The sequence below is a fragment of the Microchirus variegatus genome (assembly GCF_963457635.1).
Source record: "Microchirus variegatus genome assembly, chromosome: 2".
In the NCBI taxonomy this organism is placed as follows: domain Eukaryota; kingdom Metazoa; phylum Chordata; class Actinopteri; order Pleuronectiformes; family Soleidae; genus Microchirus; species Microchirus variegatus.
In genome coordinates, this window is record NC_139803.1 from 20,956,124 (window position 1) to 21,028,212 (window position 72,089).

Consider the following 72,089-nt stretch of genomic DNA (forward strand, 5'->3'; position numbering starts at 1 on the left):
AGTTAGTAGTTAACGTTCACGGATTAAATCACCAAGCTTCAGCTACAAGCTACAAAGAACACCGAATGTGACACTGAACAGGAACTTGTCAAGAATGAAAGCAATTCATGGTTCATATAAATGCGTTATTCAATCAACTTACTCAGTTGTTTGTTCACTCCAAGTCCAGGCAAATTAAAGTAGGCACCAACCACCATGATATCCAATCTGCAGCAGCACCTCAAGTTTTGTGCTCTCATAATGTCATCATGTTGTTTCAAAGAAAGTATTTTACAGTACTTTGAAAATTACAAAAATACACCAAATATTTTTGATACAAAATATGAAGGTATTTTTATCATCTCTATAAAATACAAACCAGTTCTCACAAGATTGACAGACAGATAACTGTGTCTGTAGATTAGCCATTCCCATACTTCCAAAAGCCAAATTAAACTCTGTAGATCTCCATGCAGCCCACAGATACCTTTAAAAATAACTTTCAAAAAAGAATAATAGAAAAGCACCTGGAGAGCGCAGACCTCTGCCAAGGCAGCTCATCCCTCCACCCCCTCACCCCTCAACGGTACAGGGTCAAAATTGAAATCGCTTGTTCCTGGTCCCATTCTATCCAAATCCGTCCGTGACTTTTCGAGTTATGTTGCTAACTAACTAACAGACAGACAGACAAACAAACAAATAAACTCCAGTGAAAACATATACCTCCTTTGGCGGAGGTCAAAAAGCCTTTTCCACATAAAAAAACTTCACTCTAGATACAGTATGTTCCAGTGTGAATGTGTGGGGGGCAACAAATGGCCTGTTTCAGAAAGCAGGTTCAACAAACTCTGAGTTAAAACCTTAACTCAAGGTTGACCAACTCTGAGCTGTCAAACTCTGAGTTTTCCGTTTCACAAAGGGAGGTAAGTCAAACCAGAGAAAGAGGAGTAACTCTAGCCTGTTTCACAGAGAGAGGTAACTTAAGCTCTCGGTCAGTTACCATGGTAACATGCTCTATGAACCTAACCTTGTCAACAAACCTTGAGTTTCTCTCTGTCTCCGCCCTCTTTCAGACACACACGGTATTCGATTTCCTCATTCATTCAGTCAGCAGAGTTTTGGCGTAGTATAGTTCTGTGTCTGTTCTGCGTCTACATTAGAAGTTATATTAGGTGGCAATTATTTCCACTACCATTTCATGTCCTTTTGACAGTGATGTGGGTGAAGGTGCAGCATTACTGCACCCTAAAAAGTTTGACCATTGGCTACTCAAAAATGATGGCAACAAAGTGACTCTTGATATAATTGAATAGATTTTAAGTCCTACAACTTTGATTTCAAACTATTGATTTACTTATGTAAATTTAAATAAAACTATTGAATACAAAATCATGAATTTATTGTTTGAAATATTTTGGATTTACTAATAATAGGGCAAACGTTGCGTATAACCAACTACATTTCATAGGGAAAAATGATTAATATTTACTAGGTATCTGAAAAAAACTAATTCAGATTTACCAAGTATCTGCAAAAAAATGATTTACATTTACTAATAAGCTGAAAGACTTATTTTTTTTTACCAATTATCTGGATGATATTGAATTATACTTACTAATTTTATTGGTGAAATTGATGTTTTCTTTCTAAATATCCAGATAGGAATGATTTTGGATTCAATAAATAAAATAAGTTATATAAATGTATATCTTGGAACAATGTTAGTTAATTCAACACATTTAAACTTAAATTCTTATTTATCTTTACATAAATGAAATGTTCAAATCAAATTATTATTGGTACCACATGACTTAAAATCTATTTAATGTAATTGATTGTCACTTTGCTGCCATATTTTTTCTATGTCTAATTAACTTAATCATGCATCAAGAATTTACTGAAGTTCAGTTAACAAATTGCCATATGCAGAAAAACAGCAGGTAAACATTTATTTGTGCAACTGTGTTTACACATACATTTCCAACATTTTTTCAGGTAAAATGACAAAATGCAAAGAAATAGAGGGAGGCTATATGAAAATATAGGTTTGGATAGGTATGGTAGTAATCTGTCTAATTATGAAATGATTCACAATAAGATCTACACATTTTTCCAAAATAATAATTGAATGACATATGACTCGACCCATCACTTGTATTGTTGTTGGCACAGAAGACTTTTGGGTGTGATTTGGTCTGGTGTTCACATTTTGGCAGTGTTTTGAGCAAAAACATTTATATGAAAACTGAAATTATTAAGGCCAATATGTTTTAACAGTATTATAAAACAAAACATCCAGTGCTGACTGACTCAGGTCTGGGATAAAGGTCAGACACTTCATTTGGTTTGGTTCTTCATGTGGCACACTCAAGTCATTTATTTGTGCAAATTCAAATTCCTCTAGTGAAAACATGCAGCATATGTATCACAGCAGCAAACTGTACCAATATTAAGGCCAATTAAGCCCACCCCTAAATGAGTATGAAAAATTTAACTGAAAATGAACCGCAATCAACTGTAGCTCTGACGGACAAAGCCTCAAAGTAAACCACGTGACAGTGACTTAATTCCACAGACCACTTGCACATGTAGACAACAAAAATACAAACATGTCATTAGTTGGCAAAAACAATGTTAACAGACCCATAATAATATTGCCCATCTTATAATGGAGCGGTGAGATGGTGGAACAAGAACAAATATCTTTATAAACAAGAAGGTGACTATGCATCTATACATAAGAAACTGGTGGGTGAGTGGTCATAGCCCTTAAAAAAGTGATTTTGCATTGGTATCACAATCACAGCAATTGGATGATTTTAGAGAACTCTTGTGTTCTGCAATTTCAAAATGGCCTCATTTTTTTCAGCCATTGTAGTTTTTTAACTTGTAATCTCAAAACATGAGTTATCTCAAAAATGTTAATAACATATAATATGAACTTGTTATTGTAATATTTTAATGCTGGATTTCACTCAATTACTGAGCACTCCAATGCATTGAGGGGTCCCTTTTTAGGTCAACAGCTTGTTCTTGAGGCTGTTCACTTTTGGGGAAAGCTTTGAACAATCCAGCTCAAGGAAGAGTTTCTGAAAGGCCTCAAAAGTGTACCTAAGCTCCTTGGGATAGGCGAGATTCATTGCATAGGTCAATCCAGTCAGCATGGCACACGCCCTCGGAAAGTTACCCAGAGTGGTCAGGACCTTTGTTCACTATGTCACAATCCCGATGTCCTCTGTACTATCTGACAGATTAGTCTGGACACTGTCTTCATCTGCATCCTAAAAAAACAAGAACACTGTATTTCAGACTGTGCAGCTAAAGAAGGTCCTAAATAAACAGACACAAGAAAGAGCGATCACCTTCTTTATATTTCAATATGCATTTCAACTTACATCATACTTTTTAAAGAGCTGCTCAGCACATTCCCCAAGGTACAAGATCAAACAATGGATGACAACATCTCTTGTTATGTGGATGGTAGGATTGCTAGGAGCCTGAAAAGACACATTAAGATTACTCAAGGTCATGGTGCAGTTTTAACCCGGTTTAACCCCCATTTATTTATTGTTTTCACTACTGTGAATTATCCTTTATGTGCTGTGTGAGAGACCAGTCTTATGAAAACTTCCTGTCTTATCTAAGGTTTTCAGAGGATCAGCTATGACTCCAGGGGCCTGTTTCAGAAAGCAGGTGAGAGGAGGTTGTAGCCAATTCAGTGGTCTGTCCAGTCCGTCCACAGACCAGTGGTCCGGATCAGCCGCCGTGTGGTCGGTACCTGCGCCCGCTGGTGCGGACCAGTCACGAGGTGGTCGGTACAAGCCGCCAGGTGGTCCGTACCAGCCGCCCGGTGGTCCGGACCAGCCACCTGGTGGTCGTTACCAGCCACCCGGTGGTCCGTACCAGCCGCCCGGTGGTCCGTACCAGCCGCCCGGTGGTCTGGACCAGCCACCAGGTGGTCGGTACCAAGATTATTTCAGGAGTGCGCAGTCTTCTACTGCGTATGGAGGATAAGCATAATCCACTCGGAGTAACTTTAGCCTCTTGGCATGATTATCAGAGGGAAAAATAATGCAGGCTTTCATAACCGGAGCTAGTAGCAGCAACAACAAGTCGCCAGGTATTCGGGACCAGCGGGCGGACCACACACGCACGCATGCACACACACAGACCACTGGTCGTTGCCACAAGGAGGCGCTGGAGCTTGTGGTCCTCGTGCTCCAGACCATTTTTTTCAGTGAATATCTGTTGTCTCTGATGACCAATAAATCTGTCCATGCATGAAGTTATGCACTTTATTTTATTCTATTAAAAAATACAACCATTCCACATACAGTTCAACATTTTTTTTATTGATTATTATAATTAACATGTCTTATTGACATGCCGTAATAAATATAACAAAACGAAAATTAAAATTCTCTTTCAAAATAACTTATAATAATAAAATAAAAATAGAACTGGATTAATACCAAAAAACCACCACACCAATTCCTCATGCCTCATCTATCATCGTCCCCATAACCTTTTCCACCTGGAACCGTGTAATTCCCTCCAACCTCTCTAGGATATCCACTGTGGCCTACATAAAAAAATAAAAATTAATTAATTACAAGAGAGAGGACAAAATGCCTTCTTACTCAACAGAAATGTGTATATACCTCTGGCACCATTACATCTATAATGATGTCGACATTCATTAAGTCAGTGTAGTCCAAAGACAATGCCTCCTTCACAAGTTCGATTAGGTCTTCAAGCTGTTGGATACAGTGACGGTGAATAGTTATTTACTGTTCTGCACTGTTATAAAATCACACAAAAATGTATATATGCTCACACACAACATAATGAAAGAGGCGTACGTATTTTTCACTGAAGGCAGATGGTCTCCCATTAAGGATCTGCTTCAGAGTTTGGTTCCGACCAGGGTTCTGCCACAGGAACATCCTGTTGGACTTCCTTTCACCACTTTCCAACATTTCTTTTAGTGCCTTTAAGAATGACATTCAGTTGTGAACACTACGCAATATTTATATGAACAACAAGAATAATAATGGTCCAAACCTTAATTCTGTCCTTTGAAATAAGGCCTTTCGACTTCCTGCAAGATGGCGGACGGGTAGACAGCATAGCTTATAGCTCGCCCAAGTCGGTAATAATAAATCCACTCAATTTAAGTCACTCGACATAAAACCATCATTAACTTTGGGATGAGTGGTCACCGAAGCCGGAGAAACATTAATACCTCCAAGAAAACTCGACAAAAGCCTACAAAAGAAGAGGTCTCCGACGAGAGTGAACCTGAAAGTGAAGCGTCAGAGAAAATGGACCACGCCGAAACGCTGAAAGCTGGACTCGCCAGCATCAGCAACGATATACGAGACCTCAAGCAAGAACTCCGTAACGAGCTGACAACATTTAAAGACGAACTCAAAAGTGAAATGAAACAAGAAATCGCCACCTTAAGACAAGACATAGAGCGGAAGCTTACAGAAAATCACAGAGAACTTAAGGAGCAGAAGACGAGCATTACCGAGGCACAGGCCTGCATAGCGGAGTTGGAGGAGTATAACACGGAGGCAAGCGGTCTTCTATCGAAACTAACCAAACAGACACGCCAGATGCAGGATAAATTAACGGACCTAGAAGCGAGGTCCCGGCGAAATAATGTCAGGATTTTTGGACTGCCTGAGGACACAGAAGGAAACTCCACTACAGACTATTTAGACCAACTTCTTATGAAAGAGCTGGAACTCCCCGAAGGAACCAATTTACAAATTCAACGTGCTCACAGAGCTCTCACACGAAAACCGGGTCCGGGCGGTGCTCCGAGAGCAGTCGTGGTCAACTTCCTTAAGTTTGAAACCAAGGAGATGGTCCTACAGAAAGTCTGGAAGAAGAAGGGGATACAGGTGGAGAACAAGAAAATCCAATTTGACCACGATTACCCGATCGAAATTGTTCTAAAGCGCAAAACATATCAGGGTGTCAAGAGAGCACTGAAAGAAAAGGGGATACGTTTTCAGACCCCATACACGAAAATTAGAATCTACTGGAACAGCGGTGTTAAGAGCTATGACAACGCGAGGGATGCAGCGCAGGACATGAGAGCAAGGGGATTAACCGTGGATGTACCAGATGTGGACGCGGGGCGAGCGGAGGAGATGACTCGATGTGCTCCGGGATGGCAGCGTGTAGGAGACGGCAAACCGAAGCAGGATACGCCGGCACATCGTGCGAAGGAAAAGTTGCAAGAGTACGAGAGGAGACCTGATATTTAACATCATGTCTGTGTAAAAAGGTAACAAGGCTTTAAATGACACTGACCCAGTTCAATTCATGTGGAACTAACGAGACAGTAAAATTGGGTTAGTTGAGTTAGTTAATAAAAAAAATGGCTTCAGATCTACAGTTCAGTAAAGAAATATTACCGACAGGACGAGGGATACAAAGGTTGGACTTGTCTAGACTATGCTGGTCACAGCTCTAGGTCTAGGGATGGGCCCTCACAGGAGAGGATTTCCCATCCACCCACCAACAGGGACTAGGGGGAGAAGAAGAAGGATCCCAGTGTGGAAGTCACACAATGTTCATAATTTGTTCAATGTTCAAGTTCATGTAATGTTTGAGTTGCCGGGGAATGCACTTACGCACAATAGTGAAGTAATATGGTATGTAATGATCTGAGAATAATGTCCTTAAATGTAAATGGTCTAAATACTCCTAAAAAGAGAGGAACAGTTATAATGAAATTGAAAAAAGAAAAACTACATGTCATATTTCTACAGGAAACTCATCTGTCCCAGACAGAACATGAAAAATTTAAAAAATTTGGATTTAGGAACTCATACTATAGTACATATAAACAAGGGCGTAGGAGGGGAGTTATGACATTAATCCCAAACTCAACTATATTTGTTTGTGAAAAGGAAATCCAAGACAAAGAGGGAAGATTTGTCCTAGTGATAGGAAAACTAGAAAACGAACTGGTTACGTTGGTAAATGTTTATGCACCCCCAGAAAGCAGTAAACACTTCTTTAAGTCCCTGTTTAATGTCATTGCAACAGAAATGAAAGGTACTTTAATCTGTGGGGGGGATTTTAACATAGTTATGAACCATAGCTTAGATACGTTAAGTTTAAAAGGAACAAAAAAACAGATATCAAAATTTGTAAAGGTATCTCTAGAAGAGATGGGAATGATAGACATATGGAGAAGTCTCAACCCTATTGAAAAGGATTTCACACATTATTCTGCAACACACAATGTTCATTCGAGAATAGATATTTTTTTCCTAAATGTGGGGGATAGACACAGGGTGATTGAGTGTAAGATTAGAGGTGCTGATATATCAGATCATAATGCATTATTTCTAAAAATCAATCTGAATGCCAGAAAAAGACAGACACTATGGAGACTAAATGTAGGCATGTTAAATAATGAAGGACTGGTGAAAGATTTGAGGGAGAATATTAGGCAATATATGGTGGAAAATAACAATGGAGAAGTGGGCCCACACACAATATGGGATGCTCTGAAAGTGGTTGTTCGAGGGAAGATAATAGCTAGAACCTCATTGATTAAGAAAATCAGAAGAGAAGCATATTCAAATCATTCTGTAACATTGAGAGAATTAGAGCAAAGGTACCAGAAGACAAATGATCAAAAAATATATAAACAAATTAAGGACACCAAATTGAAGATATCTGAATTACTATTGGATGAATAGGGTAAGAAGAACATATATTTGAAGCAAAATTTTTATGAAATTGGCCCCAGAGCGACAAAACTTTTAGCAAAACGTATCCGTAAACAGCAAGCTGTGAATACGATACAAAAAATTAGAGATCCACATACCAATGAACTAATACAGGAACCAGAGGGTATAGAGAGGATATTTCAGGGGTTCTATGAAAACCTATATACGCAGCCACCTGCTGCAAATGCAGAGGAAATGCGAGTTTTTTTAGAACAACTAGATTTACCATCAATTGGCTCTAGGCAAAATGAAAGATTAACAGCAGAAATTACAAGAGAAGAAATTATTCAGGCGATAAATTCCTTGAAAAATAATAAATCTCCAGGGAGCGATGGCTACTCTGAAGAATGGTATAAGGTTTTTAAGGAAGAATTGATACCAGCACTCCAGGCCTCCTTTAACTGGACTCTGAAAGAAAATAAAGCACCACAAACGTGGAGAGAAGCAATTATTTCAGTCATTTTAAAACCAGGCAAAGATAAGGATAGGTGTGAAAGCTATAGACCCATTTCAATATTAAATATAGATTATAAAATATATACATCCATTATTTCCAAAAGAATAAATGCATTTATTGCAGAATTAATAGACGAAGATCAAACAGGGTTCATATCAGGCCGCCAAACACAAGACAATATCCGGAGAACTTTACAAATAATTGGCCAAACACAAAAAAGGAAGCAAAGCACTGTACTGGTTAGTATTGATGCCGAAAAGGCATTTGACTGTGTTAATTGGAATTTTCTTTATCAAGTACTAGAACGATTTGGTTTCAATAATAAATCTGTAGAACTGATTAAAACACTGTACCAGGAACCTTCAGCTAGAATTAAAATTAATGGAAATTTGACCAACAAAATAATGTTACAGAGATCGACCAGACAAGGATGCTGTTTTATATTATATATAAAATATATATTATATTTATAGAGCCTTTAGCTCAAGCAATTCGGCAAAATAAAGAGATTAAAGGTGTCACAGTTAAGGGTGAGGAGGATAAAATTGGGCTTTTTGCTGATGACATAATAGCTTTCCTCGAACAACCAAACACAACGCTCCCTAATTTGATGAAGCTACTGGAACTGTATGGATATTTCTCAGGATATAAAATTAATGTATCTAAAACTCAGATTTTAGCACTCAACTATATCCCATCGAGGGAGATCCAGGAAACATACAAATTGAACTGGAACTTAAAAGCAATTAATTATTTGGGTGTTATGGTCACTAAAAATCTTTCTGATCTGTATAGTGCTAATTACAAACATCTAAAACAAGAAATACAGAATGATATAACAAGATGGTCTACCTTACCACTGGATTTAAATTCAAGAGTTGATATTGTTAAAATGAATATACTACCGAGATTTTTATATGTGTTCCAATCCCTGCCAATAGATTCTCTAAGCCAGTTCATAGATTGGGATAGAATGATCTCTAGATTTGTCTGGTGTGGTAAAAAACCCAGAGTCAGATATAAAACTCTCCAGCTCCCCAAAGATAGAGGTGGTATGGGGCTTCCGAAACTGATGGAGTATTTTTACGCTGCTCAACGGAGACCTATATACTGTTGGTGTAGGTCGGAATTTAGAGCAAAATGGAAAGATATAGAAAAAGAAGTAAACCAAAAACCAAATCAAAATATGGTCGGGGATATTCAGTTATATAAGGAGCTTAAGATTAATATGAATCCAATAACAGTACACACATTAGATCTGTGGTTTAAAGTACTGAAAAAGTACAAGATCCAGAGTGATGTTAAAATATTAAAATGGGTAGCCTACGACAGCAATTTTTACCCAGCAAAATATGATCAAAGATTTACAAGATGGGCAGAAAAAGGAATAACTGCTTGGTGTGTTCTAGAGAAAAAAGGGGAGCTGGTGAGTTTTGAAAATCTCAGAAGAAGATATGAATTGGATTCTCACGAAATGTTTAGATATTTTCAAGTAAGGGACTACTATAAAAAGGAGATCAAGTTGGACTCTTCTGGGGGAGTGAATGATGTCATCCGAATCATAACTAAAGCATATCAGGACAGTAGCATAAGAATAGTCTCATCATTATATCAAGGGTTGAGTACTAACAACAAACATACAACTAAATATATTAAGGTGAAATGGGAGGCAGATCTCAATGTAGAAATTACAGATGAGGAGTGGCACAAAATGTGGGAGATTCATCACTCCTCCACTAATTCACGAATTTGGAGGGAGTTTGCATAGAAGAATCTGATCCGTTTTTTTATTACACCGAAAATGAAGAGTAAGCAGTTGCACAGACATCAGAAATGTTGGCGAGGGTGTGGATCTTTGAATGTAGACCACTGTCACCTCTTTTGGAAATGCCAAAAAATAACTGTATTCTGGGAAATGCTATGTAGGGAACTACAGCAAATATTAGGATATGGAATTCCTAAGACCTGTCTAGTGCTTTATTTATCTAAATTCACAGAAGAGATTGATATTACTAATGATGGTTATCTGATCAAAATACTGCTGGTGGCAGGCAAGAAAGCCATCACTAGGAAATGGGGAAAGGAAACGCTACCAACGAAAGATCAATGGATAACAATTGTGGAAGATATATTTTTGATGGAAAAATTGACACATATATTGAGGCTACAGGGAGCACAACTGGACAGGAAATGGGAGAAATGGACCCAATACAGGACTTTAAACGATGACACTGGACTGGAGTAATAATTGAAAGATACACCATTTTACAGGACTGGATGGATAACGTGTACTTCCCGGGCAATATGTTCAGTTTTCGTGTATTTGTTTTAAATGTTGGAAAAAAAATTTCAATAAAAATTTAAGTAGAAAAAAAAAAAAAAAAAAAAAAAAAAGAAATAAGGCCTTTCACTCCTTGGTTCCTGAGGCAGGTCAAGGTACTGCAAAAATAAAGACTAATGTAATACAGTACAGTGTCACATTTGTCAAGGAACTGTTATTGGCAAACATTAAAGTGGATTTAAATTGATTAAGTAGAGAGAAGCCTGTAGACTCAGTTGGTCAAACCTGGTGAATGAGTACGACTCAGGCAGGTCACATCCGCATGTGAAAATGTCGGATGACTGATTGGGGTTGGAATTGGCACAGTCCGTGTGCAACCAGCCATTGCAGGTTTCACATTTGACCCAATCCTCCTTTTGAACTTGTGGATACAACCGCCTGCAATTTCAAAAACACAAATGAACATATTTGTACTTGAGATGTCTTCAACTGCCAGCTGACATTAAATTTTATTTTACAGTATCCAGTATGGCTGCTTATGGTTATCTTTCTGATGGAATATTGCCAATAGATTCAGTGCAGGTGACAGTGCCCAAATTAATAGAAATGATGTCCCACCATAAACATCAATTCAAGTGAAAAAAAGTAACATTCAACAGGGGCCAGAACACTTACACTGAGACATGAAACATTAACAGGTTAATATTTTTAAATTTATGCTGGCCCATCCAGCCTCCAATTTGTCCTAATAACGTTATATTATATAAAGTCAGTTCAGCACTACTTGTTACACAACATAATTTCCATCAATTCTTTGTGATTCTTCAATTCCAGACTCTGATGACTTTGATGTTTGTGTGAAACATAATTTAATCAGATGTAGCTCATAGGTATATCTTATGGGATCATAATTTTCCCTATGTTTGGCAAATTTGGAATTGATGAGGTACAGCTTTGATCAGAGTTACCAGAAAGAATGATCAACTGTGATACTAAAGTAAAGGAGTTCTGTGAATGCGGCTATACTGACCAAAATGTACCTTTTCTGCCCCTTTCCACTGCTGTCATAGTAGCTGCAGGCATGAATTGCTTCTGCCATGCATGACTCGCGCAACTTCTTCCCCTGCAAAAAGAATATGGAAATGGTTAAATGAAATGATTATAACTATATTCTACATGCTGCAAAGATAGCCATATAGTCACTATATTTAATTACATACAATATATTATGCAATTAAATAGAGAAGAGTGGTGATGTATTATGCAATCATCTTCACAACATTATCACAACAATATGACGTGTCACCAGGTATTCACATCACCTCAGGAATTGCATCTGCAATTAAACAGGCTGCATGGTACATCCAGAGATGGTCCAGTTGGATTTGGTTTAGTGGTTCATTCGTCATTTCTGTTCCCCAGATATCAAGCTCTGCTGACTGTCATGAATGATATAAAGATCATCAATGGAATTAATATTATAGTAACTATTTATATAGTGCCTTGCCACTTGAAAATAGTTTACAGCATTCAAAAATGAGTAATAGCCTAACCATAATCTCTCTCAACAATAGCAAGTTTGAATTATTTGACAATACAGAGTAATTCTCCAGATTTTATCTTTAACAAAACAGTACTCACAGTACAGACAAACACACCACAGTTGACACCGTCCTTCTGTCTCCATTGGTCCAGATATGACAGAGACCATTCCTTCAGGCTCCATATGTTTTCAAATGCACAGCTAAAAATAACAGACATGTCATTCCATTATATGTCATTTACTGTTACTATATATAAAGGAGGTACAATATTCTAAATCATTGTCCTGTATAACAAGCCACACTTCATTCAAACAAACACATTTTAAATACCATAGGATATCCATGTCCATTGCAGAGATGGCTGTGTACACTTCCAGGGAATCGTAGATTCGGATCTCTTTTTTTGAGCCATCTAAAACCTGTTTCTGTGTGTGAAATTATTGACAAAGTTATCAGTAAAACGCATCTTACATTCTGCACAGGTCTTGCCAGCTGGAGTACTCTCGCATTGACTACCTGTAAAAGAGAAAGAAGAAAAGCTATTCATATTTAAATCATTTGGTGGCACTGTATTCCATAATCACATGTGCTGCAGTCTACTTACATCATCTGTAAGCCAAGGATATGAGACTTGAGGACCATCTTGTAATAGAGCTTGCGGGCAAACACTTTCAAAGTCTGTCCGGTAAATCAAAGCCTGGTCCACTTTCACAATGGTGAAGTCTGTTGCAGGTGTCTTGTACATGTCAGACAGTTTCTCCTATTTTGGGAGGAGGTAAAATTGAAAATGAGAGAGAGAAATGTGTTAGGGATGTGTAGGCTTGGATCCAAATGCAAGAGACAGGAATCAGGAATCAGGAGGAATGAATGACGGTGAGGCTTTTATTTCTCCTCAATACGAAATACGAAATAATACATGAGATCAAGAACTGGTTCCTCACTTGAGGTATCCCAAAAATACTTGCGATTAGACAATGCTTTCTTTCTTGCTTTTTTTTTTTACACTACCTTGTGCTCTTTAAGTATCTGGAATTGGCCTATTGAGAACTTCTTGATGGGCAGGACTTGTTCTTTGATTTCTGCAGCCTTATTTGTGCTTGGGGTAGATGTCATCACCTCTACAGGAAAGAAATATCCTAAAAAGTGAATATAATTAAGTTATTTCTGTCATACATTATAAGTAATTTTCAAAGAAATTACACATTTCAATGTCACACCTGTACTAAGTATCAGCCGTCCATCTGAACTCATTTCAAGTTTGTCGTTGGTGTGTTTTTCCATGTTTTTCACAAACTTCTGATTTATGATGTCATTGTGAAGATGGAAGACCAACCTTGAACAAAACATGAAGTGTGTTTCCTTCATTTGGCATAGGAAGTACCTGTCATAAGAGAGCTTCCTGTTTTTCTGTTCAGCTTCTGAGGAATTCACATAACTGGACAGATCAGGTACAATGTTGAGGCAATGTTGAGGGATTTCCTCTGGCCGAGTCTGATTTTTCTGATGAAATCGGTCATACAGGGAGTAGCGTTCTGAAGACCCTGTAATGGGATGTGGCCTTTGAAATCTGTCTTCTGATATGTTCAGATCCTTTGGAATATCGGTCTTGCTCTTCTTGAATATGAGATTTTTTGCCCACGGAAGTTGCACTTTTAGAGTGTTGTCTTGTGCTGCCTATATATTTTCCTGTGAAGACTCACAAAGCCTGCCATCATGAGGATGAAAAAACCTTTGCGCTGTTCTGTTGTTTGTGTGTCCGGCAACCCGACCAGCAACATCAGAAATGTAAATGTTCGGGGGATGTGCAAAGCTTAAAAGGCCATCTGCATGGTCCCTTGCACTTTCTTGCCACAAAAGAGGTGAGCAGTAATATACCACAGAGTGAGTGCAGCCCATGTGCAATACACCACCTAGATGGAGACAAATTATGATTACTGATGTTACCAATACAAGAAAACGTACTGTTATTTGAAAAAACATATATTAACCCCTAAGATTATGTAACTAACATTGTTATTTGTTGAAATTAGAATGTATTTGTATCCGTACCCCCGGTTCTCTGCAGCTTCATGAACATTTTTGGATAAACATCCTTGTAGAGAAGCATCTCTTCAAGTCTGTTTATCAAATCTGTTTCAGATTCCTCTGTTGAGACACCCAGATCTGAGCAGGCCTTAATAAGCTCACTCTTGCTTGCCTGCAGGTGCCATGAAAAATAAATTAATTACAAATGATATTATTTCCAAAAATATGATGACTGTAGGTAGAAGTGCAAATATATATATATAATAATAATAATAATAATAATAATAATAATAATAATAATAATAATAAATAAATATATAATAATAATAATAATAATAAGGATACATATAATATATACACAAACACGCACACACTGCACCTTCTTGGACTCCATCAAGTGAAGAAGTTCGTCCTCAGCCATGCATGGACCTTTTCGTGGTTTGGTTTCAGTAGCTGACTTGTTAGCTAGACCTTTCAAGAGCTCCGTCTTTGGAAGCACATCCCCAATCCTTGATGCAGGTCCAATCCATGGCACAAAAGAGGAATGGGACACTCCTTCCAAGTATGGGTTATGGGTGTTCAAGTCTTAACAAAAGCAAAGAAATGTTCAATTGTTTTATTACCATATCAACAATACACAATTACACATTCCTCACTTATTATTGCAGCTTTCAACTCGCCCACCATTCCCAGATGTACAATAACAAACCTTCGCAGATTCCACTTGCTATTATTTCTTTCTCAAGTCGGTTCCACTTTTCTGTGATGTTGACAGACAGGTCACAGTCCTTCACATCTTTTGCATAAGGTCTTTTCAGCAAACTCACTAGTTAGGAAAAGAAAGTTGTTAATTAAATTTTAGGGTCATGCCTTGCAATTTAACAATGTCAAATTATTTTTTTCCATAAAAAGATAAGACAAAATAGATGAACTGAACATATTCTAAACCTGAATTGTGGCCAGTGGACAGTGGCGTGCACAGACATTTTGGGGGGCAGGTGCTCAGTGAAAAATAAGGGCACTTTATACGGCATGTAGAACTGACGGCTGCCTTATTATAGCAGTGTGAGATTTAAAAAATAAATAAACATTACAGGCACATGTTGAACGTAATTACATATTTATTTATTTATTGTGAGCGTGACCACTCTCTAAAGCAGCATCCTCCTTGGTGCCATGTCTTTAAAGAGTCTGATGACCTCACTGTGATTTATCTGGATCTTTCTCTATGGCAAGCAGGAGAAGGTCAGAGAGTCGTTCTTCTCCACACAGACTTCTGAGTTTGTTTTTGATCATTTTTTTGACTTGGTGCTGCTATGGACTCTGCTTCATCTGTAGCTGAATCAGGAGATTCATCTATCTCAACTTCTTTGCTGGTAGATGGCCCTTCTGCTTACCTGCTGTAGCTGCCTAGAATAGAATAATAATAGTTTTAGTAATAGCCTATTTTTTAAGGTTGAATATAGCCTATTAAGGCAAATACAAGACTACTGCAAGTCTTGTAACAGAAATAACTTGTTATTAGCTAAAAAAAAAAATAGCTTAATGCCTAATTTAGTACAGCCAAACCACTTTTTGTAGTTAAAATAAAATGTGGACAGCTTTTAAGATATTTCAGTAAAATTAGAGGATCAACTTTAAAATGCCCTAAACAGTGAACATGACTCTTGACTCTGATCTTTCATCTTCATCTTCCTCCTTGCTGCTGGTGGATGTTTTTACCCAGGAGAACAGAGAGCTGCTCCCCTGGGCTGTCTGCTGTAACTCCCTTTGTTTTTCCTTTCTTACCCTCTCCTTTCTAGGCATTATGCTGCAATTGAAAATAGACCAACAATATAAATATGACTCTTTGGTTATATTTCAACAAAGCACAGGGCTACTGTTTCTGTTTGTCATTTAGCAAATACATTTATAATAATAATAATTATAAGTGTTCCTTTTGACAGTGATCCTGTGGATGAAGGTGCAGCATTACTGCGCAGATAATTAAATATTGGTCAGGAGATGATTATCAGACCTCATAGATGTTCTTACATTTCCACACACTTTTCTTTTTGAGCGGAACTGTTTCACGTCACAGTTCATCATTTACATTCACAACCTAATCCGTCCTTACATTTCAACATTAACAACTGAAGTCATGCTCTCACATCACAGCAGAAATTGTGAGTGAAAAAAATAAAAAAAACTCCCATTTGTATAAAAAGAAAACTGCAGCGCAACACACAATTTCTGCTGTGATGTGAGAGCACGACTTCAGTTGTTAATGTTGAAATGTAAGGACGGATTAGGTTGTGAATGTAAATGATGAACTGTGACGTGAAACAGTACCGCTCAAAAAGAAAAGTGTCTGGAAATGCAAGAACATCTATGAGGTCTGATAATCATCTCCTGACGAATATTTAATTCTCTGCACCTTCATCCACAGGATCACTGTCAAAAGGACATGGTTATGAAAATAGTCTCCACCTAATATAACTTCTAATGTAGACGCAGAACAGACACATAACTATACTACGCTAAAACTCTGCTGACTGAATGAATGAGGAAATCAAATACCGTGTGTGTCTGAAAGAGGGCGGAGACAGAGAGAAACTCAAGGTTTGTTGAAGAAAACCTGCCAGCGAGCTGGTTAGGTTCACGGCGTATGTTGCCAGGGTAACTGACTCAGAGTTAAGCTGAACTGGCTTTTTGAAACCGAAAAACCAGTTTTCCTCATTTCAGGGTTAACAGACTCAGAGTTTTCACTAAACCTGCTTTGTGAAGCAGCCCCCAGGTGTCGTGTCGAAAGGGTCAATAAGACATTTCTGAAGTTGTTGTGCCTCACTACTTGCTTAAAAAAGCTGTGTTTCGCTTCGAAGCGCATTGTCCACACACCAACCAGAGGTCCATATTCTTCAACCAATGCAGGGTAGTGTTCCAAAAAATGGTGTTTGGGCATCAGTCTCTCTTCTGGAAAAACTGACAAGAGTCTGTCACGATGTTCAGATATAGACAGGCTAATGTACTTTTATATGCTTCCTTCGTTCTTGTATAAAAGGGAAATAAGTAGTTTATAGTGCCATCTAGAGGAGAGGCTGAAATTTACAACAAAGACCTGCTGCTCTGCTCACCCCCTCCCTTCCCTGAGCGCTACGGTATCCGCAGCTGGTCAAATGTCGTCCTCATCGTCTTTCTCCGTGTCAGCAGATGAGGTTCGTGAGGTGAGGGAGAGGGCGGAGCTACCGCGGCCGTAGCAGACAAAGCGGAGAGAGAGGAGGCGGGACTTCTGCTACAAGTAAAGAGACGCTTGTTTTGTTCTCTCGCGTTTGTCCTTACAGGCTCCGGTAGAAACATGGCGTCTCGCTGCTAACAGTGGCTATGCAACCGCGGTCCGCGGTCATGTTATTTTACATGACTTTTTGAAACACTACGAAAATGAAACAAAAACTATTATACAGCGACTAGACAATGCAGGAGCACATAATATGTATAAAAAAGTGGATTTTGGGTTATATAAACCCATAAATACTACATATTGTACCTTTAAGATAAAAAACACTTCCGTCAAACCACTCCCGTCGTTTCAGTGTGTAAATAAAGTTTTTAGAAAAAAAACCCGTCCATTAAACCACTATTATCACGCCAGGGTGTTGTTGGGCTGCAGGTGGACGCTACTCCAACACTGCGAGTCAACAGGTTGGTCGAAGACCTGCACGAAAGCGCCCCCACAGACCCGGTGCACTTCCGTTTTGTTACTTGCTGGTGTTTTCTTACTTGCTGGTGTTTTCTTATTTGCCGGTGTTTTCTTAATTGCTGGTGTTTTCTTACTTGCTGGCGTTTTCTTACTTGCTGGCGTTTTCTTGCTTGCCGGTGTTTTCTTACTTGCCAGTGTTTTCTTACTTGCTGGCGTTTTCTTATTTGCCGGTGTTTTCTTACTTGCTGGTGTTTTCTTACTTGCCGGTGTTTTCTTATTTGCTGGCGTTTTCCTATTTGCTGGTGTTTTGGGGTTTGCAGTGCATTTGCCCCTGTCGGCCACCGTAGTACGGGGACCAAAGTGCTTCATATGCACACAGCAGAGTCAAAGTCTGTACAAAGGGAAAGAGAACTAACAAGCTGGACGTGATCCTTAACATGCAGGTTTTAAATCAAATTAACACAAACTGTCTAAGGTCAGAGGAACTCCAGCACCTTAATGCACCAACTCAACGTTTACTATAATCATTGGCTGCAAAGATAAAGCCAGTTTTTTTTTTTTTTTTTTAAATGGCACACATTCGTTTCGCAGTATTGTAAAAATTTAACACATTACTCTTCATCAGAAATGATTGTGTTTGATATTTTAGCGTCATATAAACATACAGACTCAAAAGATACAGAAAAAAATCTAATCTTTAATTCACTCTTTTTTTTGTACATGTAAACAGCTCCAGTGTAGTGTGTCAACAAATCATGTCCATTTTGCCAGAGGTAATAAATATATATTAAAAATATATTTAAACTCAGCATTTAAAAACAACATAAAAAAACAAAAATGAACAGGGATTACAATCCTTACAAAGCTTCTTTGATGAGTAAGGAGAGTCTTCTGAAAGCCTGAAAGACATGTGAGGGATAAGCATGAGTTTGTGCATGTGTGTGTGAGTGTGCGTGTGTGAGTGTGTGTGTGTGAGTGTGTACCTCGTCGATCTGTTCTGGTGAGGACAGAGAAAAGGCTGCTCTAACATATGGAGAAGGCTTAGTGCTGTCGATGGTGAAGACACATCCTGGAACCAGCAGAACCTACAGCACAAACACGTGACTCAGCATTTTCTTCTCAGACATTTGGCCATTTCATGCAGCCAGAGTCATGACTTTGTGCTTGTGTACGGTGGCACAGAGGTGTCAGTACAAATGCAAAAGCCACAGCACAAATACAAAAGCCACAACACAAATACAAAAGCCACAACACAAATGCAAAAGCCACAACAAAAATGCAAAAGCCACAACACAAATACAAAAGCCACAACACAAATGCAAAAGCCACAACAAAAATGCAAAAGCCACAACACAAATACAAAAGCCACAACACAAATGCAAAAGCCACAACACAAATGCAAAAGCCACAACACGAATGCAAAAGCCACAACACAAATACAAAAGCCACAACACAAATACAAAAGCCACAATACGAATGCAAAAGCCACAACACAAATACAAAAGCCACAACACGAATGCAAAAGCCACAACAACAAATAAAAAGCCACAACACGAATAGAAAAGCCACAATACGAATGCAAAAACCACAACACATACAAAAGCCACAACACAAAAGCAAAAGCCACAACGGAAGTTACCCACAACAGAAGTGAACGGTACCGGATGTTGAAATTTTTTTTTTTATGGATGTTGATAATGCGGCAGTAAGGACCGTGATTATTAGTTGAATTATTAATTATATACTAATTAAAATACTAATTGTTATTTAAAATAATATCAACGTGTTGAAGTAGTAACTCTCAATTCCTTCACTATGTTTCCTCAAGCGGAAGAAGAGTTCATCACGGATCTCGCGCTATGTTCTCAGCAGCGAGTAAGTCCGTAACTTTATTGACATCTAAGAACAGAACATTTGATGGAGATCATCCCCTGCCCCATCACACTCAGTCATGGTGCCACACCACAAAATCACTGTCTCCACCAATTCAACAGCAAACATCCCGAGAACACAGCAGAACAGAACAACAACACTCAGAACATGCAGAGCAAACATCAAACTGCAACACATCACAACAATAACACTTCTGTCAACACATAAGAACCCACTCCCATGAGTCTCTGCGCCATCAGCGATCACTGTCCGCAGCCGGGTCTGCTCCCGTCACTACAATATTCAACACTCATTTTTTGGTTCATCACATTTAACAGTAACTTTATGAACCGATAGTGACGATAAGACAAACATCCTCCCCGGGAATCAGTGGTGAAGTGACCACAAGTCTCAGTGCATCACACCGTCACAGCTCCACTGGCGCACACCGTCATCAGTGCCTCGATGTCCGGGACTGAACACAGTGATAAAGCGCCGAATAAACAACTAAAACCTGCTTTGTGATAATATTTAAAAAAATGTAAACGAAACCCACTCATTGTCTTCATTTATTCACATTTCTCATAAAGTTTTCATGTCGTAACTTTATGAGAAATGACTGATTCCCGGGGAGGCTGTTTGTCTTATCGTCACTATCGGTTCATAAAGTTACTGTTAAATGTGATGTTTAGTGTTGAATATTGTAGTGACGGGAGCAGACCCGGCTGCGGACAGTGAGCGCTGATGGCGCAGAATCTCATGGGAGTGGGTTCTTATGTGTTGACAGAAGTGTTATTGTTGTGATGTGTTGCAGTTTGATGTTTGCTCTGCATGTTCTGAGTGTTGTTGTTCTGTTCTGCTGTGTTCTCGGGATGTTTGCTGTTGAATTGGTGGAGACAGTGATTTTGTGGTGTGGCACCATGACTGAGTGTGATGGGGCGGGGGATGATTTACATCAAATGTTCTGTTCTGATGAACTCTTCTTCCGCTTGAGGAAACATAGTGAAAGAATTGAGAGTTACTACTTCAACACGTTGATATTATTTTAAATAACAATTAGTATTTTAATTAGTATATAATTAATAATTCAACTAATAATCACAGTCCTTACCGCCGCATTATCAACATCCATAAAAAAAAAAAAAATTGTCAACATCCCGTTCACTTCTGTTGCAGGTCACTTTCGTTGTGGCTTTTGCTTTTGTGTTGTGGCTTTTGTATTTGTGTTGTGGCTTTTGTATTTGTGCTGTGGCTTTTGCATTTGTGTTGTGGCTTTTGTATTTGTGTTGTGGCTTTTGTATTCGTGTTGTGGCTTTTGTATTTGTGTTGTGGCTTTTGTATTTGTGTTGTGGCTTTTGTATTTGTGTTGTGGCTTTTGTATTTGTGTTGTGGCTTTTGCATTTGTGTTGTGGCTTTTGTATTTGTGTTGTGGCTTTTGTATTTGTGTTGTGGCTTTTGTATTTGTGTTGTGGCTTTTGCATTTGTGTTGTGGCTTTTGTATTCGTGTTGTGGCTTTTGCATTTGTGTTGTGGCTTTTGTATTTGTGTTGTGGCTTTTGTATTTGTGTTGTGGCTTTTGCATTTGTGTTGTGGCTTTTATATTCGTGTTGTGGCTTTTGTATTTGTGTTGTGGCTTTTGTACTTGTGTTGTGGCTTTTGCATTCGTGTTGTGGCTTTTGTATTTGTGTTGTGACTTTTGCATTTGTGTTGTGGTTTTTGTATTTGTGTTGTGTCTTTTGTATTCGTGTTGTGGCTTTTGTATTTGTGTTGTGGCTTTTGCATTCGTGTTGTGGCTTTTGTATTTGTCCTGACACCTCTGGGCCACCGTACTAGTGTCATACCTTGCACAAATGCTATGCTTTTTAATACAGACAAAACAAATAAAACATGAATACAATTACGTTTAGTATGTCTTAAAATAATGATTATGTACACTACCATTCAAAAGTTTGGGGTCACTTAGAAATGTCCTTATTTTTCAAGAAAAAACCCTTTCTTTGCTGCAAATGTCTGGTTTTTAATGGAATATGTACCTAGGTGTATAGAGGCCCATTTCCAGTGTTCTAATGGTACATTAGAAGGCTATTGGATGATTAGAAAACCCTTGAAAACCCTTGTGTGATTATGTTAGAACAGCTGAAAACAGTTTTGCTGGTTCTTTGACGAAAGCAAAATTATTATTTTGAATAAAAATCGTTATATCTAAACTTGCAATGTCTTGAATATATTTTCTATTCAATTTGCAACTCTTGTGATCAATAAACGTGTGAGTTTTAATGGAAAACACCCAAACTTTGAACGATAGTGTATATTATGGAATCATGTCTGCAACTACGTCTGTCTAAACATGGGATGGCTGCCATGCGTTTCCACTCGCTGATATGGTTGCTGTAAACTTGTGCTGAACCAGAAGCAATGATCATTCCTGTTCTACAACTCCTGAGCTTATCTCAATGGTCAACCATGAGGTTTCAGGCGTTTTCCACAGTTTTTGCAACTTGACAGACAGGTGAATCCTGGTCCTCAGAGTCATTCACAAAAACCAAATTCAGAGGTGGTGTCCACATTCCTGAGCTTCATGATCTCCTTCTGTCCTCAGGATGGATAAGTTAGCCTCCTCGCTGCAGCCTCGGGGCACCTTCCTGCACTCATTTATAATTTCCTACATTCTCCTGTGAAAATGACTGACAACTGGTTTTGTTGAGGCAGGTTTTTCAGAGAATGATTCATGCTTTCCTCACAACTCGCCTTGATCACTGTAACGCCCTATATGCTGTGGTTAGAACCAACTCTCCCGGCTGCGGTTGGTCCTGAATGCTGCTGCTCGCCCATGGTCTCACTTCACTGGCTCCCTGTGTATTACAGGATCCATTTCAAAATCATTTTGTTTGCTTTCAAATGTCTACATGGCCTTGCTCCACCTGACCTGTTCGACTTGCTTCCTGAGATCGGCTGCTTCTGACTGTACCAAATACTAGGCTGAAGCTCAGAGGGGACCCAGGTTTCGTGGCCATGTTATTTTAATGTTTCTGTACAGCACTTTGGGCAACATTGTTGTTTTTTTAATGTGCTCTATAAATAAAGTGGACTGGATTTGACCTGTAAAATATTCTGGTCTCTGATGAGGGAAACCTTCTGTGCAGAAACACCACATTCTGCCCACTCCTGTCAGCCTTTCAGTGTACGTGTAGGAGGGAACACTCCATGTCTAAACCCACTCATATTGTGTATAATCCCTCACCACTGGTACAAAACATCTGCTCACAAACAGTCCAGCAGAGAGACACACAAAAACACACAGCGCACAGATGCATTCTGGGTACTCGGTTGTGTGGACTGTAATCCAACCTCTTTCTCCAACGCCTTCTCCATGATGAGCTGCTGAGTGTCAGTGATGTCCTTTAGTTTGATCCACAGGAACATGCCTGCAGACGGGGGGTGCCACTCTGCTACATCTGCACAAATGAAGGAAAATAAATTATTTTTATATGTATGTATTCCGATAGTGAAGAACATTTTTCAGTTATGGTAATGCATGATAAGGAACGTAAAGGCTAAAATAATACAAACACTGTGTAACACTGTGTAAACCTAATGTTTTTTTGAAGAAAAATGATGGTAAATTTCAAGTCATTCCAAGATACTTTTTGTTTTTTAGACTAAAGCCAGCTCACTGTCAAATTATATAATTTCCTGTATTTCAAAATTTAATTAAAATTATTCCTTAAGAGGTTTGCAAATATTTTCAACGGATCCTTGCTCAGGGCGATGCTGACTATTATGATGGTAAATTTCAAGTCATTCCGAGATACTTTTGTTTTCGAGAAGAAAGTCAGCTCACTCAAAGTGCATCAGGGCAAATGGATCATTTCCTGAATTTCAAAAATTCATTAAAATTATTCCTTAAGAGGTTTGCAAATATTTTCAGCGGATCCTTGTTCAGGGCAATGCCGACTATTATGATGGTAAATTCCAAGTCATTATGGGATACTTTTTGTCTTTTTGAAGAAAGTCAGCTCACTGTCAAAGTGCATCAGGGCAAATGGGTAATTTTCTGAAATTCAAAAATTCATTAAAATTATTCCTTAAGAGGTTTGCAAATATTTTCAACGGATCCTTTTTCAGGGCGATGTCGTCTATTTTTTTCCGTTAATTTAGATGGAAAATGTTAAGTCATTCCGAGATACTTTTTTTGTCCGATGAGCCGCTGCCTGCCTGGTGCAGCATGATAAAACAGTGAAAATTAAAATTCCTCCAAAAAAAAATGAAAATCAAGGATGCGCACACCATCAGGTCATGCTCACACCATATCCAAAGTCTTAGGGCAATCTGACTAACGGTCAGCGAGATATGCCTGTCACAGACAGACAGACAGACACCTGATAATTGATTAATTGACTGTTTAGTGCAATAAACACATAAAACAAACGTTTCTATCTCCTGTCCCAATTAAAAAAAAAGTTGGTGTGTGGCTGCAGAGCAAGTTTCAGTTTTTGTGAATATAATGTATTCTGACAATGACAGCTCACAAGTCTACAAAGTGTACATGAATAAAAAATGTTGTGTTGTGTCTATTTCAGAGACTCATCTAACCTTTAAGCCATCTGTCTGCAGAGGTCAACATGGCGTCACGTTGCTTTCTGTAAAACTCAATCACTCTGCGAGAAGACAAGACAATGTAAATCACACAGCTGGTGTTGCTTTCTATAAAACTGGAGCTGAAATGATAACAAAATAAGTGAGTTGTAAGTAACAAACCCATCGATGTGCTGGAGGAAACCATCTTGACCCCAGCTGTGCAGCAACTGAGACACCAGGAGCTGAATAACCACAGGTTAGACCTGAAATTACTCGACTGTACATTCTCTGAGGGTACGTTGTCACATCTCACACAAAAACGTGTATAAGCATGTGTGCATTTCTGAGTTACTGACAACGTTTTCGTCCAGATCATTTATTACATTTTTGAATTTCTCTGCAGCTGCCACTAATCACACCACCTCCTAGGTCATTCGTTTGAAAAATCCCATTAGCCACATACATTTCAAAATATAAATTTCCAACTGTCTTTTATCAGAATTTCATTTCCTGGGCCTATTTCAGTGATTTCGGTATCAAATGACAGGTAATATTTCGAATTTATAAACCAGAAATCCTTTGTATATCTCTTTCTGCCATTTACTTATACAACATCATTCCAGCAAAACCTCTATTACAAAATGTACAAAAATTGTCAATTTATTTGCTCACAAAGAACTGAATACTTTACATATAATCTGTGATATGTACATTTACTGTACATATCATTTGTACAGCATGGCATACAACAAACAAAATGTTATAACCAATTATAACCTGAACATCAGAATTAATGGACATTTTTCACCTTCACATCTGTAATGCGAATAAACCTTTGGTTCATTATTTATTGAGGGTAAGTGGCAGAAAGAGATATAAAAAATATTTCTGATTTATTAATTAGAATTTGTACCTATCATTTAAATCGGCCCAGGAAATTAAATTCTGATGTAAAAGATGGTTGAAAATGGCACCATTTTGAAATTTACGTGGGATTTTTCAAAATGAGGGACATTCAGTCAAATTTTGGTGCTTCTTTCCAGTTGTTGAATGATTTTCTTTTGCTAATCTGCTCCACTATTACCTTTACAGACAGATCGAACAGTTCTGTTATGACTTTATGAAACCAGAAGTACAAAGAGGTGATGTAAACAGAAGCCTTTGTCACCTGTGTGAATGTACTTGTGTGCATCGTCGAGGCCTGAATGTGCAGCACCACGCGCTCCACCAGTGGTTTGGGGCCAGTCACGAAACCCAACCTCAACCTGGAACAGGAAGGCGCAATGTCAGACAGGTAGATGTTTTAGATGGTGTTCTAAATACATTATTCACCATCTTTACATTGTCTTTTATGTTCATAACTTATTAACAAATAACAAATCAAAAGTTTTAAACATTTCAAACATGACAAAACCTCAATATATTAAAATATAATCCAGTGGGGAAATGCAAAACCACAAAATAAACATCTTGTTTGAGGCTACAACTGCTAATCCTTTCACAAGAAATTAATGTCTGAACAAAGTCTTAACCCAAAAACCCCTTTAAAGTTGAGAGGACCATAAATAATGTCCACTCAAAGATCGAGTTGAACGAGAATCAGTCCTCTCAGCCTACTAGAGACGTGCACACACACCCTGATGACAAGGTCTTAGAGAAAGAGTCTGTTCTGATAATCCTCCCATCAACATCCATGGAGAGGAATGATGGAACCCACGGCTGCCAAACAAAGACACAAAACATGAGTCACACTCAACTGTTAACGACAGTCAAAGTTCACATAAAACCAGACCATTGAGAAACAACAAAAGTCTGATAGACAGAGCAGTACCTTGTCAAACTGCATGAAGTAGTACGGGTCGTCCTCTATGATGAGCATGTCATACTGCCTGGCCAGCTGTTTAAAAACACCAGGGAGGTTAGTAGAGAACGTCACAGTCAATATGCAGGAAAAACAGTTTGTTTTCTCAGGAAAGGAGGTAAATACATTATTCAAAAGGTGCGGTTCTTTCACTAAAGTGTGCCACAGGGAGTGATTCGCTTTATGTCAAGACAGGGGAGGCGAACGCAACAACTGTGCTAGTAAAGTGAGACGGAGGGAGTTCGAGCGAAAAACACAAAGAAGTGTTGAAAAAAAAAAAAACTCCCTCAGCTAAGTCTGATAGTAATGTTTATCAGATTGAAGGACGCAGTTTTAGATTCATAGTGTATGATTAAACACCTTAGCTTGTTTGTTTTGTGACTCTGCCAGTCAGGGAACAGACCTTGTACACTTCTTTCTTCCTCTGAGCCGTTATGGAGGCACCTGTGGGGTTTCCTCCATTGGGGATAACGTAGAGGATTCTTGGGGCAGTGCTGCCAGGCTTTTGGACCTCGGAAGGTTCCCACCGAGACAAGACCTTCTTCAGGGCTGCAGGTATAATGCCATGGTGATCGCTGGGAACGCTGATCAAGTTGCAACCAAGCGGCTGAAGCTGCAAGTGCAAGATGTTCACAGCAGCTTTAGTTATAAAATAATCATACAAGTAGAAATCACTGTTTCCACAGTGTCAAACAAACAGACAGACACAGGCTGAAGTATGAGCTGAAGTATGAGGTAATAAAGTGCTCTTACTGCTGCGAGAGTGCCTGAATATGTCGGAGCATCGAGTAGAATATTGTCTCCAGGGTTGACCAGCATCTCAAAAACCTAAAACCAAACAAACAGTGAACATTTTACGATTCAAACACATGCGAGACTCAAATATGACTAATTATAACAAATCTTTACATTTTTTTCATCCAAATGTTTATTAATTTATCTTTTTCAAGTTTTTTTTTGAATTTACTTAATACATAATTTTCCTGAAAATCCTTTATATAATTGCACTGTGGTGCAAACATAAAATACAGATATCACCAAACAGGAAAAAAGAAATTCAGCTGAATATTAGGCTGAAAGAATCTGCATAATTATCATCCATCAGTGGCTCTAATTTCTAAAAATCAATCGGCCACACAAAAAAAACACATATTAGTAACTCTGATACAAATAACCTTAATGCATGAATAATTTTTCATAATTTTCTGCAGTTCAACATAACTTGAATTTCCTTCAGCCCTCATTAAACCCAATAATTTAGTCATAAGCAGTAGGTGTTAGACCAGTATAAACGAACCTTACAGAGCCCCTCCTGGCTTCCTGTGGTCACACACATGTCCATCTGGCCGTTCTCTGGGGAGTAGTTGACAGTCGGTGGATTGTGAAGATTCTTCTGCAAGTTCTTCATCCACGTGAGCAGCTCGGGAATACTACAAATAAGGATGGAGATGAGTACTTCTTGCTCAGATGGGGTTTATATAATTGGTTAAAAAAATTTTTTTTTTTAAATCAGATTGTCTAGATTGTGCTGACAAAAAAGGATATAACAAACTTTATATTGCACGTTCTTATATCCTCTGTATACACTACCATTCAAAAGTTTGGTGTCACTTAGAAATGTCCTGATTTTTTAAGGAAAGGCACTTTTTTTTCAATGAATATAACATTAAATGAACCAGAAATACACTCTATACGTTGTTAATATGGTAAACGAATATTCTATCTGCAAACGTGTATAGAGGCCCATTTCCAGCAACCATCTCTCCAGTGTTTGTAATTGTACACTGTGTTTGCTAATCGCGCTAGAAGGCTATTGGATGATTAGAAAACCCTTGTGCAATGATGTTAGCACAGCTGAAAACCTGTCTCAATCTCTCACCCACTGGAGGCCGAGTACTGCAGAGCTCTCTTCATCGTCCTCTCATCGAAGGTGACCGTTGGGCCATTCCTCACCTTGATGGATGCTGATTCAAAGGGGAAGGTGTCAGGGTTCGGCGCCCCTGCGGCCAAAGAGATCATGGTCGGAGGAGACCGTTGTTGCAGCTCGGCTTCATTCAGGGAAACAAAGAAAAGGATGAGGATTGATTTACATAGAGGGAGTCTGGTCTGGGAAACGACAAGCAGCTCAGCATGTGGGCAAAAAAAGCTTCTTAATCCCTCTTCTGCAATTTAAAGTTACATAAGTTATTGTTCTTGTTGTGATGGACAGATTAAACCATTCTAAACAAGGCATTTTTTATTTAAAAGCCATGTACAGTATGCTTTACATATATATGCACAGACACTATATAACAGATAAACAAGCTAATAATAATAATAATAATAATAATAATAATAATAATAATAATGATAGGGACAGAACAAGGCAAGACATTAATTGACAATTTTAACAAAAGCAAAAGAACAATAGAAAACATGTACTCACTCAGGACCCTGATGGCAGACGGTTTTCTGGCTGCACTGACAGCCGTTAGGAACCGAGCGTAATTCATGTTTTCTGTCAAAGAGTCACAAACAACTGTTTACAAGCTCACAGTGAAGCACCTGCTATAATAAAGGAGAATGATTCATTATCCTTTATTCATGAGTAATAAAGGAGAATGATTCAAATTACTGCTTGCACAGCAGCCAACAACGTGGACACTTTCATTGTTCACAGCTGAAATAAATCAGGTTGTTCAACTCCAGGAATGACTCAGGCACATTAAGTCCTGGATTACTCAACGTTCAGCCCAAAACACCTTAGATACCTTTTACTCCACTACATTTCCTCTATCATTATTTCTTACTACCAAATAAAATCAGAAGAAGAAGAAGAAGAGTTGGTAATTGTCTGTATTTATATAGACTTTTCTAGTCTTGATGAGCTGCTTTACACTGCAGTTTTGCCATTCATCCAGTCACACACTTCGACATGGGGTTAAGTGACACATAGAAGAGCAGGGCCAGGAATTTAACCCAAAACCTTCCAGTTGAAAGACAACTTGCTCTACCACTGAGCCTCCATTTGAATATTCTGATCCTCAAGTACAGTATATGCAGAAGTGGAAAGAGTACAGTAATCTTCTACTCGAGTAAAATTTGATAAAAAAAATAAAAATACAATAGTGACACTTTTACTGAAAATGGATTAAAATTAAATTTAAAAGATCGCTTGTTTAAAAATGTACGTTTAAATGACAAGGGGACACAAATCTCACATGAGTTGTTTTAATTTAATCTCGCTACAATACTCTCTCAATGAAAGTGGTATGCATACACTACTCGTTTTTCACTGCGGTCAAGCCAGCCGTGGTTCGCGTTTTCCTGGTCAAATCAGCCGCACGTTTTTTTCTAGTGCGCGAATCTACTAACGTTTACGGTAAGCGTAGACTACCTGCATGAATAATATCAAGTACTTTTACTGTGTACTTTTTGAGTAATCCTCTTTCAAAATCCTTTACACCGTACAAGATTAAGTCGACTTCACCCAACTTTGACATGGGATAAAATGCTCATTTCCCATAAGTAGTCCAAGATTCATACACTATTGAAGATAGTACATCCGAGACTACCTGCATGAATACTATCAAGTACTTTTACTGTGTACTTTTTGAGTAATCCTCTTTCAAAATCCTTTACACCGTACAAGATTAAGTCGACTTCACCCAACTTTGACATGGGATAAAATGCTTATTTCCCATAAGTAGTCCAAAATTCACACACTATTGAAGTTAGTACTTCCAAGACTACCTGCATGAATAATTTGAAGTACTTTTACTGTGTACTTTTTGAGTAATCCTCTGTCAAAATCCCTAACAGAGGACAAAACTAAGTAGATTTCTCCCAACTTTGACATGGAATAAAAAGCTTATTTCCCATAAGTAGTCCAAGATTCATACACTACTGAATTAAGTACCTCCTAGACTACCCACATGAATAATATCAAGTACTTTTACTGTGTACTTTTTGAGTAATCCTCTGTCAAAATCCTTTACAGAGTACACGATTAATTCGATTTCACCCAACTTTGACATGGAATAAAAAGCTTATTTCCCATAAGTAGTCCAATATTCATACACTATTGAAGTTAGTACTTCCTAGACTACCTGCATGAATAATATGAAGTACTTTTACTGTGTACTTTTTGAGTAATCCTCTTTCAAAATCCTTTACAAAGTACAAGATTAAGTCGACTTCACCCAACTTTGACATGGGATAAAATGCTCATTTCCCATAAGTAGTCCAAGATTCATACACTATTGAAGTTAGTACTTCCTAGACTACCTGCATGAATAATATCATATCAATACTTTTGAGTTATCTGCTGTCAAAACTCCTTAACAGAGGACAATATTACATATAATCGCTCAACCATTACTTATTCCATCCATCACAGAACGCTTGATCCTCCACCGAAGCGTCGCTGTGCCAATCGCAGCTTTTTTTGTCATCGTGTTTGTCAGTGTTTTGCTATTTTTTTGGCTTTTTCCTCTCGGCGATACCGGTTGGTTGTCTGACACGATAAATCAGCATGTTTATGTCAATTAACCCATGTCGTCAGACTCGTCACCTCTCTGGACGACACGGGATGTTTGTTTTCATTAGTTGGCATCTCTAAACTCCGTATTTCTTCATTGTACAATTAACATCCTGTGTCGTCAAAGCTCCGTTGTGCTCAATCAGAACCTCAAAATGTCTTCCAGAGAGGTGACAAAGAGAAATCGACTTAATCTTGTCCTGTGTTAGGGATTTGGACAGAGGATTACTCAAAAAGTACACAGTAAAAGTACTTTATATTATTCACGTAGATAGTCTAGGAACTACTTAGTTCAATAGTGTATGAATCTTGGACTACTTATGGGAAATAAGCTTTTTATTCCATCTGTTAGGTATTTTGACAGAGGATTACTCAAAAATTACACAGTAAAAATACTTGATATTATTCATGTAGGTAGTCCTCTAGGAGGTACTTAATTCAGTAGTGTATGAATCTTGGACTACTTATGGGAAATAAGCTTTTTATTCCATGTCAAAGTTGGGCGAAATCGACTTAATCGTGTACTCTGTTAGGTATTTTGACAGAGGATTACTCAAAAATTACACAGTAAAAGTACTTCATATTATTCATGCAGGTAATCTAGGAAGTACTAAGTTCAATAGTGTATGAATCTTGGACTACTTATGGGAAATAAGCTTTTTATTCCATGTCAAGTTTGGGAGAAATAGACTTAATCATCTCCTGTGTTAGGGATTTTGACAGAGGATTACTCAAAAAGTACACAGTAAAAGTACTTATTATTATTAATGCATGTAGTCTAGGAAGTACTTAGTTCAGTCGTGTATGAATCTTGGACTACTTATGGGAAATAAGCTTTTTATTCCATGACAAATTTCGGAGAAATCGACTTTGTCTTGTCCACAGTTAGGGATTTTGGCAGGATTAGTTTAAAGGTACACAGTAAAAGTACTTCATATAATGCTTGCAGGTAGTCTGGGGAGTATTTAGGTCACTATTTTCTAGTGTTCTCTTCATTTGTTCTTTTTCTTTGTGTTTTCTGGCGGAATCCTCTGTTTCGGGGTGTAAACAAAGTTAAAAATAAATAAATAAAAACTTAAAAAAAAAAAACTTCCATGACGCCGGGGTGTTGTTCCGGGTTGTTGCTCTCCGGGGCTGCAGCTGGATGCTACTCAGTCCAGCAGTATAAATATTTATCTACTCACAGTCACTACCGGCTCTTCAGTGCCGTTTCATTATGATTACCGTAAACGTTAGTAGATTCGCGCACTTGAAAAATACGTGCGGCTGATTTGACCAGGCAGACGCGAACCACGGCTGGCTTGACCGCAGTTCATTCCACTGTGTCTGTCCATTTTGCACAAAACTGTATATTTACATTTGTTAAAGTAAGCGGACACAAGCAGAGTCATGGATCCGTTCTCGCCAAGGACATACCAGTAAACAGGTGGAGGACAATAATGTCACATAAGAGCTACACTTACCGGTTTGTTACCGCGTTCACTCACACTTTTTTCCAACCGTATTGAATTCAGTCAAGTCGTTTTCCTCTGCGTTATATATAGTATATAAAGTATACTGCCACCCACGGCATAGTGTGCTTCTTCTGCCTATGCCGGCTACTGTACAGCAGCGGCTGGTTTTTCATTCGTCGCCGCGGGGGCTTCTGGGTAATGTTGTTTGTTGATACTAAAGCGCGCGGACAATGTCAATGTATGAACTGCATTACCAATGTTTTCTTTACACACAAACTATAACTACACATGGTCCAGCTGTCTGTTTCTGAAACATATATCACATACAAATGTACGAAGTCACAGGAAATACACAACATTAACCTAAACACTGTCATAAATATGGAGAGGGGGAAGCTAAAGGTTGCGACACTTTGTCTGTCCTCGTGTCTTCCTCTCCTTGCCGGAGAGCGTCGCACTCAGCTTAGAACTGACCGAAAATAAACCACGAAGAAGACGGAACTTCCGTGTTGTTAGCCAAAGTTGAGCTTTTATGTGTGCTAATTTAATGCTAAGCATTGTAGCCACGTTTTTTCTGACAAATAACGGTCAGGACAGCGTGTTTAGTCGTGTTCTTCACCTTACTCGTGTTGACTATATACAATTGATACATGCTAACAAGCTAGTAATGTCACTAACCACCCGGCTGAATAAGGTACAGTTAAACTTGACTAACCCCCTTTTCAAGTTAGCATTTTAAGCAATTTATATAAATACTCACACAGTATACGCTGAGGGAAAACGCGCAATTGGCTCTCTGTTAATGCATAATTTAGAAAAACACGTTTTACGTGCGTTCAGTGGCGACTATGTGATTGTTGTCAGGCATCATCAGGTGTGTTTTGTGTGTCTTTTTGCAGCTCGGAGGTTAGTGCTGTCATGTAGAGCTGCGGCCCGTGTCTATCTTCATTTCGTGCTGTTCCCACGTCTGTAGTCGTTTCAATGGGGAAAAGAAAAGACATGATTCACCCCAGGTTCCTTGGTGAGTAATCAATCAATAACATTTAAATCCAGGACTGCATGATGTAAGCACACAATGTGGTGATAACGATGATTTGGGTTCGATAGACCCAGACAGTGTTGACACAATTTTTTTTAATATGTCATTTGTATAAAATGTGTTAAAGCACTTTTATTGTTATTTCGGATAATCATTTTTAAAAAAAATTTATATTGTCACAACGTTGGAGAGAATTTCCAATGAGCAACTCAAATATTTCCCACAGTGATTTGACTGGAAAACCCTTTGATGGAATCATTAATTTAACTAAAAGCCTAAATAAAATCTCAAACTAGTTTTTAAATCCACATTTATTTATTAATCCCTCTTATCCTGTTGAAGCTGAAGGTAGTTCCAGCCTGCACAATGTTCACAAACGGAAACACAAAAAACACAAGAAGCACAAGAAGAAGCACCACGGTTTCAGCCAGGAGCCGGAGCCAGAGCCTTTGCCTGTCATGGTTCCTCGGCCTCCTCCGCAGCTCCGACTCAAGATCAAACTGGGAGGACAGACACTGGGGACCAAGAGGTGAGCACTGATGGTGATGATAATGATGGTTTGGTGATCGCTCATTGCATACATTACTTCACATCACCTTTCCTGTTGTGTCAACCAGTGTTCCCACTTTCACTGTGCATCCTGGTGTGGCCTGCCCTCCATCTCCTCTCATGATCATTGATAACAATGTTGAGGATGACGACGACGACGACGACGATGACGATCATGATGAGGATGATGACGAGCCCTCTGTGCCTCTGGAACAGTATCGAGCCTGGCTGGGTGAGTTAGATTAGAACAAGACTCAGTAGATATATACTCACGGTAACTGACTAGTTGTCGGTAACATCTATACATACACATACTAAAACTGATATGGCATATGTCAAATTGCAAATTTCAAGGCTTAACAACAGGATTTAATTTTGCTAGTAGAAGAGTATGTCTCTTTTTATATAGTGTATGGTCTTATAATAATTAAATGCCAAGAAGCAGCGATAATTTCCATGTCCTGGTTTGGACAATAAAACCATCGTGTTGTTGTCTTGTGTCAGATGAAGACAGCAACCTGGCCACTTCTCCTCTTCCAGACATGGACTCCGACTCCATGCTGGGTGGACCCGTGGATGAGGAAGAGCGATGGCTTGATGCTCTGGAGAAGGGAGAGCTCGACGACAATGGGGAGCTGAAGAAAGAGGTCGATGAGTCTTTGCTCACAGCCAGACAGGTAAGCAAGAAAAGAAAAACAGAGTGGAAAGATTCATATGTAAGTGCACATTTTCCTGAGTGTTTTTTTTCCTTTCTTACACAGAAAGCACTGTTACACAAGCAGCAGAGCCAGCCGCTCCTGGAGCTCCCCATGGGCTACAAGGAGAAGGAAATGACTGCAGAGATGATGCAGAAACGAGAGGAGCGAGCTCGAAAGAGGCGCCTGCAGGCTGCTAAGAAAGCTGAGGATAGCAAGAACCAGACTATAGAGAGGCTGACGAAAACTAGCAAAGCTAAGATCAAGAGCATGAAGGAGAAGAAGTCCAAGCAGAGCCAGTGCCCAATGGTCCGATACAGTGACTCAGTCCAGGGAATGGCTATCTCTTTCCCAGCAGGAGTCCCTGCTCCTGCTCCAGCTCCTCCCTGTCCTCCATCTCCAGCCCCGCTGAGCTGTGGTGTTGGCAGCTGCACCAACCGGAAGAAATACTCCTGCTCGAAGACCGGGGTTCCTCTCTGCAGCCTCGACTGTTACAGGAGGAACCTGCTGCTCATTCAGAGCACAGCATGAACTTGAAATGGACTTGGATGAAATTCTGCATCACTGGAATGTGATGAGTAAGCATCCATTTAAAACACTGATGTAGAAGAATTTGAACTTTAACACTTGAAGCATTGTCAGGACTTTGAGTACAAGTGTCATGTACATTGTGTACCCCTCATTTGCCTTTTTCTGTGTCATATTTATAATGATAATAATAATGGCTTTCCTTGCAGTGATCCTTCACAATTAAATCCAGATTTCAAATCAATATTTTATGATTTGATTGTTTGTACAAGATAGGAGAATATGGAAAAAAATACTTCTCAATGATTATGACATTTTGGTTTGGAAGATTGAATCAAAGAAATATATATTTTAATCTCAAGTAATGTTGATTTTTGGCAACAAAGAGTCGGTTTCCATACAAAACTGTACAAGCTGTTAAATTAATAAAAGCAGTTCTCTCCCAACGTTTCATACAATTTGTGAAAATAAACACAAACTTTGTCAGTTTTGCTCTGCCAACATGGATATGTGTGCAGCAGCAGCAGCTTAATCATTTGTATTAGTCTAGTTTTGATGGAAGCTCTTACACCAGCATGTCTGAGGTCTTCATGTTTCCTGGTTTGATGTCCTGGTGTGAACTTGAGGCCAGCAGCCAGCCTGCTATTTGGTCATGCTCTGCTCTTATCTGCACAAACAGCACATTGTCAGACACCACACACGCAGACTTCCTTTAAATCATGAGCTCAAAATCCCCACGTTTCTGTCCATAAAGTTTAGCTTTTTTTTTTTCCTGAGAATGCACAATAAATGCTTCACGAGTCCAGAATCCATCACCGTCTCTAATCCAAAGAGAAGTGATATATTATAAGGCCAGACCGAACGAGAGTCTGAAGGCCATCTCCACAGGAACCTCCGCCACCGAGTCATGGAAACACACATAGAATTCCTGAGGGATGGGCTCCAGTAACATGCGTCTGAAAGTCAAAGAGAAAAGAAGAAGGAAAAAGAGTTAAGAGTGGAGACATGTGGCTAAAATAGTGAAAGCAGGACTCCTGAAACTAAGCTTTATGATACAGTCCATTTGACACATCTGATCATTATTATAGCTTATTCCAGACATAATGTGTCTTCCCAACCCCAGTGTTATAGTATCTTTCCTTATTTCTACAGCCACTGTTACAAGGGACAGACATACCCTATGACCCAGTAGGTCATGGTGGGAGCAGGTTTCCTCTGGTCGGTCCAGTTCTCTGGTTTACACTGGAACAGGACACCGTGTTCCTTCACGGGTCCCAGACCCCAGCCTCCACCCTGAGGCCTGTCTGCTGCCCGGCGACCCTGAGGGAAGAAAGATCACATGGACCATTGACTCCAGTGGTTTAATCCCTAACTAAGTGAGTAGAACAACTCACCCTGGGCGGCAGGCTCTGCTGAAACGCGGCACGTATGGAGAGGCAGCAGTGGTGGAAGTTGCGGATGAGCTGCGGGTGAATGGAGCCGCTGAGCTGAGCCACTTCTCTGTGAGTAGGAGCGATGAAGATTCCCTGGACGCTTTCCATCAGGACGTAGTGGAACAAGGTGTTCTCAGCACCTGAGGACAGTCTGTCACAAACACAAGGACACAACGTCATGGTCACAGAGAGGGCCGGTGCTTTATTTTGTTCAAGGTTTTAACACAAATTAGGTCTAATTTGTTGTTTTTAGCAAATTATTTCTCTTTATTATAATACAACCAGAAAATGCAGTCAATATGTGTGCAGTATTAAATAAAACAGCCCCTACAGGCTGAAGTGTCCAGTATTAAGGGTGACCTACACCTCTTCCTCTACCTTGATTTTAAAGACTGTTTTACATAATTGATGACCTAATTGGAGTGAATACATTATTGAAACGATGGGAAAGAGCTGGTTTGGTTCTCAAATGACACATAACAGAATTTATTAGTAATAATATATATAATAATTGATAGTCATTTAAACTTTGCTAATGCCTTTGATTAGATTAAGAACCCTTTAAGTCCCGCAAGGGGAAATTCAATTCTGCAGTGAGTTAGTGAACACACACAGCACACAGTGAGGTGTAGAACATGTAACCCAGCGCAGTGAGCTGCCATGCCAGTGAGCAGCGCTCGGGGAGCTGTGAGGGGGTTAGGTGCCTTGCTCAACAGCACTTCAGCTGCGGACTGGTCAGGGATTGAACCGGCTACCTTCCGGTCTCGAGCTCGAAGCCCTAACCATTAAGCCACAGCTGCCCCATTAAGCCACAGGTGCCTTTGCACAGCACTGTCCATGTATAAAGGACATGAAAATTATTTTTCACTTACTTCATGGTCTTGTACATCTCCTCCGTCTCCCTCTCAGTCAAGGTTTTCTTTAAGGTGCCCAGGTAAAATGGGTTTGGATGCTTCATCCTGGGAATCTGGTACCAACAACAGTGAGACAGAACATTGTATTTCAGTGCAATATAATGTCACAGAATCATTTACTTTTCATAATATCAAATGTCTGGTATTTCTGATAGCATCAATTGGCATTTTTAAATTCAAGTCGATTTACGTTTATGAGGAAATAGTTACGATTAGAGCCCCCTGGTGGCTTAATTGTAAAATTGCAGCATCCCTTGTTCATGTTTGGTCGATGGAGTTCGATCCATGTCAGTCCCTGCTTATTTGGGATCAAACAAAATAATATAATTTGCACTTCTCTGAATATGCCTTTAAATGCTCCACATATTTAATTTGAATTATAATTAAAGGCTAGAGTGTAATAGTGATGAGGGTTTATTCGATAACACTGAATATACCACGAAACAGTATATTTATAAAAGTGATATGATGACTTAAAAATAGAAACTGTTTGGTTTTCATAGCCATAAAATAAGCCTTTTATGTGGCCAAAGCATGTGGTTCATGTTTTGAATTAAAAGCCTAGTGTGCGAACAAAGAAGAACAAGATACTTTCTGGCATGTGAGTTACATTCTGCAGCATCACATGAGTTGTAACTAATTCTTACACAAAGGGCCTTTAATTCCTTATATTTTGTCATAATCTGACTGGTACTCCACCTTGAAGAGGCCTCCGCTTCCTCCACTTCCATCAGACCCTCCAGACCCCAGAGAGTCTCGTCGCCCCATCAGCTTCCTCGCTGAGTCCGGAGTAGAGTGTGGACTGAAGCCTGGAGCCATTGACGAACTGGACCCTGAACCGGCATCCATTTGTCCCTCACTGCCGCTGTCTGATAAGCTCCTCTGAGGACTCGACTTCCGGGACTTCTCCCCAAACAGGCTACGGCCTCTGGATCCCAACGTTGGGCCTTTAACCGCTCCGGATAGTTTGCTGAAAACAGGGGAGGAAGAGGCCAGACTGTCCAGACGGTCGCGGGCTGCGGCAGCAGGGAGGAACCAGTCGGCGCAGGAAAGGCAGGGAGCAGGTGGAGCATTCAGACGCTCTTCAATGCCTGCCTCCAACGCCTCCAGCTGCAGCAGGGTGGCCTTCACCTGAGGTCAGAACGTACGTTTGAGCGTTTTTCTTAAGGTATCCTTGTTTTTTTGTTTGGTAATGAAACTACAAGACACACAAAGCTGTAGTTTTCTTCATGTGTGTAAAAAATGTAAGTTATACCTGGTCCACGTAAACACAGTCAGGTCCTGGAGAGCCCAGAGCTGGGGAAGCACAACCGCCTGCTTCTAACAGCACACACTGCATGAAGTGTCTCTGAGGTGGAGACGAGGACAAACAAAAGGACACATAATAATTTCTATAAGGAAGGGATAATAATACAATGTTAAACACATGACAGCACACAGTAAAGTACCAATATAAGTGCATTAGAATTATTGTGCAGGCCTCACAATAACATACTAGTTAATCTTACAACACAATATAACATATAAAATACTTTTTTACAGGTATTACACCATGTTTCAGTTTCAGATTTATCTTAAATACATGTTAAAAGTTGACATGTTAAAAGTTCAGTTGCTACAATAAGTTAAATTGTTTCATTAAATAATGCAAAAAGCTAAATGTAACCACAATTGATTGGGATATGGCTACAATCCTACAGCTGCGTTTTCCATCTCGAACATCCACACCAGGAAATAAAACCCACCAGAGTCTGATTGAACTGCCTCAAGGAACATTTCAAACAACACACGCAACAAGAATGACCAAAACAATGCCCAGGCAGTGATTTGCCTCCTTACCAGCCCCACTATGAGCAGGAAGTGTCGTCCTTGTGGCAGGCCGAAGCCCGGAACAGCGCCACCACCGTTTGCTCTCTGCTGAGGGAACACCTCCCTCCAGATGACCAGCTGACCCACGCGCTGCTCAGAGGCCAGCGGCAGCAGACAGTAGTGCTGACAGTACAGGCACACGTCTAGCAGGTCGTCTTTGGGCAGGTGGTTGGCAATCAGGTACGACTGCAAGATTTGAGAGGTGCAGGGTTTCAAACATTTGTAAACAAACGAGAAAAACAATCCTCTTAGACACTAGCTATAATCAAAACTTAATCATTTCAACATGCTAAGAAAACAATACTGAGACGGTGAGCATACATTTGGACAGTAGAAGATAAATAATTCTTATTATCTATGTGACAAAGCAATTTTCTACATGAATATTTGATTGTCCCATGTTGAAAATGCGTACTTTGTCAACAGTAATCAAGTGGTCCGTGAACAGCAGCTTCAAACACAGCTTCTGTTTCCTTCACCATGCAGCTCCAATCAAGTTTCCCTGGATGCAGTCTGGGAGCGTGGACCCCAGTTTTTGAAACTTGCATAAATAATATATGGCAGAAATTGTAAGAAGCCACACAATGGTCCGATGTCTACCTCTTTGTAAAAAATAAAATGAGCAGTTCCCATTATTTATATTGTTAAGGATAGAAATAAGTGAATGCAGATAACAGTGATGAAGTTGCACACACTCACTGTCCTTCTCCATTTACAACTTAATAATTGATGAGAGTAATTTGTCTCAGAGTCGGAGGACACGCTCGACATGTTATCACGTGTGAACAGCCCACAGTCTGCACACGGTCACTCATTTAAGCCGTCTAGACAGTGGTATACCATCAGGGCAGGATACAGATATTCTGCCTCAAAGCGAATGACACTGAAGACTGTGAAACCAACCTTGTAGAACAAACAGGAGCCAAGAATAACGTACAGACGCCTCAGGCCAAAAAAGTCCTCTGACTGTGGAAAAAAACAACAACAACAGCACACAGGATGAGGACTTGTACTCTAGTTAAAAAAAAACAGCTCTTTGAGCTTTTTGTTGATTGTAATTTATGTGTGTAAATTTACTCCAAATAATAAAGACTCTTTCCATTCCAGTCTTACCATTTCACCAAAATCTGAAGACTCAAAATCAGAGAGCACAGTATCCACCTCCATCTTTGGGCAAATCAAACATATTTATTATTGTCATTTTCTTTACTCCTGCAGTTATCCAATAGTATGTTCATGAAGACATGAGTAAGGTTTTCATTAGATGACAACGTGCAAGTCAGAGCTTCCCAAACTTCTAAAGGTTTGAGGGCCCTAAAACATTAAATACCTAGATTTGCATTTGCCACAAGACCCACCAGAGGGCATTGGCACACACATGAGGATCCAATATTGAAATTGCAATTTGAAACAATGCAATATGTCATAGAAGAAATAATTAGATATGTGACCAAAATCATTAAGCCCTTGTCTAAAGTGACATTTTAGGCTTCTGACACAAGAGGGCGCCATAGCTGCAATTAAATTCAACCAGTCTAAACACTGATATTTGCTGTATTTATTGGATGTAGCAAATGCACCTTGATTTCCGGGGGCAGCGTGAGCCATCGGACCGCGGGCAGCCCGTCAAGGAAAAGCGTCCCTGAGACGTCCAGGGTCGGGGCTAAGGAGGTGTCCCTTAGGTGAGACGGCTGGATGAGCTGCTGGAAGAACAAGCAGAAGAAGTGGTCCAACCTCGGAGCGTGGTCTGCCTTACAGAAGGCCCTGAGGAGAACACGGTGAAGATGACAAACGGCCATGATAACACACACTGAGGAGATGAAGTGAATAAAAAGAAGAGTGATCATATTTTTAGCAACAAGTAAAGACAGAGGGGAGCGTGTATTAAATCAAGCATTAAATCATTCTATTGCTTTGTTGTGGTCGACTCATAATTCTTTACTCCCGTTTGTCTTTTATGAAAACGAGTGAGTTTCAACCATGTTTCTCAGCAGGCGCATAAGAACAGTTAAGGCAGACAAACCTGTCCAAAGAGCCGTACATCACTTTTAGTGTCCGCACCACGTCTCCAACCACCGTCTGCAGATAGAGCAGTGGGACCCTGCAGGGAAAAACGCAAAAATGTCAAACACAGACCTGGATCTTCTACAACTGGTTTGTGTTCCTCAGAAAATGGATCAAGATGTGCATTAACGGGATTATTACTCAACCAAGATGGTGATTGACTGGGCTGCTAAAAGAGAGACGTCGGTTTATATGAGTCATCTCAGGAGACCTTTTAAAACCACATGCTCCCTCAAAAACGTGTCCAACCTGCCAATAAGTGACAGAAATGAGCACATGTGCACAATGGTTTCGCAGATCGCGTTCCTAAAAATGCTTCCTCTGGCACACGTCACGCTCTGCTAATTTATCACCACACCGGTATCATTACCTCGATCTAAAAAACGATACATGCAAGATCTTTGATAATGACATCACCATGACAGAGGCTCGCAATATTTACGTCTGCATTCGATCACTTCCTTGTCTAGCATCTTCGTGCGTGTGTTGCGTGTCTGTTTGTGTCCTCTCTACCTGTCAGCAGGAAGCCCGATGACCAGCAGGTTGTTGCTTTCCTTCCAGTAGCCGACATGGACCAGATGTTTTCCTAACAGTAGAGACGAACTGAGGAGATGGAAGAGGAGACGGTGAATAATGTGTAATGATATTGTGACTGCTGGTACGCAGTATTCATTGTTGAAAAAAACAGATAATAAAACAACAAAAATGTTTAATGTCCATGTCATTGAAGACACTTTAATGCAGGGTTTCCCACTCCTGCATCCTCCATCCAGGGGCATAATGTGGACATTGTTGAACACTATAAATATCTGGGAGTGTTCATAGATAATAAATTGGACTGGACAAGAAGGGACAGAGCCGCCTGTATTTTCTGAGGAGGCTCTGCTCCTTTAACATCTGCCGGACTATGCTGAGGATGTTTTATGAGTCTGTGGTGGCCAGTGCTGTTCTGTTTGCTGTTGTGTGCTGGGGCAGCAGACCTAGCAGATGCCCACAGACTCAACAAGCTGCTCAGGAAGGCCAGTGACGTTGTGGGGGTGGAGCTGGACACTTTCATAGCTGTGTCAGACAGAAGGATGCTGTCAAAGGTGAGGGCATTCCTACAGCATGACTCTCACCCTCTCCACAACGCTCTGGTCAAACAGAGGAGCACCTTCAGTCAGAGACTGATTGCTCCTAAATGCACCACAGAGCATAACCCTAACCCGCCACAGGAAGTCATTGTCAAACAAACAAACAAACTATAATTACCCATTCTCATCTAACTTCTTTCATTTGTTTATACTTGCATTCACTGTATATTGTATATATTTCCAGATTTTCTACTTTATTATTGTATTTTATTTTATTATTTATCGTATTGTTTATTTTTTCATTTAGCTTATTGCCTATTTTACTGTTTTATTTTATTTATCTGTATATCTAGCTCTTGTTTGTACTTTCGCTCACCTCTCGACCCACGTGTACTTATGAATCATTTGAGCACCTTACTCTAAGTCTGTTAGACTCAAGTATTAAACAGAATAACAGACTCCAGCTTATCGTTGTATACCGACCACCGAACTCCTACTCCGACTTTTTAAGTGATTTTGCAGAATTTTTATCTGATTTAGTTCTCTGTTCAGATAAAATCATCATAGTAGGTGATTTTAATATTCATGTGGACATAGCCAATAATAGTCTTGGCTCGTCTTTTAAAGCTTTGCTTGAATCAATTGGCTTCAAGCAGCAGGTTAACAAACCAACACATCGTTATGGACACACACTTGACCTTATCTTGACGTATGGTATTGACATACGTAACTTGGTAGTATTTGATGAGAATCCTTTGATATCGGACCATTGTCTGATCTCATTCGAGGTTGTACTTACTAATGTTACTGATCCTAAACAGCAGCATTATTACAGTCGCTGTTTATCCGACAGTTCAGTTGAAAAATTCACTGAACAGCTCTCGTCTGCCCTCCAGCCATGTTTTATCACAGAGGATGACTATAGAAACATCACTCCCACGGAACTTAATGGAATAGTGGATAACACAAATTTAACCTTGCAAACAGTTCTAAACACTGTTGCTCCTCTTAAGAGAAAGGTTATCACCCGGGACAAGTCTGCCCCATGGTACACAGCCCAAACTCGAGCGTTAAAGCTCAGTACACGGAAGTTAGAAAGAACGTGGCGTTCCACACATAATGACAGTCACTATGTCTTGTGGAAGAACAGTTTTGATATATATAAAAAAGCTCTTAGACATGCAAGAACTTCTTATTACTCAGGTTGCTCTTAGTTAAAAAATAAGAGCAACCCCAGGTTCCTTTTCAGCACTGTAGCCAGGCTGACGGAGAGCCATGATACAACGAATCCATCGATCCCTCGATCGCTGAGTAGTAATGACTTTATAACATTTTTTAACGATAAGATAGAAACGATCAGAGATAGAATTACCAACCAGTTTAGTACAGCGAGCCTAGACTTAATTGCGGCTCCAGCTTTACATGTACTGAATCATTTTATTCCTATAAGCCTCCGGGAGCTGACCTCACTGGTCTCCTCCTCTAAACTAACTACATGTCAGTTGGACCCTATACCAGCTAGACACCTTAGAGAGGCTCTACCACAAGTTGGTAATATTTTACTAGATCAAATAAATATGTCTTTACTGAGCGGCTGTGTCCCAAAGGCCTTTAAGATGGCAGTAATTAAGCCATTACTTAAAAAGCCTTCTCTCGACAGTAGCATTCTGAGTAACTATAGACCGATCTCAAACCTTCCTTTTATTTCAAAGATTTTAGAAAAAGCTGCAGCCACACAGTTGTGTAATCACCTGTGTAGCAATAATGTATTTGAAAAGTTCCAGTCTGGGTTTAGAACCCACCATAGTACAGAGACTGCACTACTTAGAGTAAAAGATGATATTCTTATGGCCTCTGAAAAAGGACAGGCTTCTATACTGGTTCTGTTGGATCTCAGTGCAGCATTTGATACAATAGATCATGAGATCCTGCTACATAGACTAGAACAAGACGTTGGGATTAGAGGATCGGCACTTGTCTGGTTCAAGTCCTATTTATCGGACAGATTTCAGTTTGTTAGTGTAAACGAGGAATCCTCCATACTCACTAAGGTCAACTACGGAGTTCCTCAGGGTTCTGTGCTTGGACCTATTCTTTTTACCCTGTACATGCTGCCATTAGGCAACATTATCAGGAAACACAACATAGATTTTCATTGTTATGCAGATGACACTCAGCTATATGTATCTGCACGACCGGACGACCCAAACCCATCTATTAAACTCCAGGATTGTCTCATAGACATACAGACGTGGATGACTCGTAATTTTCTGATGCTTAACACAGAAAAAACTGAGGTCATGGTCCTTGGGCCAAAAGATATAAGAGCAGCACTTGGAGCTCTAAACCTAGGCAGTAACACTCCAGTCCCTTGCACTACAGTAAGGAACCTAGGAGTCCTGTTTGACCAGGATTTATCGCTGGATGAACATATTAAGCATATATGTAGAACAGCCTTCTTCCACCTTCGCAACATCAAGACAATTAGAAATATTATATCAAGACAAGACTCTGAGAAACTTATCCACGCCTTTATAACCTCTAGGCTGGATTACTGTAACTCCTTACTGTCTGGATGTCCTAGTAAGTCCCTGAGAAGCCTTCAACTTGTCCAGAACGCAGCAGCACGAATACTGACTGGAACCAGACGACGTGACCATATAACTCCTGTCCTGGCTTCTCTTCACTGGCTCCCAGTGAAAAGTAGAATCGATTTTAAAATACTTCTACTTACATACAAGGCCCTGAATAATCAGGCACCTTCTTACATTTGTGACTTAATCACTTTATATCAGCCGAATAGACTACTGGTTATTCCTAAAATAACTAGAAGTAGAATCGGTGGTAGAACATTTAGCTACCAGGCTCCTCTCCTGTGGAACCAACTTCCACTTTCAGTCAGACAGTCTGACTCGGTCTCTGCCTTTAAGGTGAGACTGAAAACCTACCTTTTTAACATAGCCTATAGTCGAAGCTAGATCAGGTAGTCCTGATTAGAATAGTCTATCTTATGCTGCCATAGGCTTAGACTGCTGGGGGAATTTCCCATCATGCACTTAGAATGAGCACACAGACTTTGCACGAGCCGCACTTTCTCTACCCCGTCCTCGATTTTTCATCCCTCACCACTTACCCGATGTACCCCCATGAGATGTAGCACATAAATCTACATATAGCACATCTCTAACTGATTTTAATCTCTTACAGTTCTGCTGACACCAGTGAACGACATGAGGTCAGGACAGGAAAGAAGACTCCGTCATCCTCAAGTCTCTGACCACAACAGTCTTCACTACAGGCTGTGATAAACCCAGTGATCCAGATGATCCTGGCATTTAAAGACTTTTTCACTTTTTATTCTTTGTCATTGTGTATTGTATGTTTTGGGTAACATCTACTGCACGTCTGTCCGTCCAGGGAGTGGATCCCTCACCTGTGGTTCTCCCTAAGGTTTCTACCCTTTTTCCCTTTTACAAGGGTTTTTTTATTTATTTATTTTTTTTTTTTTCCCTGGTAGTTTTTCCTTACCCTGGTCGAAGGTCTAAGGACAGAGGATGTTACCAACCCTGTGAAGTCCCGTGAGACAAACTATGTTTTGTAAACTGTGGGCTATATAAATAAAGATTGATTGAGATTGATTGATTGTTTCCTCATGCTGTATTTTCTTCTTACTTTGTACGGAGCATCTGGAACAAAAACATTACCCCACGGGGATTAATAAAGTATTCTGATTCTGATTCTGATGGTCCTGGGGAGCCACTGCCCTACATGTTTTAGATGTTTCCCTGCTCAAACACACCTGACTCAGCCAGGACCAGGAGTGAGAAACCCTGTTTTAATGTCACGAAGAACCAGTTTGATGCCAAATATCTGATTGGAAAAATGATTTATGATTACAGATTATTTATGACTACATTTTATGTAGTGGAACCATAAAACACTACATTTGGACTATGCTGCTTCCCATACCTGATGATCCTCCCTCCTGTAACATTCTCCAGCATGTCACACAGAGTGAGGAAGATCCCTCTCACACCTTTGAGCTGAGTGGACGCTTCAGACACTGGGTACTGGTACAAGATCTCCTCCTGCACACACACACACATATTATATATATTTTGCTAATGTGGATTATCTGGTTGGTCTTTTGTCATGAAAACACATGCAGTGGAGACAAAAGTCTTAGGTTATACGTTCAGCAAGGAAAAAAAACTGTTGGATGCAGCAGTTACCAAAAATTCTGCCTCTTTAGAGTTATGGACAGTAAAGAAGAATGAATGGATGAGTTGAGAACCAAGTTTGGTTTGCTCATATTGGAACAAACAAAAAAAGAATGTCACTTTAAGGATGAACGTCACTAAAACGAGAGAAAAAAAACAGATTCAGGAAATACAGGAATTTGACCAACGCTGTGGAAAACTCTCATCTGTGTTTTTAGAATTGGAAGCGCACAGCATGGTTATTCCTTGATTTACTATGAAGGCTTTTATTTTAACAACTTTAAGATATACAGGACCATTTCTTGGTGCAGATGAAGTGTATTATTGTGATAGTTGGGAAGCCTTGGGTGGGTGCTGAGAGGGTCAGGGAACAAAGTGGTGGGTGAGGGGGGGATTAAAACCTTGAATTAGTGCACATTCACAGCCTTGGCAACCACAACAAAAAGACAACCAGCTGCCTTGTGGAGTGAAAAGCCATGCACGGGAGTCCACTAAGAGTCTGAGAGCACTGCTGACAAATGACCAAAACAGTAAACCCCCTTAAGCTGCATCTCGAGCTCATGTCACACAATCATCACACCAAAAATACCACAGCACATTACGGCCTCTCCGATTTCTGCTACCCTGCAATCTCAGATATCAAAGTGGAGCACGACACTGTCATTTAGAAAATCAACCACAGGCCGATGTGGCTCTATCTCCTCTGATGTTAACGTCAAGATGAAAAAATAATAATCTGGCGTGCAGATACATAAAAAGAAACTGCAGAGCTGTGACGTACAAACATAAAGCTGCCAATAGTCCCCAGGGAAAGAATGATTACAGTGCAAAAGGTGTATATAAGCAAAACCTTTGTTAAGAATCAACATGGTATATGTAGGACACAAATGGATCCAATTTAAAAAAAAAGGATATGTGTTATTTTCTTTTAAGTCTGCTTCACTATAGAGAGTATAAAGTTTGCAGCATTAACATGATGGATCATTTATTGACAGGAGCAGCGCTCGGAGCGTCACTCCGCAGCTTATCCCGTTTCTCTCCACTGGTTTCCTGTCAATCTGTCCCCACAAAGACGCTGGACGCCGTCCAGAGCAGTAGTTTTTCCTGAGGAGTCTGACTCGCAGCGCAGTAATTCAGAGAGAGCTCCACACTCCTAGATACTCAATCATCAGGACACACGGTGGATGATTGTGGATAATAAAACTAGTCTAAGCTGTGTAGTTTTTAGGTTTTCTGTGAATAACTTGCTTTATCTTCAAAGGTACGGAACAAAATCTGGTCAGGGTGATGATTATGATGACAGATTTTTTTTCTTTATCATTGATGATATTATTCACTCTAAATTGACCCCAGCCACAGCTCTTAGCACCCACTGCACCAGTCTTTCCCAAGTGGCAAAGTGATGTTTGCTATTTTTGTGCCTTCTTGGCAAGTGTGCAGCCACTGCCACAATGCTAACAGTGATCAACACATTTTTCTAATGGTAAACACATCTTTCATGTTACAGCAGCAGGAGTAGAGCCCCTTTAGCCTCGTCTGTGAGACCTTTTTCTTGACAAGTTCATCCAGAATTTAGAGGAATTTAGTTGATTTCGGGATCTCTGTCCTACTTTAACAAATACCAACTTGCATATATTTCTTTATCTTTTATTTAATCACATCTCTACTGCTGCACATTATCTACTTGGAACTCATCAATGTACATTGTGCTATTGCATTGTCAACATCCAGTATAACCATTATTATTAATGCTGCCAAGTTTGCAGTAAACACTCACCATTTCTGGGACTTATTTCAAGATCCAAGCGTATGATAAACTGACCTCCTCCTGCGGCGACGCCGAGTCCAGTTGAAGTGACAGGTACATGGCGACGTGCGGGATGTGTCCTATGGACATCTGGAGTTCGGCCGTGTCCTCCCCCCACAGCAGACGCACCAGCTGGCTGACTGGAGGGGAGGACTTTGTCTTGCGCGTTGATGAAGCGTCGCTGCCATCAACTGGAGCCTCAGTCTCCAAGGTCAACCTCACCTGGAAAACGGAGAAGGGGATTTTGAAAATCGAGTAATAGAACACGGGCAGAAAATGTGTGGGAAAAAAACAACTCTTCTGTTATAATAGAAGTGGACAAGCCTGCTTACCACTTTCTGAGTTTTCTTTGATATTTTATTTTACCATGGCTCCACAATAATGATGATGAAGATAATGAGGTTTTTCTTTTTTTACTAGAGACGTGCATATATGCTGTGCTTCAATCATCACACAGTAATTGAGGGAAAAGAGGCAGAAAAGAGAAAACCATTATGGGGGATTGTCAGAAAAGAAAGCGACACCAACATCTCGAGAAAACCACAGCAAAAAAAAAAGCAGTGTGTGTGTTTGACTAAATTAAAACCAGACCACTGCGAACCCGAAAAACAGTGGCAAGAAAACAGTCCGGTTATCTTCTCTCATATGTGCTGCGTTCTTTTTTCCTTTCTTTTCTTTTTTTCCCCACTTTTCTTTTCATACCCCAGTGCTCTATTTTACATTGTCGTTCGTTCAAGTCACAGTGGAAACAGAAACAGAGCTGCGTGGAAATCCAGCAGGCACGCACATGGAAACATGTGCCGTCAAGATGCACAGGAGGAAGAGACGGGCGCAGCTCTCTGTGTGTGATGTCTCTGTTTACAAGAGACATAATGTGCCGACCACCTATTACTACACTACCTATCATTAATCATACAACGAAAAGGTGGAAATTTGTCGTATACATTTCCTTTGATCACCATCTTAAATTTGATGTGAAAACTGGAGCTGTTGTGAAACGGGGGCTCTCCTCCTACACCTGTTTTATCAATCTTTTACTCCAGTGTTTCTTTTATTTGCCGGTTTCCGAGCCCGAGAGTTTAAGACCAGAAGAGCCTGAACAATATTGTAAAAATCTGAAGAAACCAACCAACAAATCCTGTGAATGGTATTAAGCATTCTTGCTTGTAGGATTAAGCACGCTTGTAGGAAAGTTTACTCTGTTTGTCCATTCAGCTGTCAATAATTTTCTGTTTTTATACTGCTTATCGTATCGTATTGTCTTGTTTTTAACTTGTGAGACTTGCTTGGCTCTTGTTGTACTTCCCTGATTGTGTATGCAGCTTTGTGTTGTCTTAACTACTTAACTATTTTCCCATCCTGGTGTAATGAATTTGTGTGAAGTGAACTGGAAAAGCTTTCATTTAATACATTCAAATGTTTATAAAAAGGGTTAAAACAGGCCGACAGACACACACTGAAGTGGTCACAGACTGTGTCGACTCCAGGCTGAGACCTGTCAGCGATTCACAGACCGTCTCCGGGTCTGAGCTGATGTTAATTCAAGTAAATCAGAACCAAAAATCCAGATGTGGGAAATGTATCCTAAAGGGTGGCACGATCTGGCTAAAACCACTGGTCAGGGAAAAACTGATTTGCGAGTGGTGAATGAATAAGGTTCCACTGTGTATTAGGTCATTCAGTTCAGAGTTTAACAGTCCCGTTCTTCAACTTTCCGTTGCTTTCACTTGTTTTTTATTAAACAGCTGCAGGCAAAACAAACAAAACAACAGCTTCACCCAAGCAAGGCCCCCTCCTGGTTTTATTGATAGCAATTACTCCGTTTCTTTTCCTGCTCTAAAATAAAAGGAAATGTCTTATAAAAGCAATAAAGTGGGTATGAAGACTTTTCCCTCACTGAGGTACTTGGAATAAAAGCTGAGAGACAGGCCAAGCGCTGGAGGTTCTGCTGGGATTTGACCTCAAACCACGAGGGAGTTTGCAGATCCAGTTATGAATTTTAACCGCTCCGTCTTTACTGGACACGCCCCGGCTATATTTTGGTGTTTGACTGAAACACGGAATATGAAACATGACATTTATCAAGCGATCCGTGTCTGTTTTACAGAGAGAGAGACATTCTGCCACTAACAAAAGGCTCATTAGTTTGCTTCAGCAACTCACCAAGAAAGGCTTTAATTCGAAAACGGTGAAGTCTAACGTTTTCCCCAGTCCTTAGACCATATGGTGCCTTAACCAAATATGTGTGCGGGAAAAAAAACGGATCATATTCCCTGGTCAGAAATGTCCAAACTGTATTTTTCTAATCCAACGATGACTCCAAGAACTCCCTGAGGCTGTCAGCACTAACCACAGGCCACCCGCCTCTCCAGCAGGCGCCTACATCTGGGCTCCCAGCCATTCTATCCAGAGATATTATTAAAGACGAGTACTGGTGGTGCACCATTTGAGGTACCATTACCTTTCAACTGGTGTCTTGCTCACTTGCAGTCTTGTGAGTGTGAGGTGAGAGCATAGGCAAGGATTGTTAAATGGATTTTAACGCCAGTGCATCCTCACGATGCAGGAAATAGGTTTTCTGACACGAAAGAAGAAAACACAAGGAAATTTTCGAAGAGTTGAACTTTAAATTTGGGAAATAATTGGATAAAGAGCTTGAATGGGCTAACTGCAGCACTTTCCCCCCCTCTCTCATCATAAATAATAAGGATGTGGTTAAACTGGAGTGTGCTCTCACTGAAATTCCACTCTGTTGATGTCAGTCGTTGAGCATGCACTCATGGACGGACACATGCATGAAAGAGAAACTGTTTTTGTCGCGTGTTGGTAAAAGCCACGCTGCACTGACTTTAATATTAATATTTGCTCCAACCATAATAAGCACCACACACACAACACAATCATTCTGTCAGCAACACAACTCTATTTCAAGGTTACTGAAAGTCATCACGGTGCCCGAGAAAAGTCATACTTTTCCCCCCAAAAAAATCTCCTTTGCTCGTTTTTTCCCTACGATGTAATTTAGTTTCCGACTACATCTTCTAATCAGCTGAGCTTTCTATCCCACAGCAGCTTCCTGTGGGCACTGAAAAGAATCACGCCACAGTCCTGTCTATCCACTGTGCCTGCCATCCACCCTGTGTGCACTCTGTTATTTGCAAATTCCTACTTTTTGATGGTCTGTTGTTTTTTTTTGCAGCGCAAATGAACAACTGAGGCACAGACTGAGGATTTATTTTTTTCCACTTTGCTACCGATCAAAGCATAATGTCTCCATAATTGTTGGGTTTTTGATGATGAACAGCAGTGGTCTATGCTTTCTATGCACAATTTAGCATCTTAGAAGAACAAATGTGGTTTGAATTAATATTACGTCTATGTTTACTGTTCATTTTTCTATTCTGATTATTGTTTCTGTCTAGGTAGTCTCGGGGTCACTTGGAAACGTTCTTATTTTTGAAGGAAAAGCACTTTTTTTTCAATGAATATAACATTAAATGAATCAGAAATACACTCTATACATTGTTAATGTGGTAAATGACTATTTTAGCTGCAAACGTCTGGTTTTTAATGGAATATGTACATAGGTGTATAGAGGCCCATTTCCAGTGTTCTAATGGTACATTGTTTTTGCTAATCACGTTAGAAGGCGATTGGATTAGAAAACCCTTGAAAACCCTTGTGCAATGATGTTAGCACAGCTGAAAACAGTTTTGCTGGTTCTTTGACAAATGCAAGTGATCAACACAGCGTCTGCTGTGGGGGGAGGACACGGCCGAACTCCAGATGTCCATCGGACACATCCCGCACGTCGCCATGTACCTGTCACTTCAACTGGACTCGGCGTCGCCGCAGGAGGAGGTCAGTTTATCATACGCTTGGATCTTGAAATAAGTCCCAGAAATGGCGAGTGTTTACTGCAAACTTGGCAGCATTAATAATAATGGTTATACTGGATGTTGACAATGCAATAGCACAATGTACATTGATGAGGTCCAATGCAATTATTTTGAATAAAAATCATTATTTCTAATCTTGTCAATGTCTTGACTATATGTTCTATTCATTTTGCAACTCTTTTGATGAATAAAATTTTGACTTTTAATGTAAAACATATATGTATAGGTGACCCCAAACTTTTGAATGGTAGTGTAAATGCTATGATTTAGAAGTCTTATCAAATAAGGTTGAAATATTAACTTGTTTAATAAGCTCATCACTTAAAAGTTGCAGTGTATAAAGTTTTTTTTTCTTCAAAACATTGTGAAATCAATTCACGCAATCTTTTCGAAGCGTTTTGAATAACCATGAAGAATTTTATCTTAAATTTGACAAAAAGAAAACGGCCTGTACAAAAAAGTGAGTTTCTTAGCATGTATCTATGTTTTTGGTCAATTCACACACACACACACACACACACACACACACACACACACACACACACACACTGACCTGTGTCGGTCCCGGTATGCAGGACAGAACCCTCTCAATGTTTTCTGAGGTCACGTCCACGTCGTCCACTGCTACGAGCACGTCACCTGAACACATCACGCAGCAGAACACAAACACTTATCAGTGGCTGGATGAAATACTAAAGCCTAAGAAGATTTTGTAGTGTGAAGCAGTCAAAGAGAAAGGTTGTTATTCATAAGAAACAAACACATGGCTTTTCAACTTTTGCAAGAACAGCAAGCAGCATATTATTTCAAAAGACAATGCTCTTGATTCTGGACTATCTACAATCAAACTGTATTTACTGTAACATTTTGACCCTATTTTAGGGTGAATCGGTAAATACAAGCACAACTTTAAATCATTTGGCTGATTATAGCAAGTGCTTTACTAGGGAATCAGGAAAGTGCCATGGGTAGAGCTTCACCTGCTTGTGTGCAGGGAGGCAGACGACTACAATCTCAGAAACAGAGCTATTTCAGGTATTTAACCACTCTAATTGTTTAAGTATGTAGCTGCACTGCAAAAAAGCCTCTCTAAACAGTAACTCATGTGGGTAATCATTTGTGGTGAAGCACAACTGGCATTCCTCCGTCTGCTGGTAGAAACAGCCCGATGGTTTGCCCAGATAGAAGAAAATCACTTCAGAGATGTCCAGCTTTCAAACAGACCGGTTTCTCTAGAAGCAGGGCTGCATTTACTGTTTCTCTGGGAAATACTGAAAGCAGACGATATTTAAGTAGCCGTTAAATATCCTACACGCATATTTTAGTGCTTTTAAAAAACGTGTGGTTTTAAAAGAGAGATGAAATCGGAAACTATAATAGTTGTTTTATTGCTTTGTAAAACAGCTTGGCTTCTGACATTATGATCCCCAGAGTAAGCTACGTATTCCTTCCAAATATTATCACACTCATTAATGCATTTTTTCCTGTCATCTATAGTCATGCGCGGGTTTGACAGACTGTAATAACTGCAGCCTCATGGTGGCACTGCATTTGTGTGGGGATGCACTGATTTATCACATGTTCGTCAGTATTGGCCAAGTCAGCTGTTATCGCCCTCTTAAGGTTAAAAGAAGGTTATTTTTTGTGATGGAGGGTAGTATTAAAGGCAATTTAATACATTTGGGCCTATTTGACTATTCAAAAATTGCAGTAATGACTGTAGTTTGGATCTTAAGGGAGATAGAGACTTTTAGCAACTTCAGCTGCCGCTGCTAGATGTTTCTCAGCTTCATTATTGATGATTTTAGGAGAAACTTTCTCCCACGAATAATTGTGTTCTCCTGTGAAATAACACTTTAACATTACAGAAGACGGCACTGTTGATATCAATACTGTTGCAAATGATCAATTATTAAATTGTTTAGTATAGTTCACTAGCAGCTAGGTGTTGAAATAATGGTCTCACCGATGAGGATGTGGCCACATTTGATGGCTGGACTGTTGGGTATTAATCCATGAACAGTCAGTCTTTCCTCCTGTCTGACAAGAGTGGAGTCCCCGTGTCCTCTGGTCCATGACGGACGATGTATAACCCCCAGCAGAGCCTCCAACAGGCCTCCACTGTCAGAGAGAGGGGTCGATGAACCTCCCAGACGTTTGGGGTTGAGGTAGACACAAACTTCCTTCAGCTGCTGCTGCTGAACACTCATGCCCTGCCTTTGGCTCGGCTGGTTCTTCAGGATGGAGGCCGGTGGCGTCAGAGTCGAGCTGTCTTTACCCCCATCCTTCCCCCCTCCTCTGCGCTGAGACGATCTGCGTTTTCTCCTCAGGATCCTGGCAAGCCTCTTCAGAGCAGGCTCACCTTTTGCCCGTGAACTACACCACTGCTTCTTGTTTTGCTCTGTGATGATCTCGGCTTCCTTTTCACTGAAGCGCACATGATTAGTGGACACACCTTGGCTGGCGTTGGCCTGAGCCAATGCTGCCTCCTCTTCACCCTCACTCAGCTCCAGGTAGAAAAGCTCACCATTTTTCTGAATGTCATCCAGCCACTCTGGTTCCAAGTCACTGAGAGAAGACAAACAAAAAAAGGGGTGTTAGAAAAATCATAAATGTATCTTGTTATTGTTTTGTAGTGAATTGATTCAATGTTGGAGCTCTTTAGCAAATGCTATCTGTAGTCTTGAAACTTAAACATAAAGTGCAGGACATACTGAAGACAATGGGTGGCAGCTGGTCAGTTGCTCTTACGGTTATATTTTAATAAAATAGCTGTTCACACAGTAAAGGTGACCCTGAACTAAGACTTCCAACGTCTGTGTAGGATATAGTTTAAATGGGTGTGCATTACTTTTTTTTTTAAAGTTACTGTGCAATATATATGATTGAAACAACTTGACGTAAAGCTGCTGCGTGTACAAAATTGTAATCATCTGTTTGACCAAAAATGGTAGGTCGAATGTCAGTTTTTTTCCCCCTTTTGGTCAGTCTTCTTTAAAATAACGCTTTGAAGAACAGAACCTGTGGAGAACGGTCTTGACATGCCATCTATTTATTTCCTTATGATGGTGAGAAGCCTGCAATTATTTGAGAGGGTTTACCTCCCAAACTGAATCTCTCTCTCTCTTTCTCACACACACACACACACACACACACACACACACACACACACACACACACACACACACACACACACACACACACACACACACACACACACACACACACACACACACACACACACCTCAAAGCTATAAAAAACGGACAGAGGATGGAAAGAGTGTGGATGGAACAAAGCTGCTGATCACAGCATGTATTCTTACAAGCCGCCTCCAGCTCGTAAATCAAAATAAATGATCAAGAGTAACCACATCCCACAAGTATGTTTTACATGTAAACAATATAAACCATCAAGTGTCAGCTCTTTCTGTCTTGAGCAGCTTCTGAAGAACCCAACTGTTGATTATGTGTAAATGGGGCTCAGTGGGAAAGTTAAGAACCTAAACTGTCACACATATGCAGGTTTTTCTGTTGTGATAGCATAGCTAAGCAAAAAACACACTTCACACGAGTGAATGCTGCTTTGCTAGGAACACACAAACTACATTCAGTGACGTCTAGAACCAGGTCCAGGTCAAAAACAAGTATGTAGTCGTGTCAAATGTCGAGTCGAATAGTCAAAGAGAAGCTACAGAGTCTTAAAAACATAGTTTCATTGAATGGAACCTAGACTTTACGTGTTAAAATGTATAAAAACGTGGAGTTTTACTCAGAGTAGTCGGAGCTGCTGCAAGTCGACGATGTGGATTCACGGTCACTTCCGCTCTCGTGCTCGGCTCCGCTCACTTCCGTTTGCCCGCCACACAGAGTGGAACACTGGCCGATATTAACATTTGCCATTTAGGGGGGAAACTACGATTAAATTCCTTTATAAGTTTTCAGCAGAACGGACCGCCATAGTCTCTCGCCATGTTTATCAACGCCGGCGGCTCCTCCTGCAGCGTCACGTGACGCAGGAGCGCGTAATCTGATTGGTGGCGCCGCGGTTGCCCCTGACAACACAGAAGCTTGTGGACGGTGAACTTAGTTTTTTCCACCAGAAACGACATAATGTAATTTAAATTATTTTAAATTACTTAAGAAATACATCAGTATACATATATAAATAAATGTTTGTTTCATATATATACATATATGACTCGAAATTTAAATAAAAATAGAATCTATCTATCTATAGAGTTTTGACTATAAGCTGAGGACGTAAATGTCTTCACTAACCTGTAAAGGAGAACACTGCGAATTGAGTCGAAGTCCTCCAAATTGTTAGAGAATGAGCCTCCATTTAGAGAGCTGCTGAACATCATTTGATTGTCATGGTTTCTTCTGGATTGCGGAGTGATGCGGCTCAAAAAAAGGTCAGAAAGACTTCTTTTTTTCAGTCCTCATCCAGCGAGAGGAGACCGGTTCATTCCTCCTCCAGTCCCAGACCAGCCCCAGAGCAAATCCTCCTCCTCCTCTAGTTTCTCACGTCAATCAGAAGTGAACGCTCCAACACCGACACTATTCAAAGGCATGGATGAAGCCACATGGAGTTGTTGTTTTTTTCTTCTTCCTTTTTTCTTCCTCTTTGGTGGAGGTTTGAGTGTTTCTCCAGGCCAGCAGAGAAGGAATTTGTCCCAGTGGTTTTTTTGGCAGGTGGAGTAAAACCACGCCCACTCTGGGCAACAACACACACTGACACACACACACCCCCACAAAACATAGTATTATTCAAGTACTGGTGCAACACCATGCGTATTTCTGACAATAATCCATTAAAATAAAACACTAAACCCACACACTAATATTACCATTCATGGAAAATACTGCAATAAACACAGCAATAAACTTTCTTCCCCTCTCATTTTTTCCCTGGAAAAATGTCCAACCATCTATATGTTATATGTATAATAAAAGGTTAGATGTAGGAAAAAGCATTCAATCGTTAAAATGAGGAGTCACTGAATACATCCAAATGGAAACCAATAATCAGACTAAATCTAGATAAAAGTATTTTAATGTAAGCTGATAATTATGATATACAATTCACTGACCCCTATGACAGATATTAAGGAGTTAGAATACAGAGTAAGTATATGGATAACGATTAAGTCATAATTACACCAAGAAACAGGACTATAATTACGACAACACAGCACGAGTCATGACCATATAGTACCGAGGAATTCATTTGTCAATAATCTATTTTTTGTTTACATATTTGCACTATCACTCCGATCATACTCCTTCCCTCATTGTCCCCAAAGAGACAGTGAACGGTCATCAATAGCACAGAGCCTTTGAGAAACTCAAGTCTCTGCACTCGCTTCGCGCTCAGAAAGAAGTATCGAAAGCTCGTCATCGTGATTAGCGAGACTAACAATTTAGAAACACATTTCTCAAGACAGAAACTATAGAAATGATCCCTGAAAGTATAGTCTTAACTTCATTAACGCTACAGTCTCAATATAAGTGAGTCACCACTGTATGTCTCTGTCACGGTACACGATACAGCCCAGAACATACACAATTCATCACGTTATACACACTTACTTATTCCATTATCAGGGACTCCAACAGTTTCAAAGTGAAGCTTTAGCTCCATATATGAATATATAAAACAGTCATTAGCCAGGTGTAAAACTTTAATACCCACAATGCTTCTCGGCAGCACAGCCCTCATTCCTTACACTCTCATTGGCTGCTGCGGAGCGGCGTTAGCTTCAATTGCTAACAACCGACCTTCAAATCGTGTTTTTAAAGACGAGACGAAACATGTTTCTTAACATGTTCGTCTAATTTATGTATTTGTCACACGGGGGTTACCAATGCAAGACAACGATAATTCCAAGGAAGTTCTGTTGAGAAATATACGATTTAACGTTGACAAAAGCCGAAATTAAGGGGGAAGCGTATGCGTCATTTTGTACGTCCGACTAGAAACACGAGGTTACACAATAGTTCCCATCCATATCCAAACGAGTAAATATCATCATTTGGTCGGTTTATTTGAATGATTTTTTAACCCTCAGGAATCCATTAAAAAACGTCCCTAAAGTGTTCTTCGTGGCAGAAAACAGAAAACTGCTGTAAAAATATTATATGTTAATATTTTTTCCACTTTAAATGAGTCAATCTTTTAAAGCTACTTCAGCCTGAAATATACATATCAAATATTAATAATATTTTTGAAATTTTAACCATTTAAAGGCCAGTTTGTTTTCACAACTCCACTGTTTTCTTATTGAAAAAAAAACAAAAACCAACAATAACTTCCATAAAATACATTTCAAGAGGAATTTGATTGTACTCACTATTGGGCCTTGAGATGGGTCAATGATTGGCAGAAACATTTATTTTGAAGCACTGTTATTTTTTTGCAGTGCCAGATTTTTCCAAAAAATCCCTAAAGTGTCCTTCGTTGCAGAAAACAGCCCCTTCCCAAAAGCTGCTATAAAACATTGTCTTGACTTCAGCCTGACATATACATGTCAAATATTAATAATATTTTTGAAATTTTAACCCTTTACAGGTCACTTTGTTTTCACAACTCCACTGTTTTTATTGAAAAACAACAAAAAACAACAATAACTTCCATAAAATACATTTCAAGGAGAATTTGATAATAATTATTATTAGGCACTGGTATGGGTCATTGATTACCAGAAACATTTATTTTGAAGCACTGTTATTTTTTTTGCAGTGTCAGATTTTTCCCCAAAATCCCAAAGTGTTCCTCGTGGCAGAAAACAGCCACCTTCCCAAAGGCTGCTATAAAACATGTCTATTAATATTTTTTTCACTTTAAATTGTCAGTCTTTTAAAGCTACTTCAGCCTGACATATACATGTCAAATATTAATAATATTTTTGAAATTTTAACCCTTTAAAGGTAACTTTTTTTTCACAACTCCACTGTTTTTAATTGAAAAACAACAATAACTTCCATAAAATACATTTCAAGGAGGATTTGATTATAATTATTATTAGAACCTGAGAGGAGTCAATGATTAGCAGAAACATGGATTTTGATGCATTGTTATTTTTTTTGCAATGTCAGATTTTTTTTAGAAAAACTGTCTAATTCGATCATAGCAGCAGCAAATATCAACTTCCCAAAAACTGCTGTAATATTATAGATTAATATTTTTTTCCATTTTAAATTAGTCTATCTTTTAAAACCACTTCATCCTGAAATATACATGTCAAATATTAATTATATTTTGGGCATTTTAACCCTTTAAAGGCCATTATGTTTATGCAACTCCACTGTTTTTTTTAATCAACAAAACCCCCCAAAAACCATAAAACTACAGTAATTTCCTATAATTTCCAGTTACAATCATAACATATATTTCAAGGAATATTTGATTATTATTATTAGTATTAGGCCCTGATATGGGTCAGTGATTGGTAGAAACAGTGAAATTGATGCATTGTTAGTTTTTTGTGGTGGCAGATCCAATTTAATAATCTCATCTTGTGATATATGATGGATTTTGAATCGGTCTCCTGCTACAAGCGAAATATTTTTTTCCCTGCTAAATAATTATTACCATATTTTGTTTTACGATAAATAAACAAACAATAATAAGTTGAACCTGAAAAAAAACATTTATTTTGCAAAGAAGGACACTGAATGATGAACATTGAATATGAAACATGGGGCAGTTAGGTGTGTTGTTGGAGATGGGAGAAAGGAAAAGATAGAGATGGCGAGTGAGTGAGTGAGTGAGTGAGTGAGTGAGTGAGTGAGTGAGTGAGTGAGTGAGTGAGTGAGTGAGTGAGTGAGTGAGTGACTGACTGACTGACTGACTGACTGACTGACTGACTGACTGCAGCATGTGTGAGAGTCCAGCTCAGGTGGAGCAGAGACTCCAAATGTACAGGCTTTGGTCTTTGCACATAAACTCCCCAACTCTTGTCTTTCTATCAGTGCAAAAATGACACAGCCTCCTGTCCTCACATTTACTCATGAGAAAAGGACCTGCAGCATCAGCACCCTGCAGGTATGCAACCATCCCTGCAGCAGCTGATGAGCAGGGAAGCTGCCCTCTCCTCTCGATGTGTGGGGGGTCACCAGCATCTCTCCCACCACAGCATAAAGGTGTTATACAGCCAAACATCAACCAGGTTGTGGAAAGGTCCAGTTGCTACCGTTTTATTCTCCTTCTGCAGGGGTTGGTGCCGACAACCTAACAAAAGAAAAACAACAACACTTGAAACAACAATATAAAAAAATGTATCCAAGTATTCTTTCTCATGATACATATAGTATTTATGTTATGCCAAATAAGGACATTTGCAACAAAAAAACTGACATATATTTTAGACAAGAACATAAGAGTAACAATAAATAAATGTGTGAGTAACTGATGCGTAATGGCACGTACCTGATCAAGGTTATTGTCACCTTTTGCATCTGTTGTAATATTTCCTTTCTCTCTTCCTTTCCTTTTCTTTGTATTACTTACTTATTTGTGGAGTAGCACATTCTTGCCTTCTCAGGGGATGGAAGAGACCATTGTGTGTCTTCATAAAAGCATAATCCACCTCCACTTCTCTCATCTTCAGATCAGTCTTCAGATGAGTTGGAGTTGGACAACAGCTGGTCTGTTTCTACTTCTGAGGCCTCATCCATGTCGGCCTCTGAATCCTCAGAGTTCATGATCATTTCCAAAGCCTCCTGTGTGGTGTAAAGTCTTTCCATTTCCAAAATGACTGCTGTTGCACTACTGCTCATACTTATAACCATGGCTGCAGTGCATCTGCATACTAGAACTATCTCAGCAAGACTCAAAACAAAGTTGGACTTTGTTTTGAGTCTTGCTGCTGTATGTGTTTTTTTTAACACATACACATTATCCAACATCAACAGTGACACACAATTATCATTTTAGTAGCAAGAAATGTGTGCTGAAAACAGTGAAACTTTGCTCCATGCTTTGAATGGGAAAACATAGCGCCACCTGGTGGACAAATATAAAAATATTACATTTAAAGTGCAGTTGTGAAAACAAACCTGCCTTTAAAGGGTTAAAATGTTAAAAATATTATTAATATTTGATATATATATTTCAGGCTGAAGTAGCTTTAAAAGAGTGACAATTTAAAGTGGAAAAAAATATTAATATATAATGTTTTTAATAGCAGTTTTTGGGAAGGTGGCCATTTTCTGCCACGAAGAACACTTTTGTTAGTTCTCGCGCTGCTTAGCCATTTTAGGCTAATTTAAGAAAGTGAGATGACAGTTCTAAAGTTTCTAAAATGAATAACCTTTGGAAAATTTGAGCTATATCCATTCAACACAGACAAAATGGCTTAACAATTAAAAAACAGAAAGCCACGAAAAGGGCCGAGGTACCCCTGAGGGTTAACTAAAAACCCCCCAAACAATATACATTAAAACAACCATCAAAGCTACATTACACATTCCACTGTTCGTTTAAACACTTTCTAAAAATAGTATGTTGATGGAAATAGTTTATTGAGCTCTTTAAATAACTTTCCACTTGAGGAATACAATAATATCTATTGAAAATATCATGTATATATTATGAAAACAGGCATATTAATAATAATAACAGACTGTATAGACAACAACAGCAACAATAGTATAGAGAATATTCAATTCATTTTCCTGTTTACAGCAGGAACAGGTGTAACTAATAAAGTGGCTGCAGAGTGTGCATCAGTAGTAGCAAACCTATGGAGAACAAAGTATTGTATGCAGTGTTTAGTGTAATTAAGTACAAAATTCACGTATCTGTACTTTGTTACTTGTATTTCTAGCAACTTGTACCTATACTCCACTACATTTCCTAAATAAATTGTGTACTTTTACTCCACAGCATTTCTTCTATCTTTGTTACTCATTACTACCAAATCAAATCAGAAGAAGAGTTGGTAATGGTCTGTATTTATATTGTGCTTCTCTAATCTTGATCTTGAAAACACAATTCACACACTTCAACATGGGGTGAAGTGCATTGCTGAAGGACACTGACTAGCAGAGCCAGGAATGGAACCCACGACCTTCCTTTTGAAAGACAACTCAGCCTACCACTGAGCTACCATAGCTCAATCCTAACTCTGCACTTCTTTTACTTCTAAGACTTAGGTATATTTTATACGAGAGAATTACTTTTGATACTTAAGTACAGTAAATGTCATATACTTTAAGACTTTTACTTGAGTAGTATTAAAAAAAAGTGACTTCAACTTTTACCAAAGTCATTATCTTTTAAAATACTAGCACACTTACTCAAGAATGATCCCTTTTAAATACTTAATACAAGATTGTCTTTTTAAAAAAATTATATTTAACTATTTTAAGCTCCGTCAATTTCAGGGTACAGAAAATATATATGAGCCCTTTTAACAGGACCCATTTTATAAGGTCACGCCACGGTAGAATAATCATAGGTCTATTCTCTTGATTATTCATGGAGAGGAAGATCATTAATTATTATCGCAATATCACGATTTATGGACATTTGACTAACAATTCTGTTTTCACTGGTTATTATATTGACATATTTGCACTATCACTCCGATCATACTCCTTCCCTCACTGTCCCCAAAGAGACAGTGAACGGTCATCAATAGCACAGAGCCTTTGAGAAACTCAAGTCTCTGCACTCGCTTCGCGCTCAGAAAGAAGTATCGAAAGCTCGTCATCGTGATTAGCGAGACTAACAATTTAGAAACACATTTCTCAAGTCAGAAACTATAGAAATGATCCCTGAAAGTATAGTCTTAACTTCATTAACGCTACAGTCTCAATATAAGTGAGTCACCACTGTATGTCTCTGTCACGGTACACGATACAGCCCAGAACATACACAATTCATCACGTTATACACACTTACTTATTCCATTATCAGGGACTCCAACAGTTTCAAAGTGAAGCTTTAGCTCCATATATGAATATATAAAACAGTCATTTGCCAAGATATCAAACTTTAATACCCACAATGCTTCTCGGCAGCACAGCCCTCATTCCTTACACTCTCATTGGCTGCTGCGGAGCGTCGTTAGCTTCAATTGCTAACAACCGACGTTCAATCGTGTTTTTAAAGACGAGACGAAACATGTTTCTTACAACATGTGCGCGTCTAATTTATGTATTTGTCACACAGGGTTTACTAAGGTGGGAAAATGATAATTTCACATATATTATGTTGTGAAAATTACGATTTAACGTCGACAAATGCCGAAATTAAGGAGTAAACACTCGCGTCATTTTGTACGTCCGACGAGAAACACGGAGTTACACTGTAGTTCCCACCCCTTTCCAAACAAAATGTCATGATTTTAATAGGTTTTAGTTGAGTCTGTGGTTTCAGTCTAAAACACAAATAACATACATTAAAACACCTCTTTTAATAACTTGGACAATACAATAACGTCATGTTTTTATTTTTGAAGAAATAAACTAAAATACAATGAAAGCATACAGTGCTTCATTCACTCCATTGTCACCACCACACAGAAAAACCCTGACAGACGTAAAATAAGCGTGTACATATTTCATGTGTTATTTAATTATCCAATTACCTGTATTATGCGTATGAAGAGACGGAGCACCGACTGCATTTATTAAACCTACAGTTGCATTAAATTAGGTCCTAGTTTTCCAACGAGTCACTTTTCCTCATAATAATCAGTGTGACTTCCTCTGACTGTCATACAGCGCCCTCCTTTTCTTGAAACATATTATTACACTGTTACTGATAGCAGTTTTTAAACCCAGAACGAATTATAATACAATACCTAATACATAAATGAATACAAAGTAAGTTATTTAGTTGTGCGTGAAACGTACTTAAAAAAAAGAGAGGATATTTTCCTAAAAATGGACGACTTTGTTTACTCTGACGTCATTCTCATGCGCCGCTCACATGTACGCAGTAGGAAGTCGCTGCCGTCTCTGGCACTCACATATGTTTTCTTCCTCGTTTATCCTCATTTACACATGTTTTTGTCGCGTTTAGTTCGTCATTGAGAAGACCGAATGTCCAGGTAATGTTTTTGAGACGAGTCGAGACGAGAGCAGCAGACAAATGGCGCATATCCCCTCAGCGGAGTGTGACATGCAGCTGAATGGAGTTTCAGAGGAGATGGACCTGCTTCACATACAAGTGGAGGCTGATGTGGTGGATGAAAAGCCTGGGAGAGAAGATGCACTGTGTTCAGTAAGTGAGTTCAACCTTCATTTAAAAACAAAGAATATGTTAAAACATACACTCTGTACACTGTAGCATTTCACTGTACCCTATGTTCTTTTATTATCCCTATGAGAATAAAAAAGAAGACAGAATTATTTTATAATATCTGTCATTTCAGCCATAAAACCAAAACTAAACAAAGTGTAATTTTTAACAAGACCATAGTATATAAAATGTCAAAACATGAAAAGGCTGTTTTTTATTTACAGTTTTAGTCTGTGCATAGTGAAGCATGCTTTTTGATTTTTTTCCTGTCTGATATTAGATCCAGTGATTTTCACGATACCGATTGACATCCCTAATATATGCATCGAAATCTGTAGATCTCATGTTTTTTGTTGTTGTTGTTGAACAAACAGAGGAACGTGTCGAGGAAGCAGCGGAACTGGCAGAGGCAGCTCGCTGTGAAGAAGAGCAAGAGGAAAGAGGAGAAGCAGAGGAAGAGGCTCAACCGTGAGCGGGAGTCTGGTAAAGAAGCAGTGAAAAGAACCATAAATAGTAGTTTTGCTCTCAGAGAGACTGAGGGGAAAAGTTCCTGTGTTTGTTTGTCTGTCATGCAGGCGCCAGCGTTGACGTTCCTCAGTTTACTAAACGGGTCATGAAGGCGATGACTAAGGAGCGTTTAGCCGAGGCTCAGTCCACTGGATCCAAACTCTGTGTGGATCTGAGTATGACGGACAGCATGTCTGACAAGGTAGGAAATCTGATGGGGAAGCTTTAAAACAGCATCTCTGAATGTAAACAGCCTGTTTACTCTGCTCTTTCAATATGTGTGTGTGTGTGTCAGGAGATAAGTCGATTGGCCGGTCAGTTGAGAAGAGTGTACGGGTCAAACAAGAAGGCGACTCGACCGTTCCACCTGTTCCTGACGGACCTGAGGGAGGGCAGTCGTCTTTACAGAGAGTGCATACGAAAGAACGAAGGCTTCCTGAGCTACATGGTGAATAATGTCATTCTTATACATCTGTATTCATTTTTGTAAAGGAATTTTAGTGGTGAAGCTGCAGTATGTAACATTTAGTGATTTGTTTGTTGTTGTTGATTTTATTATTCTGCTTCCGTTTGGTCTTCATGAACAGAAACAATCTTAACATTATTTGTCTGTTATTAAAGATGCCCTCTCGCATTTTTAAAAACCCACCCTTATCTGGTGTCAGGCCCCACTGCACATGTTTGTTAATTAATTCTAACGTGGTAAAATGCAAACATGACCTGTAAAAGAGTCTTCACCTGCTTTGTTTTTCAGATGGAAATCACAGAGGAAAGTTTTCTGGACTTTTTTCCGACAGAGACGATCGTCTACCTCTCACCAGACGCCGAACAAGGTCCGAAGGTTTTGGATTCATTTTACAGATGAGTCAGTTGTCTTCAGTGAATGATTGCTGGACATTTGGGTCAATCCCACAGGGAAATTCCATAGAAAATATGTAGGTGGCCAGCAGAGGGAGCAATTAGACCACTTTTACTGTCCAGGAATAGAATGAATGATGCTGATTTATCACTGTGACAAATATCTTTGTAAAGTTGTCAGTGCGCTACTTTAGAATTTATATAAAACACAAAATAACTATATTATAACTTGTAAATATATATGAATAACATGACGAAAGGCATCAGTGAGCGATTAGATTAGTTTGAATCAGAAATGCATGAGATATCGATAGAAATGTGACAGAAATATCACCTGACACATGCACAGCAGGTCAGCACCAACAAATATTCCACTTCTTTGTCTGTTAAACACATAACTGTACAATGGGTCACTTGACGAGTGACTTACTAAGGGGTGCAGTGTGTGCAGTCCCAACAAACCCAAGAAATACACTAAAAACAGGCACATGTTGCGAGGGTACCGCACTCGTCAATAAATATACTTACACCTTGTACTTACATCTGCATATTCACAGTTTTTGACAGGTAGATTTGCTCTAACAGTATATATTTTTTAAATATTGTGTAATTTCAGCTCTGGAAACAGTGGATGGAGACAAAGTTTACATCCTCGGTGGTCTTGTGGATGAAAGCATCCAGAAGGTATTATATGCAACTTCAACATGACCAAGTAGCTTTTTTTTAAAAATGTGTTTTACAGTATGTTGTAAGTGGCAGGGAAAACAATTGTTTTGTGCCTGATTTGCAGAAGCTGAGCTTCTCGCGGGCCTCAGAACTGAGCGTCTACACGGTGAGGCTGCCCATCGACGAGTACATGGTGAAGAAAAGCAACGGCAAAAATTTCCATTCAAAGATACTGGCAGTTAATCAAGGTGAGTGCTGATTTAAGTATTATTGTTCTTTCAGTAATTTAGTAAAGGAGTTATCTGGTCAGGTATAGATGTTCCTTTCTGTGTTTTACATCTCGGACAATATAATTATTATCTGTGAATTATCGTTGGAAATGTTGTGCATCTTTACAGATAGAATTTGTGTAAGAATTGCAAATTTACTTTTGTTACTTATTTACCTGCATATTTTCATCCAACTCCACCATCATTTTCTCAGATCTTTATTAAAGTTGGGAAAGATTTAGACAAAATATTATAAAATTGGCAAATGTATCCATTGTGATTTTAAGCTTCTTCTCCTACCGTCCGCAGTGTTCGACATTTTGCTGACCTTCTGCGACACGGGCAGCTGGACGGAAGCCCTGCAGGCATGGTTCCCCCAGGGGAAGGGTTATGTCGTCGCACCAGATGATTCTACCTCACAGAGCTCTTGTGAATGAACAAAAAGAGAGAGAAAAAAACAATTTTAGTGACCTGAGGGGAACTGATGCAATGGGAAAAATGATAAAACACTGTCTTCTTGGTCTTTACACTAAAACCAAACAACGTCACATTATGATGCTGGAGATGATAATTATCAGGGATTTAAATTCACAAAACAGACAATACTGTGTGACATTTTCTCAGGAATCACAAACTGAGCATTGTTACTGATATTTTTTTTGTTATTATTAATTTATAATTGTAGTAGGGATGGCAGGCGTTTTAAGCTCAGGACAGAAATGGATTATCTCTGATGAGATACAACGGAGAATGTAAAAATACAAGATGGTACCTCACTGTGAAGAAAGTTTCAAGTTGGATAATCCACATACAGACTCTTTCAAAACCAGCAGCCCGTGTTTTCATCAAACTCACTTCACCGCAGTAAGTTACAGACTTTAAATTACTTTTCTACATCAGGTGTGATTTTGTCAGAGGGAAATGATCCACTCCAATAAAACAAAGAATACAAACTCCAGCGCATGAGAGCTAGAGAATGCATTCAACAGACCTCGTAAACGTCAATCAAATAACCGAATAATTGTAGGGACTTGTGAGGTTTTAAGTGCAATGAATTAATACTGTTTTTCTGTGCCTTCCTACGGACACTATGTTCTATTTATGTTCTATTTTGTATGGTGTTCCATAGAAATGGGACAAAACGTTTACAGTACGTTTAAAAATCAGGCTGATGTTGTCCATTTAGCCATTTATATTTTTATTTCCTTTATTTTATTATCCTTGCTGTTTTTTTAATTGTATGTGTCATTCACTGAATGATGTTTGCTAATTAAAGCAATGGCTGCACATGTACATACAGACTATAAACAATTTGTGATGACTTCACATAAGTGAGCTCACCACTAGGGGGCAAATATTCAATTGTGTAAAATTGCTGTCACAAATTAATTTATTAAAAAGATTCTTAGCATTCGCTGACTTCAATATGTATGACTAGTAACTTAATAAAATGGTGTCACAATGGTGTTCTAACGCATCTAAGACTCAATGCACACAATAAAACTCATTTTACATCATAAACATGTTTTATTGTTTTTAGAGCTTACATTGGACCGTGATACAAAACAGCAATGAAGAAGGAGAATAACAAGGAAGCATTAGCACAAGGAATTCTATATTAAAACCTGTGTTAACAGTGTAGAATTATACATTTCAGTTTACATTTCATTCTTTACTCTGACACACAGTATATAATGACACGTTTCACACTCACCTCATATAACTCAAAAAATCCAGACAATGTTTTTGTATAAAATATTAAGTAAAAAAAAAACTTGAGCAGAGGTAAAGAGTTAAGAGAAGTTAAAGGGTAAACAAAACAGATATGCTGTCATGTATTCATCTTTAAAGTAAATCAGCGTGGCTCAGTTTTGCAGAAGGCAGATTCTCTCTGCATGTTTACGCCTGATTCTTGGTGCCTGCTTTTCCATGCTGGCGGAGCTGTTTCTGCAGAACAAAGTGGACCAGCTTCTTCACCCACGAGGACTGAGGATTCAGACAGACCTTCTCCCCACTCGCCAGCCCAGCGCTGATTAAAAATAATAATAATGATTATTATAATGATGATATTGGAGTTTAGTATTTTAAATATAGCATCACTCTGTCATTGTGATGAACTCTGACATTCCATATTCTTCACAACATATTCACAGCTAAAACATAATTTATATACAACAGAATCAACATCCTTTTATTTATGTTCAGTCAATAAAAGTAATTCAGACAGACACCAACCAGCTAACCAACCAACTAACCAACCAACCACTCAGCCAGACACCAACTGATCAACTGACTGACCGACCAACCAACCAATCACCTCGTCAGTCGGTCACTCAGTCAGTCAGACACCAACCATTCAACTGATGGACCGACCAACCAACCAACCAACCAACCAACCAACCAACCAACCACTCAGACAGTCATTCAGTCAGTCAGTCAGACACCAACCATTCAACTGATGGACCGACCGACCAACCAACCAACCAACCAACCATCCAACCACTCACTTGGTCACCTGTGTTTGCGAGAACTGAGGCTTCACTCACATGACTTCCGTGTTTGCACAGTAAGGACCTTCAGGGATGAGCTTGATGCTCCTCAGACTATCCGGAGGAATGATCCTGGACTCCACCTGAAGGCAGCGGCAGTGTGTGTTGTAGTCCCTGCTGAGCGGAGGCATTCCTGTCGACACAACACCACACACTGTGTCACTTCAATCAAACACAGCCCGTACAGCAGCTCTGTCCAGAGGTTTCGTATGTCACATTATGTACTGTTTTACTTGGACGATCAAAGCTTGCTTTTAAAATGTTAACATTACTCCGACACCTGACCTACACGTGGCTGCCAATTTGTGAATAAAATGCTGATAAGGTCCCTTTCTCACTGTCACCAGGTTTGACATTGTGACATCCTTATACTGAGAACTTCTCTATTTTCCCTGTAGACTAAAACGGACAAAACATAGAAAATCCGTATTGATGTAATGGTTCTCTGTTTTTACAACATGCTGGACAATCTGTTTGAATACACAGTGAAACAGTCAGTGATCATCACTCAAATCAGGTACTGTCATACAATATATATTTATTTCTTCCACATGTTTTCCCAGTTTTGCTTTGTTTTTAGATTAGATTTTATTTTATTGATCCCACATCAAGGAATTCTCCCCATATGAAATTAATAAACTTGAATTCTATCAATGTTATCATAAAAATGACAGTAAAACAGACCTGATTCTCCTGTGATGGAGCAAAAGAACGTTTCAGTGTTTGAAAAACAGCACAAGGTTGATTTTCAAGAACCCAATGAATCTATTTAAATTTAATCAGCATCTACAAAAATGACAAAAATGACATATATTGTAAAGTTCTTACCATTGATGATTACAAAGAGGGTTAGGCACATGAAGAGGATGCAGAGCTTCATCTTGTTAAGGCAGATGCTTCAGTTCTTGCACACAGATAGATGTACAGCTGTTCGACTGTCTGGATTATTCTTCCCACCACTATTTATACAATAAGTGATCATGTGGTGCACAGATTTGACTGTGGGATTTTTGTGTGTGTGTGTTTGTTTCACTTTGGTGTGTTCACGTGTGCAGGCAGAAGGTAGTCATGGGATGGTGAGTTCAGGGACAGACCACACAGGCCACATTGAGGTTGAGTTACGATATACTCGTTGTCAGTGGCCACAGATGTGAGTCACACAGTCGAAGGGGTTTCTGTCGACACGTCTGGTCAAAAGCTTCATGATTGATCATCTGCTTGATAAAAAAATTATAATTCTGCACAATAATTCTCTGTTTTCCCCGACTGTGAAAGAGGAAATACAGTTTTGTGCATGTGATAGTCTGCTGTGAGGTAGTGTTGTTGTACTGATGATCATCATTACCTGGAGGCTTATTCTTATTTAATGATAAAGCTGCAGTGCATAACATTTGTTTTTGATTTTCTTGTTGTTGATAATGTTATTATTCTGCCTATGTTTGGTCTTTATGAAATTATCTAACATTATTTGTATGTTGCATCCATCAGCAAACAGGCTGTGTCGAGCTATACTTTCAGACCTGTCCGAGGGAGCGTTTGTGTGTATACAGTGGCAGTGCAGAATTGGATGGGTGCAAGAAATTTTTTGTTTTTTTGAGCAGAACAATTCTGACTTCTGACACTTTTCGTGGACATCTCTTTACGATCACAAGAATGCATGTGCCTTTAATTTTGTGGAGTTACAGTTTATACAGTTTAGACTTAAAAATGTTAGATTTCCAAGATATAGAGAAGCGGTTGGGTGAGGTGTTGAGTGTATATGTTAACAAGGTCAAGTACTGGTCTAGTTTTGTTTTGTAAGAAAGTCCTAGAGACCTGATTTGAAGTTGAATTTACATTGAAAAAGACAAGAATAGAGGTTGGACTGGATAAACATGTATGTCCTTCTCCTACTATACTTTTAGTTTGTTGCATTGTTATTTTATGTGTAATTCATCAGCACGCATATCGCATTTTCTGCTAAAACATTCTGGCTGACTTCTGTGTACTCTTATTACCCAGGACTGAGACGATTAGTGAAAGGATTAGCAATTAAATATTGTGACCCACATCTTTCTCCCCACTAAAAAGCAAGGAAATAGTAGAATTACTGAACATTTATTAGACCTTGGACATATTTTACATGCAAATTAAATATATTTTGTTTTGTTTGCTTTATTTTTCTTTCCATTTTAGCCAGCTAGTCATATCTGATGGCTAGTAGAATTTTAGCCAAAGCTAATATTAGCAATTTGTATTGAAATGCCTGAAATATATATTTTTTTATCATAACATAAAATACATAAAATTTCCCGCCCACATGTTTTTTTCCCACTTATTTTTGATTATTCAATAAGCAATTCAATTTGACAGGATATGTACAATGTGTAACAGCCAACCATTCATTTCCTTTTGTTTTTATTTAAATTTAAATTTTGTAGGTTACAGTAATAACCGTTTAAGATTTAGACTACTGAAAGTAATTTGACTTTCAATACGAAAATGATCCACCAACACTGATTGTTGCCAATACAAACAGATTAAAGTGATTTCATGTATCACTTTAATCCCGGGGGACCTGGCCGTGGCTCTCCATGACTCCTGGGAAGGGTGATGGTGGGCGGCGGGCTGGTCGCTCGGCGGGGGCTGACTTTGGGCGCCCTGCCCTGGGTGGACGGTGGGTCCCTGTGCCGGGTGGGCGTGGGGTCCGCTGTGACAGGCCTTACGGCCTCTGACCCATACCTGCGTGAGGGGGCTTGCCCGGGGCGGATCTGGGACCCTGCTGCCTCCTGTTCCTTGGGGGCCCCCGGCTGGGATCCCTACATGAGCCTCTGCCGGCTCCCCTCTGGGGGGGAAGTCATGTGGTTGGCTCCGGGGTAGGCGTCGGGGATAGCTGTGGCGGGCTCCGGCCTG

General features: G+C 39.4%; 4 protein-coding genes across 6 annotated transcripts; 2 read left to right on the top strand and 2 right to left on the bottom strand.

The window, feature by feature from the left end:
• Nucleotides 1-18,579: 18,579 nt before the first annotated feature.
• On the bottom strand, nucleotides 18,580-28,524 carry aadat (aminoadipate aminotransferase; the record flags this gene model as incomplete). The annotated part of the gene is made up of 13 exons (XM_083905529.1): nucleotides 18,580-18,621; nucleotides 18,706-18,807; nucleotides 22,942-23,048; nucleotides 24,187-24,251; nucleotides 24,352-24,413; nucleotides 25,340-25,436; nucleotides 25,808-25,890; nucleotides 26,003-26,068; nucleotides 26,436-26,645; nucleotides 26,786-26,860; nucleotides 27,330-27,462; nucleotides 27,912-28,080; nucleotides 28,458-28,524. 13 exons carry the CDS (start codon nucleotides 28,522-28,524, stop codon nucleotides 18,580-18,582), a joined length of 1,278 nt encoding a protein of 425 aa, XP_083761655.1.
• Nucleotides 28,525-32,535: 4,011 nt separating this feature from the next.
• ino80b (INO80 complex subunit B) lies at nucleotides 32,536-35,233 on the top strand. 3 transcript variants are annotated; one of them, XM_083885886.1, is made up of 6 exons: nucleotides 32,536-32,699; nucleotides 32,905-33,026; nucleotides 33,387-33,573; nucleotides 33,662-33,825; nucleotides 34,098-34,270; nucleotides 34,355-35,233. In XM_083885886.1, exons 2-6 carry the CDS (start codon nucleotides 32,987-32,989, stop codon nucleotides 34,817-34,819), a joined length of 1,029 nt encoding a protein of 342 aa, XP_083742012.1. In that variant the 5' UTR covers nucleotides 32,536-32,699; nucleotides 32,905-32,986; the 3' UTR covers nucleotides 34,820-35,233. The 3 variants fall into 3 exon arrangements, with proteins under 3 accessions (XP_083742012.1, XP_083742013.1, XP_083742014.1); XM_083885887.1 differs by having other exon boundaries at nucleotides 34,104-34,270; XM_083885888.1 differs by having other exon boundaries at nucleotides 34,134-34,270.
• Nucleotides 35,234-35,633: 400 nt separating this feature from the next.
• On the bottom strand, nucleotides 35,634-56,456 carry intu (inturned planar cell polarity protein; the record flags this gene model as incomplete). The annotated part of the gene is made up of 17 exons (XM_083905540.1): nucleotides 35,634-35,772; nucleotides 35,994-36,136; nucleotides 36,211-36,400; nucleotides 37,122-37,216; nucleotides 37,863-38,294; nucleotides 38,419-38,511; nucleotides 39,003-39,218; nucleotides 39,936-39,998; nucleotides 40,146-40,199; nucleotides 40,613-40,796; nucleotides 41,056-41,133; nucleotides 41,610-41,699; nucleotides 46,139-46,257; nucleotides 48,212-48,418; nucleotides 52,649-52,734; nucleotides 54,062-54,663; nucleotides 56,374-56,456. 17 exons carry the CDS (start codon nucleotides 56,454-56,456, stop codon nucleotides 35,661-35,663), a joined length of 2,847 nt encoding a protein of 948 aa, XP_083761666.1. The 3' UTR covers nucleotides 35,634-35,660.
• A 7,742-nt stretch (nucleotides 56,457-64,198) lies between these two features.
• On the top strand, nucleotides 64,199-67,085 carry trmt10b (tRNA methyltransferase 10B; the record flags this gene model as incomplete). The annotated part of the gene is made up of 8 exons (XM_083905551.1): nucleotides 64,199-64,330; nucleotides 64,723-64,831; nucleotides 64,924-65,057; nucleotides 65,151-65,303; nucleotides 65,610-65,688; nucleotides 66,330-66,397; nucleotides 66,504-66,627; nucleotides 66,958-67,085. 8 exons carry the CDS (start codon nucleotides 64,199-64,201, stop codon nucleotides 67,083-67,085), a joined length of 927 nt encoding a protein of 308 aa, XP_083761677.1.
• Nucleotides 67,086-72,089: the final 5,004 nt, after the last annotated feature.

Excerpts from the sequence above, each read along its gene's own strand:
- ino80b (XM_083885886.1), top strand. The coding sequence starts at position 32,987 with ATGGGGAAAAGAAAAGACATGATTCACCCCAGGTTCCTTG. Across the intron at positions 33,826-34,097 it reads ACAGTATCGAGCCTGGCTGG|ATGAAGACAGCAACCTGGCC; the intron begins GTGAGTTAGATT and ends GTCTTGTGTCAG. Across the intron at positions 34,271-34,354 it reads CTTTGCTCACAGCCAGACAG|AAAGCACTGTTACACAAGCA; the intron begins GTAAGCAAGAAA and ends TTTCTTACACAG.